Here is a 72089-nt window from a genome sequence, read left to right as displayed (position 1 = left end):
GAGCGGATCATCAAAATCTAATGCACCTCAAAGCGAAAGCGTTGGATTATCAATTCTAGATTGATTCTAACGGCAAGATGGAAGCAGGTCTTGAGCGACCGTTGGATGCGTGACACATTGAAACTGATGGCTCAAGATGGAGTTAGGTGCTATAGTGTTTGACAGGAGCTTCAGATTTTGATGCACTATGATGAAGCGACCGTAGGATGCTGAGATGATCCAATCTGATGGCTGAAGATGGAGGCGGGTATGGATATTGGAAATGGGTTTGGGTAAGGGTTTTGGACCTTGGGTATGCCAAGCCCATATCTTCTTTAAGAACAATTCTTCGTTGTTAAGCCCATTTCTAGCCTTTTGGTCTTGTGCACAACATTCCTCGCGGCTTCCTTGCGTAATTCCTCCCGACTTTTCACTACTTTTCTGCTCTTTTCGCTCCGCAATTCATCCAAACTTTATTTACAACCTAAAAATGCAAAATTAATTAATAAAAATGTTTATTCTTGAAAACAATGAAAATACAGAATATGGGATAAAATGTAGAATTAATGCACAAAAGATGAGTTAAATGCCAAGAAAAATATATAGAAATATGCACTTTTTAGCACTCATCAGTGGTTAAAGAGGTCACAATAGCATCATAGGTGGTATCCAATCCGGCTAAGAGGCAATGACGAAATTCTTTGTCAGTAACAATGGTATTTGCGGCTGCAAGACTATCAACAAGATCTCGAGCACGATCAATATACTCACGCATAGTTTGATATCCCTTACGTAACATGCGGAGCTCACAGTGAAGGTGATGAACTTGAGCGTCAGGCTTAGAAGCATAAAGAGATTCAAGAGAGGTCCATATTTGTTGAGCTGTGGTAAGACGATGAACATGATGGAATACAGTAGGAGAAAGAGAAGAAAATAACCAACTAACAAGAATTTTATCTTGTTTTGTCCAAGAAGTAAACGCCGGATTAGGAGATTTATCATCAAGGGTCAGGGCAGGACACGGAGTTGCTCCTGTAACATGGCCATCGAGGTCATACCCTTGAAGAAACCATAAAAATTGAGCTCGCCATAATGAATAGTTGGTGTCATCTAGCATAACTGTAATAAGATGATGAGGTTGGGAAAACTGAACATGAGCCATAGTTGAACTTTGGGAAGGTCCAAGGGGAGAGATAACCGTAGAAGTTGTAGAAGAAAGTGTAGATGAAACAGTTGAAGACGCAGACATGGTTATGAGAATCGAAACCAAGATGATACCAAATTGAAACTAAATTGAAACTAACGTGTAGAGAGAAGAATAGACTTAAACAAACTTTGATATTGATTACTAACTTGTTTTAATACATGAGAACTCAATACATATTTATATACAAGATATCTTGGACTCCAAGATAATCAAGTTTCCTAACTAAAGACAATTTCCTAATACAAAAGAAATTCTAAAAATATTAAAAACTCAACTTTGTACAAAGTTAGGAAACAATGTACAAGTTGGTTATATTGTGTTAGCACAGATGAAAAGAAAGAACATACACAGTTCTGATTCACCATTTTCTACACGGGTCTCAAGTGAAGACGATATTATGCTAATGCCAATGATTTGATTAAAGTAATGGCAACAAGATTGATTTGCGTAGTGCAGTCGTGGCTTCAAGTTCTATTAATACTCATCATACAGTTGAAGGGAGGCACATCCTTGATTAACAAGAGGTACAAGTCCTCAGCACAAACAAACAGTAGATGCACTGCTATGTAGATAGTCGTGTATGTGGTGGATAATCTGTTGTTTGAAGTTAAGCACTCAAGTCGACCACATTTGGAAATAACATTAAGGCAAATTTGGTGACCGTTAGAGACTCCAATCAATCAAAACCAATTGAGCAGAAAGTAAGACAGTAAAATGGTACTTTAATAGCTCAAACATGATAGTATAAGCTAATTAGCTATGCTCAAAACCCCCCACACCATTTTCATCCCTCCATCTCCGAACAACATGTGTGAAAACAAATCTAACACAGAGAAATAGAATGACAAAAACAAACAAAGAAATAAGCCACTAGGAAACCGAGGGGTTTGAAAGAGTAGAAATTAGTAATTGATAATTTAGGTTTTGACAATTTCTATAAAATTGCTAACTAAAACAAGATGTTAGAAATTCAAACCTTAAAATTGAACTTGGAACAGTTGAAAAAGATGCGCTGTAGACAAAAACAACAGTTAGGTCTTTAAGATAAAACAACAGAGGAACAAAAGAAAATGTAGATCAGATGACACAAACAAATAAACAAACCTTGAGCTGACCCTTCTTCCTCTCCCACTCTTCGGAACATGATTCTGGTTCTCTTTATATTCTAATTTCTAAACAAAAATCAAAGAAATCCGTTTTTGGTATGAGAGATGTTAAGAGTGTTTTTGCCCTGAATAGCAAAACCCCGCCATTTGTACAAAAAAAAAAAAGAAAAAATCCCGCCATTTCTATGTTATCCTCATTCTGTGGTTCATAATCCCTGTCATATTCTTAAAACCATAATCCAGAAAATGTCATCCAACAGCTAAGCTGGTTTTTGAGTTGCTTACCATCCACCAAGTTAAGTGGTCGACTCTCACCCGGGGATCATATTTTTATTACTGCAGGTGTAATTTATTACAGTAGCAATAATTCCTTGTTTTGGTCTTCATTTGAATCCATTTAATGTCTCAGACCCACACAAATTATAAACAACCTATTCAAAAGGAGACTAAATGATGAAACTTATTTAAGCCAATACTCAAAATGTATGAAATTTACACGTTTTCAGTTCGGATGCAAATACGCCTGCCGCGCAGCATTCAAAATCCAAACCTCCATTGAAAAACTGGGTTTCACTTTACCAAGACCATGCTCAAAGTATATGTTTATGGGGAAGAGGGAACTCCTCAATCATGAAACCTTAGTGGAAGTTTGTCAAACGCGTCATGACCACCGAGATCTCTTCCTGTTGGATCTTTTTCTCTTCAAGTAGAACTGACAATCCAATAAACCATGTGCCGGGAACCTATAACAAACAAAAAAAGAATCAGTTGACATGCTCACCTATGCTCAAGAGAGAAATAACGGATACATGTAAAGTTGGGGAAGTAAGGAAGATGAGTGAATAGTCTCACTTGTCCAAAGTCAGAACCAGGTAAGACAGCTAGCAATACCGGTATATTCTAAGAGGCACTTGGCATAAAATGCATCAGGGGAAGTCTTAGGAGCTTCGGCGGCTTTAATTGCATTGAGAGGAAATTGAATACGTGGGAATAAAAACATTCCTTCATTAGCTCTGTCGCATGTTACACCTTCTAAGCTATTAAAGGCATCTTCAAGTGCCTACGAATTCATCTAAAGACTTAAAGGCCTAGACAAATAAAACTCTCACGTTGAACGGTGAGGAAATCCTCGCTTCTTATTGGCCGAAATAGACTTTTTCTGAGTTTTGTGAAACGAGCGTTTTGATGAGGACACTTGGCAACGTATAATTGGTTTAAACATTGGTTCTACTCTGCTCGAAAACTAAGTTTGGAACTCTGTCGACAACTAAGTTTGGAAATAATCAAAATTTCCTTTTGTTTGCTAAGGTTTGGCGTAATGAATTTTCGTTTCCTTATGTGATCTAACCGGGTTTCCTATCATGGAACAAATACCAAAGTTTACTGGACTTCCGAATCCAGTTTTGTGCAAGCCTATATATAAAAAAAACCCTTTAACAGACCCTTCTCTCATGTGAAGAAATCGTGCTCAATTTCAAAGGTATTTTTAAACCTTTTTTCGTATTTTTTTTTCCTCAAATTTTGGTCTTTTGGAATTTAATTGATTTGCTATTACAATTGTTCATTTTTTTGGCTTTTAATATGGGTTCTCTCACTTTGGAGCTTGCATTTAGGAATGTCTCTATCAAGCTTCCAGTGGTTCTTCTCTATTTCCTACGGTTCAGATTAATAACCTCTAGCTAAAACAAGCTCCTATTGCAACACACCCGATAAACAGAGTTCCAATGGGTGCTACAGGTCCACTAGATGTTTACAAGAGAAAAGTTTTGAGGAGAATGTGGACATGGAAAAAGAAGATGATGTTGCCATCGTTCTTTCATCAAAAGAGGTAATTAGTGTTAATGCATGTTTTTCATTAGAAGTAATATTCTTGCTAAATGTGGTAATGTGTTAAAGGTCCGTAGACATAAAGAAGATGGTCGGTTAGGCATTCATAAAAACCTTTGAACAAGGTATCAACGGCCACGTGAATATGACGGCTTTCTGCCACAACCGAAGATACACTAAGTTATATTGTACCTACCAGTCGAAAATCGAAAACCTACATTATGTATATAGTAGGGGCGTTAAGGCTATTATGGTTTGTATTCAACTAAACAATGGGAGGAGCATAAGATTCTGGAGAGACCATCGGAGAGTATAAAACATATGCTCAAAGAAAAAATATCCAAGATTGTTTAGTTTGGGTTTGAATAAGGAGGCTACTGTCGGTGATTTTCACAATTCTAATAGTTGGCAGCTGCAATATAGACGAGCACTTGATCCAGTGGAAAGCAATGATTTGCTTGAGTTGAGACAAAACTTGCGAAGCATTTAGTTAACACTTCGAGGCTGAAGACGTGTTGGAGGGGTAAGCATTTAGTATTCGTTTCAGGTGGACTGTAACTAAGGAACCATGCAACAGTAACTTGGATAATGTTTTTAAACAACTCCCTCCTAAACAAACTCTACCTACTCATGTAGTTTAACTCCAAACATTAATCACAGCTTACCTAAACGTCGGGTCAATCTTCTAGCCTAGAATTTTCCTAAATCTAACATAATTTTCTAATTAAAAATGACTAATTTTAATGCCATTAAGGGGACATGGCCGGAGCTGTAACCCCCTAGCTAATTTTACTCGACCAACAAAACAGAGGCTGCAGCTTTTAATTAACCGGTCACGGCTAATTTTAATGTGGGGATTACAATTGTGCTAGTGCTACGCACATAATATGAAAAAGATAAAAAAGAAAAACCAATTCTATTTGGAACTCATGACGTGACAATATTTAGGTGAGGCTACTTGGCAATGTATGATTGGTATTAAAATTATAAACTCAAAAGGAAAATCTAATTTACTGTGTTTGGATTTTATGGAACTCCAAATTCAATTTGGAAATCGAGTACCTATCATATTATCGACTTCTGTTTCCAAATTAATATATAAAGGTGAAAAAGAAAATCACATATTTCACACATATTTTCTGCGAAATTAAAGGGAAAAATAAATAACATATGCACATATTTTCTACCTATTTAATATATTTTCCTAGCCACACGAAATCAAAAATACATTGTCACTGGGAGGGACGGAGCCCCGCGCACACCAAATCAAAAATGCACCATCACGGGACGGGGCAAAGCTCCGTGCACACCGAATCAAAAGTGCATCTCCACGGGGCGTGGCGAAGCGCCGTGCACACCATATCAAAAATGCATCGCCAAGAAAAACCCCGCGTACACCAAGTTAAAAGAAAAAAAATGCGCGTAGCACGGGCACAAATCTAGTTAAGTGTACAAGTAAATACATTATTATTCGATTGACTTCAAATATTCATTCAATAATATACGATTTGTCTCATTAACCAACCTTGGCATCCCTTGCTAGGGAAGGTAAAACTCCATTTTTCTCGGCTGAATATGATTCCACAGTTGTGCGCTGGTTTTCCTCCACAATAACCTACAATCACGAACAAGAATGGAACAAAAATCTTCAAGAAACTTAAAAACAAACGTCAGAAAATCTGTAAGGCAGAACAAGCTAATTGTATGGAAAGCAATTGAGTGCTGCTGTAATACATGACCAGTTGGATTGCCCGCATTGAACGGTGATGCCTTTTGATTTGGCACCTACCAACTTTTTTATTTAATTCAGGAACATCAAATCCCTAACCATATCTTACATGAGATAAGCATTAGAATTACGTAGCCTAGTTCAATAAAGATCGCTAACGCGGTACAACAGCGGAAGAACACCTTGTGGTTTGCTCCATAATGAATTCCCTGATGAATTTACCCTGATAGAGAGACAAGTGCCTAGGAATTATCAAGTTGGATCGATTAGCGTGACACTAAATGCATCCACGTGATTACAATCTCAATGTATCTCCAAAGAATAGGGCAGAAGGGAATATAGCATGTAATGAACACCTAAAAGATTTGGGGGCTCAAGCCACAACGCTAGTGGCAACACTTGAGCCAACTACTGCATTTGCAGCTTCTTTCCGGTACTTTGAGGCTACATCAGTAAAGGCACAGCACCTCATTGGCTAGAAGAACAGATTTTTGCAACTTTTCTTGTTTGTTAAATTCTAAGTAACCATGCCTGTATCCTGTTCGTCTTTGTTAAGCTACTATTTACTTTAAGCTTTAAGAGAAAATTTAGACGCGAGTAGAATCAAAACTGACGATTCATTATATGGTATCCCGTCTTATTGGAAAAAATAAAATAAAACGGATACCCGCAAAACACTAGTAAGCTTTAAATAAGTTTCTATCTAATGATAATGAATTTACTATCTCAGAGTTAACCAAATAATGCCATATCAATTGCACAGCTTCCTCTAAAATAAAAGATATATAATTACCTCACTGGAAGGATATGATCCTGGGTTTTCTTTTAACTCCTCCTGTAAGGCCTGCAATGAAGAAGCATAAGTAATTGGATTCGGTAAAATTTTGATTCCTCTTGTAAGCGTTGCAATGAAGGAACTATTCTCTTGTTTCCTAAACTTGTTCCCAAGGTCCATGGGTCATATTTGTTCTTTCAACATGATCCCCTTCTTTCTACACACTGTTCATAATGTTGGTGTCTTGCAACAATAGAAGAAACGTTAGATGTATCAAACAATAAATATAAAGAACAGTATCAAACAACTCTACCACGAACAAACTGATGAGGACAGAATCACAGGTTCAACAATCTGTCCTTAACACATTAGTTCGCGGGTATACTCTAAAGTAATGCTAAACCCCAACGTGCGAAGATGTGTCCAGGATAAGACTGCCCGATATAACTTGAGTTAGCACAACGCAAGTTACCCACTCTTGAACTCAGCAACAGGGATGGAAGTAAAACGCCGCACAAAATATAAGAAGAAGAAGAAAAGTAGACCTAGAGATAATCGCTGCTTGTGTGTTTTTAAAACAGAATTTCGAGTCATATTTATAGGATGAGATACTTGCAAATCAAGTTAGGTTTTTGTTTTCTTCAAAAACAAGTAAAACTCGTAAAAGGAATTTCCCACAAATAAAACTCTTAAAAAATAATTTTGGAATTAAATTCCTAAAGAAAAAATTCTCCCAAAAATAAATCCGTGTAGGAAAGGGACTTGGTGCATGGTATACGCGCATATCGCATGGGTCAAAATATGTATTTTTGCCCACCCGCTCCACCCACGTTTTACAATTCATACATAAGTGTATGATTATATAGTGGAGCTCCTCTTTAGTTTTCCACAATGTGGGACTAAAGGTTCCACTTCATTCACCCAAAAATGAGTGAGTATCCTTAGACCCTTAGGTCATTAGATCAAACCATACCAAGACCATAAAATCTTTTAATTAAAACTCATTTTCTCCAACAATCCCCCGCATGAATGAAATGTCGGAAAACGAAAAAATCAGAGTAAGGAAAATACCATTTAGGCAAAGGTGTCCATGAGGTCTTGAACCTTGCTTAGTGAGAAGTTACCGGAACTACTAGCTAAACAGTGAACGCGATGTCTTGAACTGCTAGCGTTTGGTGTAGTTCAAATAATATCCACGCATGATATCCTCCAAGTGTTGCTAAGTTCGTGCCGTTTTGTCCATTTTGGCCCTGGACATATCCTGTTTCTCAGAATGCTCTAAAGAATTGGCTCCATTCTCATAGGAAGCGACCCACTTCCTCATTCAGATAGGTGAGTTCCATCAAGAGTGTTTACTGCTACACCCCACTTCAATCTTAAATTGAAACTATAGAACTCATTAAGACTTAATTAAAAGTCATCCTCCACATGCAGTCACACTATCACATCAACACCATAGGGAAGGGACAGATAATGAAATTATCTGATAGTGTTTACCTTTAACTACCACAAATTAGTTGTCTCATTCGAAACCTTGATCTTGGAATCTCCAGTCAGCAAGGTTGAGTATCCTTCATGGCAAGTTTAATTATTTGAGCCTAAATCCCATCCCCTTCGATGATTTACTAACTATCTCCTTGGACAAGCCTTTCGTCAAAGGGTCCGCGATATTCTCCTTGGACCTTGTCCAATCTATGGAAATAACGCCTGTTGAGATTAGTAATTTCAAAGAATCATGTCTTCTACGCATATGTATAGACTTTCCATTGTATAAGCTATTTTTAGCTCTACCTATTGCAGATTTGCTGTCACAATATATAGATATAGCTTGCACAGGCCTATGCCAGAGAGGAATATCTTCTAAAAAGTTTCTTAGCCATTCGGCCTCCTCTCCTGCTTTATCTAATGCAATAAACTCCGACTCCATAGTTGAGCGAGCTATACATGTCTGTTGGAACTCTTCCAAGACACAGACGCACCTGCTACAGTGAATACATATCCACTCGTAGACTTAGACTCCTCTGAGTCTGCTATCCAGTTTGCATCGCAAAATCCCTCAAGGACGGCGGATACCCTTCGTAATTCAAACAAAAGGTCATTGTGTACTTCAAGTACTTTAGCACTCTAATAAGTGCATCCCAATGTTTCTGCCCTGGATTACAAGTATACCTGCTTAACCTACTCACAGCATAAGCAATGTCTGGTCTCGTACAATTCATCAAATACATCAGACTTCCTATGACTCTCGAGTACTCAAGTTGGTTAACACCTACACCCTTATTCTTCATGAGTTTGCAAGAAGAATCATATGGAGTGCAAACAGGTTTACAGTCAAACTGATTATATTTCTTAAGTATGGATTCAACATAATGAGACTGACTCAGACTATAGCCATTAGAAGTTTTTCTAATCTTCATCCTAATATGACATCAGCAGGGCCTAAGTCTTTCATGTCAAAGTTCTCATTCAACAGTTTCTTAGTGGATTAATAACATCCATGTTTGTACCTAGTATAAGCATATCATAACATACAAGCATACAATCACACAGCATCCTTGACAAGTTTATATAAACACACTTATCAGATTCATTAATTCAAAACCACTAGAAATCATCACATGATCAAATTTCTCATGCCACTTTTAGGTGCTTGTTTCAATCCATACAAAGATTTCCAGTTTACAAACTTTCTTTCACAACCTTTAACTACAAAGCCTCGGTTGTTCCATATAAATTTCTTCATTTAATCACCATTAAAAACGTGTCTTTACATCCATTTGATGTATCTCTAGGTTATGGACAGAAGCTATAGCAATTAACATCCTAATGGAGCTAATTCTACTCACTGGTGAATATGTGTCAAAGAAATCTATACCTTCTATTGTTGTAGCCTTTAGCTACCAACCTAGCCTTGTATTTTTCAATAGTTCCATTATCTTACGTTTTCTCTTGAAAATCCATTTACACCTATGGCCTTAGACCCTGGAGGTAAATCTACAAGTTCAAAAGTACCGTTTTCTCGAAGGAATCCATTTCACTAATTGAAGCTTCTTTCCACCATGGAGCTTCAGGACAAGTCATGGCTTCTATAAGTCTGAGGATCAGACTCGGCTAGGTATGTAATGCAACCAGGATAGGTTTTTTTTTTAACCCTTTTACCTCTTCTAGGTTCTATTTCTGGTTCATCTTCCTTAAAGGTAAACTGACTGAAGGAAAGTCTAGGGATCATCTACATCTCTTCGAGAGTCACGTTTTAAAGGAAAAACATTCTCAAAAACTTAGCATCCCTAGACTCCATGATAGTATTCAACCCTATGTCAGAAATTTCAGAACTCACAACCATAAACCTATGGCACTAGAATGCTCAGGATACCCTATAAAAACACAACAACGGTTTTGGGTCCTATCTTATTTGTCTTAGGAGGAGGGATGGCCACCTTTGCCAAGCACCCCCACACTTTGAAGTAAGCATAAGATGGTTGTTACTTTCCATAACTCATATGGAGTTTTATCTGATCCTTTAAAGGGTACTCTATTCAGATGTAATTGGCTGAGAGGATAGCCTCCCCCCACAAGTTCGAAGGTAATCCTGAACTAATCAACATGGCATTCATCATATCCTTAAGGGTACGGTTCTAACTTCATCTACACCATTGGATTGAGGTGAATAAGGGGCTGTAGTTTCATGTATTATCCATGTTCTTCAAAATTCCAATAGGAATTATATCACCACCACGGTCAGACCTAAAAGTTTTAATGGTAGCATTCAATTGGTTTTCAACTTCACGTTTATAATCTTAAAGGCTTCTAAGGCATCGTCCTTCCCTCTAAGCAAATAAACATGACAGTACCTCGTACAATCATCTATAAAAGTGACAAACCATTTCTTACCACCTCTAGTTTGAACTGACTTCATGTCAACTAGGTCTGAATGATCAATCTAAGGGTTTAGTGTTTCTCTGGACATTCTTCTGAATGATTTCTTAGCATGCTTAGATTCTACGCAAATCTCACACTTATAATTTTATCTAAAGTGAATTTGGTATGCAGCCTACGCTAGCCAGTTTATGCATTGATTTTAATTTACATGACCAAGTCTACCATGCCAAACATTCGATGACACACACATGTAAGCAGAAGAATCATTCAATTTCACTTCAGGACAGGTTACATTAAGTTTATAAAGACCCCAGTCTTATAACCCTTACCCACATAATCATTGCCCTTAGTTACTATAAGTTTTCCAGACTCAATTGAAACTTTAAAACCCTTATCATCTAAAAAGAACAAGAAACAAGATTTTTGCAGATGTCTGGAACATGAAGAACTTCATTCAATGTGAGAGTCTTGCCAGATGTGAGTTTCAGACCGACCTTTCCTTTTCCTGCAACCTCTGATGCAGATGAGTTACCCATATAGAGTTTCTCGCCTTCCCTACCCTCTGGTAGGAGTTGAACAGATCTCTGTTCCCAAAACATGCTTGGTAGCTCCAGAGTCTACCCACCAGTCCATCACATTGGTCACCAAATTAACTTCAGACACTACTGCAGAAAACTCGTCCTTGTTCTTTTCAACCAAGTTAGCACTATCCTTTTTGTCCTTACGATGTCTACAGTGAACTGCCATATGTCCAGTAACTCCACACGCATAACAAGCACCCTTAATTTTAGTAATGCTAGACTCTGGTTTTCGAAACATACCTTTCTTGGGAGGACCACGCTTAGAGTTACGATTGTTACTCTCACCTTTTCCAGCTTTGGAAGATCTGTGTTCAGTCATATGAGCTTTGTTACTCATGTCCCTTGCAGAAGACACGTTCTTATCCTTGGTGCACAGCATCTCTTCCACTTGAATTTTCTTTCCTAATTCAACCATGTTGATCTCGCCAGTTTCATGTCTTAGCTTTTTCTTGTATTCAGACCAAGAAGATGGTAACTTCTCAATTACCGCAGATACTTGAAACGTCTCATCAATGACCATACCTTCAGCAAGAATCTCATTAATGATCTGTTGAAATTCGAGAAATTGATCAACAACAGGTTTATCATTCGTCATCTTGAAGTCCATAAACTTCGCCACCAGAAATTTCTTGCTCCCTGCAGTCTCCGCTTGATACTTTGCTTCTAACGCAGTCCACAAATCATAAGCACTGAAATTTTCTTTAGCATTGTAAAAATCATACATCGCATCTTCCAAACCATTCATGATATGATTTTTCGCCAGAAAATTACACCTCTTGTTATACTCGATCGCCTCCTCAGTTAAACCTTCAGCATTCATCAATTCAGCATGTGGAACAAGTACATAATCCAGTTCATGATGGCTTAGATAAAATAGCATCTTGGATTGCCATCTCTTGAAATCCTTTCCGTTAAACTTCTGTGGTCTTTCAACATCGTTCTTTCCCATTGTTACAAGGAATATAATGTGTTAAGATTGTTGGAATCTTGCAACAATTGAAGAAACGTCAGATGTATCAAACAATAATATAAAGAACAGTATCAAACAACTCTACCACGAACAAATTGATGAGGGCAGAATCACAGGTTCAACAAGCTGTCCTTAACACATTAGTTCGCGGGTATACTCTGAAGTAATGCTAAACCCCAACGTGCGAAGATGTGTCCAGGATAAGACTGCCCGATATAACTTGAGTTAGCACAACGCAAGTTACCCACTCTTGAACTCAGCAACAGGGATGGAAGCAAAACGCCGCACAAAATATAAGAAGAAGAAGAAAAAGTAGACCTAGAGATAGTCGCTGCTTGTGTTTTAAAAACAGAATTTCGAGTCATATTTATAGGATGAGATACTTGCAAATCAAGTTAGGTTTTTTTTGTTTTCTTCAAAAACAAGTAAAACTCGTAAAAGGAATTTCCCACAAATAAAACTCTTAAAAAATAATTTTGGAATTAAATTCCTAAAGAAAAAATTCTCCAAAAAGTAAATCCGAATAGGAAAGGGACTTGGTGCATGGTATACGCGTATATCGCATGGGTCAAAATATGTATTTTTGCCCACCCGCTCCACCCACGTTTTACAATTCATACATAAGTGTATGATTATATAGTGGAGCTCCTCTTTAGTTTTCCACAATGTGGGACTAAAGGTTCCACTTCATTCACCCAAAAATGAGTGAGTATCCTTAGACCCTTAGGTCATTAGATCAAACCATACCAAGACCATAAAATCTTTTTAATTAAAACTCATTTTCTCCAACAATCCCCCACATGAATGAAATATCGGAAAACGAAAAAATCAGAGTAAGGAAAATACCATTTAGGCAAAGGTGTCCATGAGGTCTTGAACCTTGCTTAGTGAGAAGTTACCGGAACTACTAGCTAAACAGTGAACGCGATGTCTTGAACTGCTAGCGTTTGGTGTAGTTCAAATAATATCCACGCATGATATCCTCCAAGTGTTGCTAAGTTCGTGCCGTTTTGTCCATTTTGGCCCTGGACATATCCTGTTTCTCAGAATGCTCTAAAGAATTGGCTCCATTCTCATAGGAAGCGACCCACTTCCTCATTCAGATAGGTGAGTTCCATCAAGAGTGCTTACTGCTACACCCCACTTCAATCTTAAATTGAAACTATAGAACTCATTAAGACTTAATTAAAAGTCATCCTCCACATGCAGTCACACTATCACATCAACACCATAGGGAAGGGACAGATAATAAAATTATCTGATAGTGTTTACCTTTAACTACCACAAATTAGTTGTCTCATTCGAAACCTTGATCTTGGAATCTCCAGTCAGCAAGGTTGAGTATCCTTCATGGCAAGTTTAATTATTTGAGCCTAAGCCCCATCCCCTTCGATGCTTTACTAACTATCTCCTTGGACAAGCCTTTCGTCAAAGGGTCCGCGATATTCTCCTTGGACCTTGTCCAATCTATGGAAATAACGCCTGTTGAGATTAGTAATTTCAAAGAATCATGTCTTCTACGCATATGTATAGACTTTCCATTGTAGAAGCTATTTTTAGCTCTACCTATTGCAGATTTGCTGTCACAATGTATAGATATAGCTGGCACAGGCCTATGCCAGAGAGGAATATCTTCTAAAAAGTTTCTTAGCCATTCGGCCTCCTCTCCTGCTTTATCTAACGCAATAAACTCCGACTCCATAGTTGAGCGAGCTATACATGTCTGTTTGGAACTCTTCCAAGATACAGACGCACCTGCTAGAGTGAATACATATCCACTCGTAGACTTAGACTCCTCTGAGTCTGCTATCCAGTTCGCATCGCAAAATCCCTCAAGGACGGCCGGATACCCTTCGTAATTCAAACAAAAGGTCATTGTGTACTTCAAGTACTTTAGCACTCTATTAAGTGCATCCCAATGTTTCTGCCCTGGATTACAAGTATACCTGCTTAACCTACTCACAGCATAAGCAATGTCTGGTCTCGTACAATTCATCAAATACATCAGACTTCCTATGACTCTTGAGTATTCAAGTTGGTTAACACCTACACCCTTATTCTTCATGAGTTTGCAAGAAGAATCATATGGAGTGCAAACAGGTTTACAGTCAAACTGATTATATTTCTTAAGTATGGATTCAACATAATGAGACTGACTCAGACTATAGCCATTAGAAGTTTTTCTAATCTTCATCCCTAATATGACATCAGCGGGGCCTAAGTCTTTCATGTCAAAGTTCTCATTCAACATTTTCTTAGTGGTATTAATAACATCCATGTTTGTACCTAGTATAAGCATATCATCAACATACAAGCATACAATCACACAGGCATCCTTGACAAGTTTAGTATAAACACACTTATCAGATTCATTAATTCTAAAACCACTAGAAATCATCACATGATCAAATTTCTCATGCCACTGTTTAGGTGCTTGTTTCAATCCATACAAAGATTTCTTCAGTTTACAAACCTTCTTCTCACAACCTTTAACTACAAATCCTTCGGGTTGTTCCATATAAATTTCTTCATCTAATTCACCATTCAAAAACGCTGTCTTTACATCCATTTGATGTATCTGTAGGTTATGGACAGAAGAAGCTATAGCAATTAACATCCTAATGGAGCTAATTCTACTTACTGGTGAATATGTATCAAAGAAGTCTATACCTTCTATCTGTTTATAGCCTTTCGCTACCAACCTAGCCTTGTATTTTTCAATAGTTCCATTTATATTACGTTTTCTCTTGAAAATCCATTTACAACCTATGGCCTTAGACCCTGGAGGTAAATCTACAAGTTCAAAAGTACCGTTTTCTCGAATGGAATCCATTTCACTAATTGAAGCTTCTTTCCACCACGGAGCTTCAGGACAAGTCATGGCTTCTTTGTAAGTCTGAGGATCAGACTCGGCTAGGTATGTAATGCAACCAGGATAGGTTTTCATAGTTTTAACCCTTTTACCTCTTCTAGGTTCTATTTCTGGTTCATCTTCCTCTAAAGGTAATGACTGACTGGATGATGTAAATTCTAGGGGATCATCTAAACATCTCTTTCGAGAATCACGTTTCATAGGAAAAACATTCTCAAAGAACTCAGCATCCCTAGACTCCATGATAGTATTCAACCCTATGTCAGAAATTTCAGAACTCACAACCATAAACCTATGAGCACTAGAATGCTCAGGATACCCTATAAAAACACAATCAACGGTTTTGGGTCCTATCTTATTTGTCTTAGGAGGAGGGATGGCCACCTTTGCCAAGCACCCCCACACTTTGAAGTAATCATAAGATGGTTGTTTACTTTTCCATAACTCATATGGACTTTTATCTGATCCTTTAAAGGGTACTCTGTTCAGGATGTAATTGGCTGAGAGGATAGCCTCCCCCCACAAATTCGAAGGTAATCCTGAACTAATCAACATGGCATTCATCATATCCTTAAGGGTACGGTTCTTTCGTTCAGCTACACCATTGGATTGAGGTGAATAAGGGGCTGTAGTTTCATGTATTATCCCATGTTCTTCACAGAAATCTCCAATAGGAATTAGATACTCACCACCACGGTCAGACCTAAAAGTTTTAATGGTAGCATTCAATTGGTTTTCAACTTCACGTTTATATATCTTAAAGGCTTCTAAGGCATTGTCCTTCCCTCTAAGCAAATAAACCTGACAGTACCTCGTACAATCATCTATAAAAGTGACAAACCATTTCTTACCACCTCTAGTTTGAACTGACTTCATGTCAACTACGTCTGAATGAATCAATTCTAAGGGTTTAGTGTTTCTCTGGACATTCTTCCTGAATGATTTCTTAGCATGCTTAGATTCTACGCAAATCTCACACTTATAACTTTTATCCAAAGTGAATTTGGGTATGCAGCCTACGCTAGCCAGTTTATGCATTGATTTGTAATTTACATGACCAAGTCTACCATGCCAAACATTCGATGACACACACATGTAAGCAGAAGAATCATTCAATTTCACTTCAGGACAGGTTACATTAAGTTTGTAAAGACCTCCAGTCTTATAACCCTTACCCACATAATCATTGCCCTTAGTTACTATAAGTTTTCCAGACTCAATTGAAACTTTAAAACCCTTATCATCTAAAACAGAACAAGAAACAAGATTTTTGCAGATGTCTGGAACATGAAGAACTTCATTCAATGTGAGAGTCTTGCCAGATGTGAGCTTCAGACCGACCTTTCCTTTTCCTGCAACCTCTGATGCAGATGAGTTACCCATATAGAGTTTCTCGCCTTCCCCTACCCTCTGGTAGGAGGTGAACAGGTCTCTGTTCCCACAAACATGCTTGGTAGCTCCAGAGTCTACCCACCAGTCCATCACATTGGTCACCAAATTAACTTCAGACACTACTGCAGAAAACTCGTCCTTGTTCTTTTCAACCAAGTTAGCACTATCCTTTTTGTCCTTACGATGTCTACAGTGAACTGCCATATGTCCAGTAACTCCACACGCATAACAAGCACCCTTAATTTTAGTAATGCTAGACTCTGGTTTTCGAAACATACCTTTCTTGGGAGGACCACGCTTAGAGTTACGATTGTTACTCTCACCTTTTCCAGCTTTGGAAGATCTGTGTTCAGTCATATGAGCTTTGTTACTCATGTCCCTTGCAGAAGACACGTTCTTATCCTTGGTGCACAGCATCTCTTCCACTTGAATTTTCTTTCCTAATTCAACCATGTTGATCTCGCCAGTTTCATGTCTTAGCTTTTTCTTGTATTCAGACCAAGAAGATGGTAACTTCTCAATTACCGCAGATACTTGAAACGTCTCATCAATGACCATACCTTCAGCAAGAATCTCATTAATGATCTGTTGAAATTCGAGAAATTGATCAACAACAGGTTTATCATTCGTCATCTTGAAGTCCATAAACTTCGCCACCAGAAATTTCTTGCTCCCTGCAGTCTCCGCTTGATACTTTGCTTCTAACGCAGTCCACAAATCATAAGCACTGAAATTTTCTTTAGCATTGTAAAAATCATACATCGCATCTTCCAAACCATTCATGATATGATTTTTCGCCAGAAAATTACACCTCTTGTTATACTCGATCGCCTCCTCAGTTAAACCTTCAGCATTCATCAATTCAGCATGTGGAACAAGTACATAATCCAGTTCATGATGGCTTAGATAAAATAGCATCTTGGATTGCCATCTCTTGAAATCCTTTCCGTTAAACTTCTGTGGTCTTTCAACATCGTTCTTTCCCATTGTTACAAGGAATATAATGTGTTAAGATTGTTGGAATCTTGCAACAATTGAAGAAACGTCAGATGTATCAAACAATAATATAAAGAACAGTATCAAACAACTCTACCACGAACAAATTGATGAGGGCAGAATCACAGGTTCAACAAGCTGTCCTTAACACATTAGTTCGCGGGTATACTCTGAAGTAATGCTAAACCCCAACGTGCGAAGATGTGTCCAGGATAAGACTGCCCGATATAACTTGAGTTAGCACAACGCAAGTTACCCACTCTTGAACTCAGCAACAGGGATGGAAGCAAAACGCCGCACAAAATATAAGAAGAAGAAGAAAAGTAGACCTAGAGATAGTCGCTGCTTGTGTTTTTTAAAAACAGAATTTCGAGTCATATTTATAGGATGAGATACTTGCAAATCAAGTTAGGTTTTTTTTTTTCTTCAAAAACAAGTAAAACTCGTAAAAGGAATTTCCCACAAATAAAACTCTTAAAAAATAATTTTGGAATTAAATTCCTAAAGAAAAAATTCTCCAAAAAGTAAATCCGAATAGGAAAGGGACTTGGTGCATGGTATACGCGTATATCGCATGGGTCAAAATATGTATTTTTGCCCACCCGCTCCACCCACGTTTTACAATTCATACATAAGTGTATGATTATATAGTGGAGCTCCTCTTTAGTTTTCCACAATGTGGGACTAAAGGTTCCACTTCATTCACCCAAAAATGAGTGAGTATCCTTAGACCCTTAGGTCATTAGATCAAACCATACCAAGACCATAAAATCTTTTTAATTAAAACTCATTTCTCTCCAACAATCCCCCCATGAATGAAATATCGGAAAACGAAAAAATCAGAGTAAGGAAAATACCATTTAGGCAAAGGTGTCCATGAGGTCTTGAACCTTGCTTAGTGAGAAGTTACCGGAACTACTAGCTAGACAGTGAACGCGATGTCTTGAACTGCTAGCGTTTGGTGTAGTTCAAATAATATCCACGCATGATATCCTCCAAGTGTTGCTAAGTTCGTGCCGTTTTGTCCATTTTGGCCCTGGACATATCCTGTTTCTCAGAATGCTCTAAATAATTGGCTCCATTCTCATAGGAAGCGACCCACTTCCTCATTCAGATAGGTGAGTTCCATCAAGAGTGTTTACTGCTACACCCCACTTCAATTTTAAATTGAAACTATAGAACTCATTAAGACTTAATTAAAAGTCATCCTTCACATGCAGTCACACTATCACATCAACACCATAGCGAAGGGACATATAATGAAATTATCTGATAGTGTTTACCTTTAACTACCACAAATTAGTTGTCTCATTCGAAACCTTGATCTTGGAATCTCCAGTCAGCAAGGTTGAGTATCCTTCATGGCAAGTTTAATTATTTGAGCCTAATCCCCATCCCCTTCGATGCTTTACTAACTATCTCCTTGGACAAGCCTTTCGTCAAAGGTTCCGCTATATTCTCCTTGGACCTTGTCCAATCTATGGAAATAACGCCTGTTGAGATTAGTAATTTCAAAGAATCATGTCTTCTACGCATATGTATAGACTTTCCATTGTAGAAGCTATTTTTAGCTCTACCCATTGCAGATTTGCTGTCACAATATATAGATATAGCTTGCACAGGCCTATGCCAGAGAGGAATATCTTCTAAAAAGTTTCTTAGCCATTCGGCCTCCTCTCCTGCTTTATCTAACGCAATAAACTCCGACTCCATAGTTGAGCGAGCTATACATGTCTGCTTGGAACTCTTCCAAGACACAGACGCACCTTCTAGAGTGAATACATATCCACTCGTAGACTTAGACTCCTCTGAGTCTGCTATCCAGTTTGCATCGCAAAATCCCCGGATACCCTTCGTAATTCAAACAAAAGGTCATTGTGTACTTCAAGTACTTCAGCACTCTAATAAGTGCATCCCAATGTTTCTTCCCTGGATTACAAGTATACCTGCTTAACCTACTCACAACATAAGCAATGTCTGGTCTCGTACAATTCATCAAATGCATCAGACTTCCTATGACTCTCGAGTACTCAAGTTGGTTAACACCTATACCCTTATTCTTCATGAGTTTGCAAGAAGAATCATATGGAATGCAAACAGGTTCACAGTTAAACTGATTGTATTTCTTAAGTATGGATTCAACATAATGAGACTGACTCAGACTATAGCCATTAGAAGTTTTTCTAATCTTCATACCTAATATGACATCAGCAGGGCCTAAGTCCTTCATGTCAAAGTTCTCATTCAACAGTTTCTTAGTGGAGTTAATAACATCCATGTTTGTACCTAGTATAAGCATATCATCAACATACAAGCATACAATCACACAGGCATCCTTGACAAGTTTAGTATAAACACACTTATCAGATTCATTAATTCTAAAACCACTAGAAATCATCACATGATCAAATTTTCATTTTTATAAATAGTACTGACATATCAGTCAACAAATTTTCATTTTTATAAATTATCAATTTATAAGTGCATATGAATATATTACTTGTCATAAATTACCTCAATATCAATTCAGGTTATTTCAACCGCTGACAGACACCCGTTAGCACTTTGTTACTGACCACCTCTGGGACTGACTGACTAAAGAACATTAAGGTAATTAATTACACTATCAACCCATCACAGTTTGGGTCAAAGAATATCGAGGTAATTCCTCTTTTGCAAAGCATTTTCTTTAAACACCGTAATTAATATTCCTAATAAAGAAAGCAGAAAGAAATTTTGAGATTTTTGAATTAATAATGAAATAAGAAAATTAATTAAAATAATGAAGATTTATGATGCTAAGACTCATGACTAGGATCTACCGATTCCACCATTTTATCAACTAAAGTGAGAAAAAAAAATCATTTATCTCAAATATGTCAACTCCATATTCTCTATCACAACATCACCTATATACAACTCCTCAAATGTTATTTAAAGCAACCGCAGTGGACGACTAAATCCAAAAACATAACTCATCAAAGCAGGAGCGGAGCCAATTCATGGAAGGGAAAGGTAGGAGTTGCCTAGCTATCATATGGCGCTGGCTCCCAAAACCAACTTTATGTAGTCTAAGCCTTTGTTTTTCTTTGTCCCAAGTGTTGTTTCTTTTTTTTCTTTTTTTTCCTTTTTGCCTACCTCAATGGTTACTTTTTGCCTCCCCAATAGGGACTTACTGGCTCGCTCCTGCGTCAAAGAAGACTACCCTATTAAACATGAATCAATGAACAAGAAATAAATAATTAAATGAAACGACGTAAAAATAGAGTTTTTGTTCTATATAATATAAAATTCATGAACATAATTCAAAAACAGATTTTAAATTCATAAAATCCTATCGCTAAAATTTGGTTTTATCGGTAAAACCTTAATTAAAAATCTAGCGTTACATAATTATGGATTTCTTAAAATCCATTAAAATAAATGATAATAAAATATAATATAATAATAATCATTACACTAATAATGTTGGTCACAAATGATCCGTCTATCTTCTGTTTCTCTTGTGTGATTCCGGCTCCAAACATCACATAAAGTTTCTACAAGCGAATCCTTATTTATTTATTCCGACAAGCGAATCATAATCCGCCTTTGCTTGCAAAAAGAATCAGGTGCATTCTGATTTCTGAAAGGAAGAGCTGTAGCCAGTAGCGAGTTCAGAAACTCATCAGTACATGTAGTCAAACATGTATTCGTTTATGAGTCATATATATACCTTCATAGGAGAGGTAATTACACTTCAAATTTCTTTTAGAAATTATCTGACCATTTCGTGTAGTTGGGCATGCATACATTGGATTCCCGAGCGGTGGGGATTTTAAGTTTTTCCTATTGAGTTGTCATCTGGACCGAAAAGGATCTTTACCATTCCAATTACAAAACAAAATCATTGTTTATCGTGAGAGAAGACAAAATAAGTTTGCCTATATTCATCATGTAATAAACAGCTGGAGGGATAATGATTAGCTAGCAAGCTTAATTAATATCTTCTCGGATGTTCAGCCATGCAACCTACCGGAATCTGTTCTCTCCTCATCGTCATTATCGCAAGGTTTTAACGTTTTCAAAAACTTTAGCCTATAAAAGTACTTTCCAATACCTGTATCATATAATAGTACTCTAGTTATCAGCTTTTTCAGTCATGGCAGCTTACAACAACAAGAGTTCATCGTCTAAATTTGTTTCAATCGCGATCATGGCTCTACTTTTTGTAGCCTTAGTAAGCGATTTTGCGAATGCCAGCTCGATGACCGTATATAACGGACCTGGTTGCGACAACGGCGGATATATTATTACAGACTGTGGTTGTTCACCCATTTTTGTTCATGGGGGTTATAATTTCAATTACGGAGGGCAAACTGCTGCTCTATATAATGAAGATGGGTGCAGCGGTGCGGCTCACACAAGGCTCCACGGTAACGCTGGCATGTGCAGTGGGTTCGGATGGCAGAGTATCTTCATTCAGTGCTAATTAATTTCTTTTTCTTTAAATGACCTCAGATATATCTAAATAAATAAAGTTATTATGCATGGTTACTTGCTACTAGTGAATGTTGGTCTTTAAATGTGTAATAAAAAGGAAGATATAAGTTCCTGGTTATGAAATTTCCATTAAAATCGAGTTAATTAGATGAATACCATAAACGAAAAATTTGCAAACTAACAATAGAAGGAGGAGAGAAATATATATAGAAATAGATGAAAGCTTCATCTTCCTCAAAACAAATGTAATGTTTTTATTCAAATACATCTTTGAATTGATTTTTCGAAATACATGTTTGAATTGATTATTCAAAGAGATCAAATACATTTTCGGCTCTAATAATGGCTTGCGAAATTGTCGTTGCTAGTGAAAAAAAGAAGAAGAAAGAAACAAGTATAATGCTAATTGACAGACAATAGGCGGAGATGGCAAGGTACATAGACAATTAGTAATTTCCTCCACATGTCTCCAATTAGTCAGCTACATTACCGTGTGTGTGTTATGTGCTAGTGTTTTCACTTGACAAGTATATATAATGTTTATAGTTGACGAGTAGAAACAGTAAAATCCTCCCAAATGTAAGGTGTTTTTGTCATGTGTACCGTAATAACGTGGTTTACCAAGTAAAAAGAATGAGACTGGGATTGAGTCTCTATGTATACTTCTTAGATAAAACTGGTAGGAAATTTCCACATCAATGTAGTTGTGCATGCATTCCAGCATCTGTAAAATTAATACCAGTACATATTTATAAAGTATCAAACATAATTATACATAAAAAATTCGAAATTCAACCAAGAATTTCCAGAAATAAAATTGTACCAATGTCTCGCTCCTGACCAAGACGAACTGAAATCCAAAATTTACTACAAACCCATTTCTTATTTGATAATGGGTATTTAATGGTGTCCATAAAGTTTGAAATAGGGACCAAAAATTGAATGCGACGACGATTGGGGTGTTTTATGACTAGAGACTAGAAAGTCATCAACCCAGACTTCAATATTGACTAAGTAGTCGATCGTCATATCTTTCTTTCCTTCCAACCATTTTTTTCTTCTTCACTGTTTACCTTATCTCCCAGGCTGAACCGTTTGCAAAACTTTGCCTATAAATACTTCAACACCAATTCCGGTTATATCCATCCCCAAAGCCTATAAAAAAAGAAAAAGAAAGATAACATATTGATCTATCAATACATGTAATGAACGGAGTGCATATTGATCTATCAATACATGTAGTGATAGAATTTGGTACAAAATCATTACTCTATGATTAAATCTTTTACCGTTAACTGTGACACAATTTGTGGAAGCTAACAGAACCAAAGCCATAAAAACATAATCTAAATAAATGGTGTGACAAGCAAAGACACACAAAAGCTTGCAAGTATACAAGGCCAAGTTATGATATAGAAGGTAAGCAGGGGAAAGTCCACAGGGAGTGGGAGCAAACTAGAGAGTTTTCCTAAGCTAGCAAATGATGTAAAACAAGGTACAATTTCACAATGTTATAGTGGCAGTGAAACAAAGAAGGCAGATGGCATGAACCAAGGATGCAAGGTAAAGCAAAGGAAACAGCTAAGAAAACAGCAAGGTAAAGCAGCAAAGAACCAAGGCTTGGAAGCCAAGGGAAAGGTGAGGATTGTGCACTGATTTCAGTGCACAACAGCTACAAATTGCAGGAATTTAAACAAGAAAAACAGGCAAGGAGAATAACTGATTAGGAAGCAAAATAGAACTGAATAGAGGTGACTGCAAAGGGATTGGTGGTTAAGCCAAGGCTTAGGATCCACCTTGTGTCCTAATCAAATGACATGTTTCTAGGTTGAGTTTGATCATATGCATACATCTAGAAATAGAAGAATACTAAATTGCTCAATAGTTTGCCCCTAGCATTGGTTGTCTTTTGACAGCACAGCCAATCACAGGCACTATGAGCATTGGTATCTCCCATTTGCTCAAGCAAAACAGGGCACAGAAGAACTATCCTAGCAACCTGTCAATTGACAGTACACAAGGCTTCAACTGAGCCTTAGCTTAGTGCTATTTAGCTCATGCTAAACATGGATAAAGCAATAACATTCATCATATGTGATAATTCAGACACAACTAGCAACATTTGAGATAACTAAAAACATATGCAACTTTCAACTGTTAACTGATAAGCAACTGAAATTGAAATTCATTAACTAAAAATTGTCTCAATTCTCTACTGGCTAGTCCAGAGAGCATCCCCCTCTAATTCACAACCCTTACACCTATTTATACCCAACAACAAAATCCCCAAAAATCAGGACTACATCAGTCCAATTAGGGTTTGGTGAAAATACAAAATAAATCAAATAAAATCATACCTAACTATGATAACAACCCTAATTGGACTAACCCATGCTTCAATTAGATGTACAATTGATTTCCCCAAAAAATTCCCAAATCAGAAAAATTAGGGTTCTTATAAATTTTTTACCTAATCACTGTTGACACTGGTGGATGTCGACCCATGCCTCCAATCCTTCTCCTGATGCTTCTCTTGTTCTTCCCATGCCCTAATTGCTTTTCTAGCTCATCTATTTCATCAATTTCTCTTCTAGGGTTCCTGTGAGAGGAAAAGATCGAGGAATTGATGTTATAGAAAGCTAGAGGAGTAGGGGAATGATGGCTCGAATGGTGATGGTTAAATGATTTGGGGAGAGGATGGTGGAGTGATTTGGGGGAAAAGATGGTGGTGATGGAGACGGACATGGTGGTACTGTTGCAGAGAGGGGGGGGGGGGGGGGGGGGGGGGGGAAGATGGTGTCGATGGGGTTTGAGGAAGGGTGTGTTTGGCGATGGGTATGGGTATTAGGTACTAGGGTGTTGAGCAGGTGTAGAGGATTTTGATGTTTCGCGAAGCTGGACCGATGGATGGAAAGATGGTAGGTGGATCTGACGGCGATGCGGAGGCAGGAGATGAGCGACCGTCGGATGAAGAGATACAACGAAACGAACGGTACTTGATGGAGTTAGGTACTGTAGTGTAAGGCGGAGATATCAAACTTCGATGCACAGCAAGGGAGCGACCGTCGGATGCTCCTGAGAACTGATCTGACGGCTGAAGACGCAAGCGGGTATGGATTTGGGTTTGGGAAAAGAGTTTGGGCTTGGAAAACCTCGAGCCCACTTCTTCTTTAAGAACAACTTTCTTCTTCTTGAGCCCATTTCCAGATTTTTGGACGTGCGCTCCATTCTTTGCGGCTTCCTTGCGTAATTTCTCCCGGCTTTTCACCACTTTTCTGCTCTTTTTGCTCCGCAACTCATCCAATCTTTATTTATTACCTAAAAAATGCAAAATTAAGTAAGAAAAATATTTATTCTTGAAAACAATGAAAATACAGAATAAGGGATAAAATGTAGAATTAATGCATAAAAGATGAGTTAAATGCCAACAAAAAGGGATAAATATATACAATATTTGGCACTCATCAATAAACAGATTAAAAACCATAACATGTACTTTGGATTGTTCACTTTCTTCAGGGTCATCCAATCACCAATATTTTCATGATATTCCTATCATACATGTGATGAAAGAAAAAAAAAGCAATTATCCAGTATATTCAATACTAACTCCAAACAAAGGTTTTAACCTCAAATAAACTTTAACTATCGAAGGTTGTGCACTCGTTTCCGCTTGCTACTTGCCTCCATCTCCATCTCCAACTCCTGATCAGGCTTTTCCGGTACACCCAGCTCCATCCTCTGGCCAGAATTTTCCTGTGCATCCAGCTCCATACTCTGGTCATAATTTTCCTTTCATACATTCAAGATAAAAAGTTCAGATAAGTATATTCCGTACTCAACTCCTATCGAAGGTTTTAGCTTCTAATAAACACTTATAACCTCAAGGCGAGCTATGCATTTCTCGATCACCGTCTTCGTAACACCGGCGTTGCCAATGTTGTCACGATATTCCTGTCATGAATGAAAAATAAAAAGTTCCCATCAGGAAGTTTCTTATAATACTCCTAATCGTTATCACTGCTTAATAAACCCTAGGACACTAAAAAGTTCGAACAAGGAAACACCATTCTAATAGTTCCAAACAAAAAACACTTCATCACCTACGAAAAACTCAACATTTTTTTATAGTACAAGAAGTCAATGGATCGCATATCCTGATAATAACAAATCTACTACAAGCAAGACAGACTGAACAAATTCCAAAAAGGTTGATGCCATATAAATTAACAATCACATGATGAAAATACTTGACACAAATGAACGTGACTTATTTGAATACATACCGAGAGAACATCCAGCACAAGTTTCTTCTCTATCCGGTGACGAGACAATTCACTTTCAATCTTAGCCTTTATCCTACAAATCCAGTATAATAACCTTGTGTTAAATATCACATGCAGTGGCTTTATACAGATAAAGATCAAAACAAGAGAAGTAGATGTGAACACTCACTCGGGCAACCAAAGATAACCAAGAATAACAACAATCGACTGCAGATCCATAATAGGAAAACATTAGATTCAAAAGGAAAGAGATAAGATCTAAAAGATAAAAAGAAAATCATTCACAATAAAAAGGAAGCGCAGGTAGTTTTTCATTTCTTTCTCCCATTAACAATATTTTGCAAAAACACTTCAAACTCCAACTCTGCTTAGATCTTTTTATTTTCTACTCATCAAAAAGCATAAGATGTAAAAGGATTACTTTATCCAATTTTTCTTTGCAGTTGCGATATTCATAACTATAACAACATCAATGCTGACCTGAAGCGTGGAGAATCCATCTCCACATTTTTTCTTGTAGAGCTTAAACGAGTCCAGCTGTAATATTATATGCAGAAGAGATGAAAAAGGTTATAAGATATTTGACATCAAAACAAATAAACTTCAAGCTGATATCATGAGAAAAAAGCGACATGAAAATGTAAGCAACATGTTTGCTTTTGAGATGATTCGCCATTGCGCCAACTTTTTTGGCATATCTGCACGATATTAAGTCGATCAGAAGCCCGCTAAGGAATCTCAGGAAATGTCAGACATCTCTGGAACCGGTGCTTTTAATAACTTAAGAAGAATAAATTAAAAATACAATTTATAGCTTTGATAAAATTTGACTTGGACAACCAATAAGGTAGGGTGTATTACCGTGTGAAGAGCTCCATAAGCCAAGTGATTCTTTCACAATCATTCTCCCCAAACTTTGCTAACAATGTATAATTTTTCGTCTTGCCACCTGAACAAGATAAGATAAGCCATCAATGAATTTCAAAGATGAAATCAGGAAGGTATACAAATCAATGGTTCTTCACATAGACAAAGAATACGTAAAAAATACAAGACCATATTATAGCTCATCACCAGAAAATAACTGACTGCCAAATCTTAGACATGAGGACACCAACAACAAGCTTAATTAAACTTTTTATAAATACCCCGCCAAGAATATCACATGACTTCCAAAGAAGATGAACAGACACTCCCCATCATGGAAAAATCATACAGATTGCGGACTGAATTGAGTAGATAAAATGCAGTTGCATACTGCAATCAGGCCATGTACACAGAGTAATAATTTGAGAATCATCTTGTTTTCTTCTTAAGGACTCCAATTTCTTTCTGTTTAGATGTGAAGAAGCTTTGGTCAAAGATATATTTCTCCATAAGTTACACCTTGACAAGGGAGTTCATCCAACTTATTCGGAAAACTTGAAGCAACCTTAATAATTAAAAAATAAAATAAAGGTTTGACGAGCCTATTAAGTCGTGAGAGGGGAGTTGGCTAAAGTGTGATGGGCCATTAGGTCATTGTTCCCCAAAACTTTCTTAATCTATTATATACCTGCATCTCAATGTTCATATTGCTAAGACCTGACAGATTGTTTAGAAACTTAGAGAAAGGGACATATAGATTTATGGTAGGGATGTAGGATTCAAAGGGATGCTCTCATAATCCAGGCCTAAACGCCCAAACATAACATTTTTTTCCTGAGACGTCAATGTGTATCTGACCCCTGATTTATCCTTTAAATTGGCAACAAGGTATCCAGAAAGGAAGAGACCATGGACTAAAACAAGAATCTTTAAGACACGCAACTATATTTCGGAAATCTAGGCACTCAAAGACTAACCAACAGACAAAAAAAACATCAATAACATCAATAAGTGAGTTAAGATACAAATTTTGCTTGCCTTACCAGTTAATGATTCGATTAGAGATATAAGACGTTCTTCAATTTCTTCTTTAAAATGCATAGTGCTCGGCAGAATCTGAGAAAGTAACAAAAGTAAATCTTGTGAATACTAGATATGTTTCTTATAAAGATTAAAAACATTTACATCATAAGTTGCAGGCAAAACAATCTAATACAAGATCATACATGTTTCCAGTTAGTACTAATAAAACTTCCAGCAACATAAGCCACAAAATCATATGCATACCAAAATCCTAGAATGCTAGTTTAACCTTTCCACAAATCATTTTCTCTAACTAAAGTAAGGTGATGGATAATAATTCCATTTGACGTATATTTTTGGCTAGTGTTACTAACCTTGCAATGTCCATGCTTCGCGATGCAATTACATTGTTCAGAACCTTCTAATTACCATAACGTAATAGGCAGAATTATTCACAACCTAATTATTTATAAATTCTTCAGACATGTAATAAATTTAAGAGACTTACCATATCCATGGAAGCATGGAATATTGCAATGCCCAGTCCCAAATCATCATTCTCAAACTTGTCAGAAGCAGCGAGACAATCTTTCACTATATCAAGTGCCACAATCGCAGATCCATAAATATAATCATCCAATTTCTGCCCGTCCTGTAAAAGTTTAATCATTGCCTCGATTCCTCCAGCATTTACAAAATGCACTTTGTTGTCCGGATATTCTAATAGAAAAAACAAACAACCAAACAAAGTCCAAGGCAGGTCTTCTTCTTTTCTTTTTTGTTTTTCTGTTTTTTCTTCTTCAGGACTCATAATAAGAGATGAAAGAGCATATACAACAGCAGGTAGGGTGTCCCTTCCCAATAGAAGTCCATTTTCCATATAATTCATCAAAAGAGTCATTAAAAAACCCACATCACACACTTTTGCATCCCATTTGGTACCTCTTATTGCTGCTGATACCCAAATAATCAGTTTCCTGGAACTGCCAGCGGTTTTTGCTACAACTGCTCCTCCTTGAAAAATAATCTGCGCAATAGTTTGTACTGCTCGTAAATCATCGTCTTCAGAAAACTTACCAAGAGTAGAAGCAAATACTTCCAAGGCTTCCATTTCAAATAGAGATTCAACCAATTTTCCAACTTGTATCTCTTGACTAGGAACTTGAAATGCCACATGAGTTAGCTCTTCGAAAGTAATAAGAATACAACTAGCTAAACGCTTCCCGCATTTATCATATTTCAATAAATTAATCATCAATGGAACAACCTTCTTAAGATCTAAAACCTGAGGAAAAAATTGACGAACATTAATATAAATTATTTTGAGATTTCTAGAACCTCTGATTACCTCAATAAGTTTCTTTCACAATCATCGAATTCACCCTCCTCCTTATTATGAACTGCTGCTTCGCTGTAAGCAGCGTATAGTTGTATGAAGGATCCCTCAAGTTCATCTGGTGTTTTATCGATAGCAGGACATCTGATTCTGCGGGGTTTCCTCTCTCTAGATCGATCATCTGATTTAACCCCAGGCATAAGGAGAGATGATGAATCGCCACCGCCGGACGTTGACTTACCTATCTTTAGTGCACAATCTGAGACCGTAACCCTAGATTTATACATCTAGATCAAACGGAGAGAAGGAGGCTGAACTGTTTCTAGGGTTTCTTAAGAAACGATACTACTGTTATATAGGCATGGCGAGTGGTTTAGATAGTATTTCGTTTGACTCATCCACAAGTTATCCCCTAAAAAAAAGCTAAATAAACATGATTTGTACGGGGATACCAGTCTTACTAAGGACTGATACTACTTCATTGATCCAACGGTCAGGATTGGTATACGGGTATCAATCCCTAGTAGAATTGGTATCTCCTTTATAAATCGTGAAAATAAAGCTATTAGATTTTACCTCGATTATTTTTCTTTATTTTAAAGATAAAAAAAAATCGCTAGTATAAGAACCCTACCTACCCAATAGGTTATTATATAAGTTAGGTGTATCCAATACCTTCGCCTGCCGGTGAGACGCAGATTATATGTTCGCTCAATTTTGAGGTGTAATATTAAACCCGTGCTTGATTATAATTTGTTGTATACGCGTTGCGTTTGAACACCTCTAAACCTAAATATTTTGTTTGGTTTTTGTTTTTAGTTTGCTCGTACGGTTGTGGACACTCTTAGACCTTTATTTGTTGTAATTTTCATATGTGGGTCTAATTAAGACCCTTTTCCTAAAATTCATGCCCAATAATCAAGGTTGGATCATGTATTTTAAATTTAGATAAACATAAACAATGACTAGGTATCATCTCGGCCTACGGCTGGGGCTCAATCTCTTTGAATGGTTTTAGTTGTATGATTTATAATTACGTTAATTCTTCTGTAACTTCTAATATTATTCAATATAATATACTTAAACATATTAAAAAGAAATACAATCAACACAAATGCAGAGATTAATTACTCGAGCGATTAATGGATTTGAGTCACCTGATAATAATTTTTTTCGTTGTTGTTGCTGAATATCATATTTAATCAAAAGATATGTTTAACTAAATTTAAAAATCTAACAAATATCTTACATCAAGCGATAGATCCTAAAAATTAGCCTGGGCCTACGACCCTGCTTTTTAATTAGTCATGTTATATCAGTCTCTCCCGTTAGGAATCTATTAAAGTTACAAAACTACACAATTAATAATTTTATATGGATGGATTGGAATCTAATACCCATGAAAAACCACTTCCAATCCCTTCGACTCATGAAAAAGCACCTGTAGTCTGCAGACCCTAACAATTCACAAACCTTCACCTGTCATCCATAACATTCAAAAATTAATGCTGATAGCAGAATATTTTTTTTGTTAGGAAATGACATCTTGAATTATTATTTTTTACTGCGAAAGATTAATTTTGTTAACTCATAAGGTTCAGACTGTCTAACAACAGTTGACCCTCAATCACATTATGAGGTATATCAGAACAAAAATTTATGACTCTAAATTTTCGAATGAATATAGCAAGTTTATCAGCGAATCTTGGTGAATCTTGTATCTGGTACTTATTAACTTTTCTGTAATTTCACTTAATTTGTTAGGTCTGGTACAGAACAATTGAAGTACGACAAGAAGGCTATCTTGCAAAGTAAGAATTTGCAACACAAAAGAAGTCAGTTTATTCTGAATCCGAGGAGGAGAAAGATCATGCCAATAGGTTTCCAGTTTGTCTCTTCTTTGCTTTTCAATTTCTATTTCAGAATTTTTATTTATTTGAGATATTAAATTTGATCTTAGCAGAAAAGAAATTAATCAAAGAAGTAGTGATTGGAGCAATTGGTGAAACACTTTTGGTTTTGAGCTTGACGCATTGGACTACAAATGTGATACTCTTGCTAATTTTCTCTTACTATTGTACTGTATCACGTTAAGGAAGGTTTGGCTCCATGATTACCACTCTCAATTTTTGTTAGAAGGTCAGTATCCATGTGTTCAGCTTTACTGCATAAGGGTCCTTTTCCTTGACATCTATTAATTGGATAAGTTTCTCATTTGCAGGGCCATATATTGTTAATCAGGCAGTTTTCCTTGATGTACACCTGGTTTTGTGCTGAATGCATTTACACGTTCTTCTTTAGGCAAAGTTGGATTTGTTTTTCAAACAGAAAAGCTGGAGGTATTTAGTTGGATACTAAGTGTACTGTATCACATTAAGGAAAGAGCTTTCTCGTTGGTGTTAAGTTTCTGGTTGTTGCTTTTAAGAGCGTACTAATTGCCCACGAAGGGGATCTCATTTTGCTTGCACCTTTTGGTTATGTTGTCTGAACTCCAGAGACCTTTATTGGGATCTCAGTGCTCAATTTTTAGCTATTTGTCACTGATTGGGATCTCATTTTGCTTATTACTATGTACTTTCGTAATATGTCTCTTTGTAGAGATATTCATGTTGCTAACGAGTGTGAGGCCGAAAGAGGGGGTTAGGATTCTTGAGAGGGGTTTGTGGTGTTACTTTGTAATCTTGGTAAAAACACTTGATCGTCTTTGCAGTGGATGTAGATTATCTTGATCAAACCACTTAAAATCTCGTGTTTGTTATTATAACTACTACATAATAATACTGTTGTGCGTTAGCAGCCATCCTAAATGTTGGAGAACACCCATCTTGATTTAGCCAACATTACTAATAGGGGGTACCAGATTCCACAGGAGGGTCATATGGAATCCAGTACACCCCATTAGCAGCATCGGATTTAGAGGTGTTCATAATCTTCAGTCTAATACTGTGTTTTATCAGCAATGTATAATTAAACAAAACCAAGATAATATGTTGTTCACTTTTCTGTAACTGCTTTCTTATTTTGTAATTCGATGCCTAAATTTTGTTCGAGTCTAGCTATAAATTCCAAAATAACATTCATTATCCAAAAAAGGCGATCAAAATCTGATTCTTTATCCTCAGATTTCATGTTCTAGAGCTTCTTCTTCTTCTTTAATCCAATGTCGATGTATGTTCTGATCCTTGTCATCTTCACTTCATTTCACCAACATAATCAAATAATTTCTTTTCTGAAGCTTTCTGCATGTAGTCGATAAGAAAATAAAATAATTTGAGCAAAATTTAAGATGCAGAACTCTCTAGGGAGAGGCAGAGTGTAAGTGAAAATCTTTCAAGGAAACATAATAAAGAGCTTTCAAGTTGTATATTCTCTAAGTAAGGATTTCTATACTCTATAATACCCATCTTGCTTTAGCAATATTCATAATCTCACTCTAATATGTAAACAAAAGCAAAAGAGGGCAAAACACCAAATACTTAGTTAATTACAAAAGTTGTGTCTTCATTCCAAAGGCACTAGGAAACTTACAGTTCCACTGTTCACTATTTCAAGATTTCCTTGCAAATTCTGCCACCTAGTTTACAAGGTGGTGAGCCGATTCATCTACGTGATTTACATTCCATTCCAGCTTATAAATTCGAAAACGACATTGATAATCCAAAAAAAAGCGACTCAATTCTGATTCTTAATTATCCTCGGAGAGTTTCTTCTTCTTTGAGCCATTTTGGAAGTATCTTCTAACTAAAGGAAGGTGATGGATAATAATTCCATTTGCCATATATTTTTGGCTAGTCTTACTACCTTGCAATGTCCATGCTTCGCGATGCAATTACATTGTTCAGAACCTTCTAATTACCATAACGTAACAGGCAGAATTATTCACAACCTAATTATTTATACTTAAAAGAATTCTTCAGACATGTAATAAATTTAAGAGACTTACCATATCCATGGAAGCAGAGAATATTGCAATGCCCAGTCCCAAATCATCATCTCAAACTTGTCAGAAGCAGCGAGACAATCTTTCACTATATCAAGTGCCACAATCGCAGATCCATAAATATAATCACCCAATTTCTGCCCGTCCTGCAAAAGTTTAATCATTGCCTCGATTCCTCCAGCATTGAAAAATGCACTTTGTTGTCCGGATATTCTAATAGAAAAAATAAACAACCAAACAAAGTCCAAGGCAGGTCTTCTTCTTCTTCTTCTTCTTCTTTTTTTTTTTCTGTTTTTTCTTCTTCATGACTCATAATAAGAGATGAAAGAGCATCTACAACAGCAGGTAGGTGTCCCTTCCCAATAGAAGTCCATTTTCCGTATAATTCATCAAAAGAGTCATTAAAAACCCACATCACACACTTTTGCATCCCATTTTCCTTCATAAGTATACAAAATAATATTTTTAATTTTTTTTCGGAAGATGACAACTTTGTGGGCCAAAAAATCACCCGAATCTACCGAGAAGTTGTACTCATTAGCATGGGGATTTGCTTTTCGTGCAATTTCATATTCTGTTTGCAATCTTAATGGAGTGCGCTTTCATACTAGTCAAAAGGGAAGTTCGTCGGACAACCCAAAATAGTGGTTTGGTTGTTGATAGTGAACATGATGGTTCGACATTGGAATTCTACAGTACTTTAAACGATGTTATCGAGTTAGAATATACGCTGGGTTATCGGGTTTTGTTTTAAGTGCAACTGGATTGACGTAGACCCAAGGAGAAATACGATTCGGAAGGACTATAATTTGACATGCTTAAATATGAGTAATTATGACATCCTACGGGTATAGACATGCTTAGGCGTGTAAGTAATATTTGCAGCCCTATGCTAAAGAACAATACTACCTCCTTACAGGAAAATGATACTTTCACGTTTTTATTACAAGGAATCGAGAAAACAAAAATATCACTTTTCCAGAAACGGAGGAATATTTGGTGTGGGGCGATGTTGAGAAAGCAAACTTGAGCCAAGACCTCACCCACCCACACGGTCCTTAAGGTCAGCACCTGCTTTCTAAGGGGTAATTGAGTAATTTCAGTTCATCTACCATCGTTTACATCTACGGCTACTTTACTTTCTCTCCCTACCCTTGACTTATCCTCTTCTCACCCGAAATTCTTTTCCACCACCGCCGTCTGAAATGGGAAACTAACTGCATACATGTACCTCAGGAGGATTAACCGATCTCAACGTACGCCTACCAGCTGCAAGAGAAATATGCTTGTAAATCAATGATAGCCAAATGAAATTTGAAGATCTAAGAAGACAAGTACAGATCAACATACGCCTATCTAATAAACCAGGTATTGAATTTGATTTGTGGTGATTTTTGATTTCTTTTTTCCTTTGATGTGAATTTTGATTTTGGATTGTGAGATGCTTCTGGTAGAATTTGGTAATGTAATTTTAACATTTTTAACTACTGAAAACAACGATTAGTTTGAGATTTAACATTTTTAAGTAAATGAGATTTAACATTTTTCAGACACTTGTTGTAAATTCGCAGATCCTTAGATTTGTGGTTTAAGGCTACTCGCCAAAGCCAAATATTTCCTTGAATTTTTCTTCCTACTTTCTCACTTTTTTTTTTTGTATAGGAAAGGGGTCATTTGAAGATGGCAGTAGCAAAGATAGTTGCTTATCATCCTAATGTCTTATTGGTTGAGCATATCTCTTTATGTCAATATCAAGAGGCCTCTGTTAGAGCATATAAAGCGCTGCACAAATAGTTCCTTCGGTGGATCATCTTTTGTCTCAAAAGCCGGGTTATTGTGAAGCATTCCATCTGGAGAAGTTCCTTGAAGCACATGGGAGTGCTGGGCAGGGAGGAAAAGAATTGGTGAAGACACTTATGTTCGTTGATGGGTGCCTCGACCCATTGGGTTGTACAGTAAGTTCTGTAACTTATTACAGTTCAATTTTCCTAATTCATTGGAATATTGTTTGGGTCTTGTAGACTTCATTGAAATCTGTAACTTTAGCATAACACATCTAAGTGCATGTACCTTTGATCAGGATTAATGATAGATTTTTTTCTTTTTTTTCTTTTGAAAACTCAATATGGAGCTGGAATTTTTCTTTGATGTGTGCATCAGTTTTCCCATTCATGCCTCTAGGATGATTGTTTTTGAATTTCTTAAATATGTTAGCTTCTATTCACTGAAAATTGTGTATGATTCGAGTGGAAATTTTATTTTCAGATCTTTCTAAAGTGCATCATGGCGATGAGCTGAAAAAAGTTAAACACGTTCTCCAGTTTGCGTCTTTGCAGCGTATCACTTTCATTGGAGACTTCTTTTCTTGCTGATGAAAATGGCTCTCTTCCATAACATCCATTGAAGTCTCTCATAATTGGCGCCTTGCCCGATAAACCATCCAGTATTAAATGTCAATATCTACTATACCTGGATTCGCGGTTGTCCCTACCACATCCAAACCTAGTCTCATCCGAGATAACCTCCCCAGGCGCTATCTGCAATCAAAACTTGGATTTTGGCCAATCTTCCGGTTTGTCTAAATTCCCCGCTTGTCAATACACAGAGGTGACCTGCAGCTTAATGGCATATCCCTCTTCTTCTTCTTCGTTCTACCTACTCCAGCGAATTATGTCTCTGGTTTGGTCCGAAATTAGCCATATTGTCCATCTGAGGTGAAACATTAAGCAGAATTTCGAGATTCTATGGATACCGATGCTTCTGCATCAAATAGTTGATAGGGAATTGGTGGTAGTCCACTTGCTAAAAGTGCTGAGTTGTTGGGAAGAAAGATGCATTATTTATTGATTCCCAAAGAAGCTATACGATTACCTAATGATTGTGGGTAATGCAACTGCTAAGGCGAGGTAGTTATATTATACAAGATATAAATGAAACAACCACATATAAAGTCAACATCTTTACAGAAAGACCTTGTAATCACCTTGACAAGCTAGGACCTTCCAAAGACGATTTTCCTCCACTCCCTTCGGGCCATCAAGCATCTTGGTTTCATCATCAATCTGGAGTAGTGTGGAAAGGAGTTGTTTGTGAACAGGCTCATTTCTTGCGTTTCAAGTACCATGCCAGCTTTGACAAGCCCTTGGGGAGGTCTCTATGAGACAATTTATTTGCTCAGGTAATCTTCTTAATATCTGCTTTTGGTCTTTTGTTTACTTCTTCTTGCGTCTCCAACTCCATGATTTGAGACTGAGTAATTTACCTGTTCTCCTTTAAAGGGCGCCAATGGCGATGGGCTGAAAATAGTTTAACACGTTTTCCAGTTTGGGTCTTTGCAGCATATCACTTGGCACTGGAGACTTCTTTTCGTGCTGATGAAGGTGCATCTCTTCCAGAACTTCCTCCGAAGTCTCCCATAACTATTGCCTGGCCCGATAAACCTTCTAGTATTGATAGGTCAGTGTCTACTATACCTGGATTCGCGGTTGTTCCTACCACTTCCAAGCCTCAGGGTTCTCCATCGAATATTGATTCACAATCTGAAATAACCTCTCCAGCCTCTCCCCGCAAAAGCTTGGTTTTTGCCCAATCGTCCGGTTTGTCCAAGTTTCCCACTTCTCAATACAGAGAGGTAACCTCCAGCTTAATGGCTTATCCCTCTTCTTCTTCATTGTTACCTACTCCGGCGAATTATGTCTCTGGTCCGTTGCGAAATGAGCCATATCACCCATATGAAACATATAACAGAATTTCTAGATTCTATGGAGACCGATGCCTCTGCATTTAACATTTGCCTGGGAATTGGTGGTAATCCTCTTGCTAAGAATGCTGAGTTGTTGGGTGGGGGGTGGGGAAAGAAGCTAATGATAAATGAAACAGCCACATTTAGGTCAACATCTTTTCAGCAAGACCTCGTAATCACCTTGACTAGCCAGGATCTTCCAAACAAGATTTTCCTCAATCACTTTCGGACCATCAAAGCATCTTGGTTTCATTGTCAATCCGGAATGTCTGGAAAGGAACCGTTTGTGAACGGGCTCATCTCTTGCGTATGAAATACTATGGCAGATTTGGCAAGACCTTGGGGAGGTTTCTCAGAGACAATTTATTAGCTCAGGTAATCTTCTCAATATCAGCTTTTGGTCTTCCGTTTTACTTCTTCTTGCGTCTCTAACTCCATGACTGGAGACTGAGTAAAAAAGTACTTGGACGCTCTTAGGTCAAATTCTTACATGCTACATGATGGGGATAATTTTGAAATTAATCAATTGACCAATTGAAATAGACAATGTCTTTTGAAACTGACAATTTTCATTGCTATTTCCTTTTTTGTTATACAAATTCTGCCTATGCATAGTATCTCCATTGTGTGCAGTAGCCTTCATATTCATTTTTGAAGCTATACATAAAGCTGTTAAGAGCAAACAGATAACTATAGTAGATAAGAAATTTCAGCATTTTCGTTTTACGTATATTTTTGGCTAGTGTTACTAACCTTGCAATGTCCATGCTTCGCGATGCAATTACATTGTTCAGAACCTTCTAATTACCATAATGTAATAGGCAGAATTATTCACAACCTAATTATTTATAAATTCTTCAGACATGTAATAAATTTAAGAGACTTACCATATCCATGGAAGCATGGAATATTGCAATGCCCAGTCCCAAATCATCATTCTCAAACTTGTCAGAAGCAGCGAGACAATCTTTCACTATATCACGTGCCACAATCGCAGATCCATAAATATAATCACCCAATTTCTGCCCGTCCTGTAAAAGTTTAATCATTGCCTCGATTCCTCCAGCATTTACAAAATGCACTTTGTTGTCCGGATATTCTAATAGAAAAAACAAACAACCAAACAAAGTCCAAGGCAGGTCTTCTTCTTCTTCTTTTCTTTTTTGTTTTTCTGTTTTTTCTTCTTCAGGACTCATAATAAGAGATGAAAGAGCATATACAACAGCAGGTAGGGTGTCCCTTCCCAATAGAAGTCCATTTTCCGTATAATTCATCAAAAGAGTCATTAAAAAACCCACATCACACACTTTTGCATCCCATTTGGTACCTCTTATTGCTGCTGATACCCAAATAATCAGTTTCCTGGAACTGCCAGCGGTTTTTGCTACAACTGCTCCTCCTTGAAAAATCATCTGCGCAATAGTTTGTACTGCTCGTAAATCATCGTCTTCAGAAAACTTACCAAGAGTAGAAGCAAATACTTCCAAGGCTTCCATTTCAAATAGAGATTCAACCAATTTTCCAACTTGTATCTCTTGACTAGGAACTTGAAATGCCACATGAGTTAGCTCTTCGAAAGTAATAAGAATACAACTAGCTAAACGCTTCCCGCATTTATCATATTTCAATAAATTAATCATCAATGGAACAGCCTTCTTAAGATCTAAAACCTGAGGAAAAAATTGACGAACATTAATATAAATTATTTTGAGATTTCTAAAACCTCTGATTACCTCAATAAGTTTCTTTTCACAATCAGCGAATTCACCCTCCTCCTTATTATGAGCTGCTGCTTCGCTGTAAGCAGCGTATAATTGTATGAAGGATCCCTCAAGTTCATCTGGTGTTTTATCGATAGCAGGACATCTGATTCTGCAGGGTTTCCTCTCTCTAGATCGATCATCTGATTTAACCCCAGGCATAAGGAGAGATGATGAATCGCCACCGCCGGACGTTGACTTACCTATCTTTAGTGCACAATCTGAGACCGTAACCCTAGAGATATACATCTAGATCAAACGGAGAGAAGGAGGCTGAACTGTTTCTAGGGTTTCTTAAGAAACGATACTACTGTTATATAGGCATGGCGAGTGGTTTAGATAGTATTTCGTTTGCCTCATCCACAAGTTATCCCCTAAAAAAAAAGCTAAATAAACATGATTTGTACGGGGATACCTGTCTTACTAAGGACTGATACTACTTCATTGATCCAACGGTCAGGATTGGTATACGGGTATCAATCCCTAGTAGAATTGGTATCTCCTTTATAAATCGTGAAAATAAAGCTATTAGATTTTACCTCGATTATTTTTCTTTATTTTAAAGATAAAAAAAAAAATCGCTAGTATAAGGACCCTACCTACCCAATAGGTTATCATATAAGTTAGGTGTATCCAATACCTTCGCCTGCCGGTGAGACGCAGATTATATGTTCGCTCAATTTTGAGGTGTAATATTAAACCCGTGCTTGATTATAATTTGTTGTATACGCGTTGCGTTTGAACACCTCTAAACCTAAATATTTTGTTTGGTTTTTGTTTTTAGTTTGCTCGTATGGTTGTGGACACTCTTAGACCTTTATTTGTTGTAATTTTCATATGTGGGTCTAATTAAGACCCTTTTCCTAAAATTCATGCCCAATAATCAAGGTTGGATCATGTATTTTAAATTTAGATAAACATAAACAATGACTAGGTATCATCTCGGCCTACGACTGGGGCTCAATCTCTTTGAATGGTTTTAGTTGTATGATTTGTAATTACGTTAATTCTTCTGTAACTTCTAATATTATTCAATATAATATACTTAAACATATTAAAAAGAAATACAATCAACACAAATGCAGAGATTAATTACTCGAGCGATTAATGAATTTGAGTCACCTGACAATAATTTTTTTCGTTGTTGTTGCTGAATATCATATTTAATCAAAAGATATGTTTAACTAAATTTAAAAATCTAACAAATATCTTACATCAAGCGATAGATCCTAAAAATTAGCCTGGGCCTACGACCCTGCTTTTTAATTAGTCATGTTATATCAGTCTCTCTCGTTAGGAATCTATTAAAGTTACAAAACTACACAATTAATAATTTTATATGGATGGATTGGAATCTAATACCCATGAAAAACCACCTCCAATACCTTCGACTCATGAAAAAGCACCTGTTGTCTGCAGACCCTAGCAATTCACAAACCTTCACCTGTCATCCATAACATTCAAAAATTAATGTTGATAGCAAAATATTTTTTTTGTTAGGAATGACATCTTGAATTATTATTTTTTACTGCGAAAGATTAATTTTGTTAACTCATAAGGTTCAGACTGTCTAACAACAGTTGACCCTCAATCACATTATGAGGTATATCAGAACAAAAATTTATGACTCTAAATTTTCGAATGAATATAGCAAGTTTATCAGCGAATCTTGGTGAATCTTGTATCTGGTACTTATTAACTTTTCTGTAATTTCACTTAATTTGTTAGGTCTGGTACAGAACAATTGAAGTACGACAAGAAGGCTATCTTGCAAAGTAAGAATTTGCAACACAAAAGAAGTCAGTTTATTCTGAATCCGAGGAGGAGAAAGATCATGCAAATAGGTTTCCAGTTTGTCTCTTCTTTGCTTTTCAATTGCTATTTCAGAATTTTTATTTATTTGAGATATTAAATTTGATCTTAGCAGAAAAGAAATTAATCAAAGAAGTAGTGATTGGAGCAATTGGTGAAACACTTTTGGTTTTGAGCTTGACGCATTCGACTACAAATGTGATACTCTTGCTAATTTTCTCTTACTATTGTACTGTATCACGTTAAGGAAGGTTTGGCTCCATGATTACCACTCTCAATTTTTGTTAGAAGGTCAGTATCCATGTGTTCAGCTTTACTGCATAAGGGTCCTTTTCCTTGACATCTATTAATTGGATAAGTTTCTCATTTGCAGGGCCATATATTGTTAATCAGGCAGTTTTCCTTGATGTACACCTGGTTTTGTGCTGAATGCATTTACACGTTCTGCTTTAGGCAAAGCTGGATTTGTTTTTCAAACAGAAAAGCTGGAGGTATTTATTTGGATACTAATTGTACTGTATCACATTAAGGAAAGAGCTTTCTCGTTGGTGTTAAGTTTCTGGTTGTTGCTTTTAAGAGCGTACTAATTCCCACGAAGGGGATCTCATTTTGCTTGCACCTTTTGGTTATGTTGTCTGAACTCCAGAGACCTTTATTGGGATCTCAGTGCTCAATTTTTAGCTATTTGTCACTGATTGGGATCTCATTTTGCTTATTACTATGTACTTTCGTAATATGTCTCTTTGTAGAGATATTCATGTTGCTAACGAGTGTGAGGCCGAAAGAGGGGGTTAGGATTCTTGAGAGGGGTTTGTGGTGTTACTTTGTAATCTTGGTAAAAACACTTGATCGTCTTTGCAGTGGATGTAGATTATCTTGATCAAACCATTTAGAATCTCGTGTTTGTTATTATAACTACTGCATAATAATACTGTTGTGCGTTAGCAGCCATCCTAAATGTTGGAGAACACCCATCTTGATTTAGCCAACATTACTAATACGGGGTACCGGATTCCACAGGAGGGTCCTATGGAATCCAGTACACCCCATTAGCAGCATCGGATTTAGAGGTGTTCATAATCTTCAGTCTAATACTGTGTTTTATCAGCAATGTATATTTAAACAAAACCAAGATAATATGTTGTTCACTTTTCTGTAACTGCTTTCTTAGTTTGTAACTCCATGCCTAAATTTTGTTCGAGTCTAGCTATAAATTCCAAAATAACATTCATTATCCAAAAAAGGCGATCAAAATCTGATTCTTTATCCTCAGATTTCATGTTCTAGAGCTTCTTCTTCTTCTTTAAGCCAATGTCGATGTATGTTCTGGTCCTTGTCATCTTCACTTCATTTCACCAACATAATCAAATAATTTCTTTTCTGAAGCTTTCTGCATGTAGTCGATAAGAAAATCAAATAATTTGAGCAAAATTTAAGATGCAGAACTCTCTAGGGAGAGGCAGAGTGTAAGTGAAAATCTTTCAAGGAAACATAATAAAGATCTTTCAAGTTGTATATTCTCTAAGTAAGGCTTTCTATACTCTATAATACCCATCTTGCTTTAGCAATATTCATAATCTCACTCTAATATGTAAACAAAAGCAAAAGAGGGCAAAACACCAAATACTTAGTTAATTACAAAAGCTGTGTCTTCATTCCAAAGGTACTAGGAAACTTACAGTTCCATTGTTCACTATTTCAAGATTTCCTTGCAAATTCTGCCACCTAGTTTACAAGGTGGTTAGCCGATTCATCTACGTGATTTACATTCCATTCCAGCTTATAAATTCGAAAACGACATTGATAATCCAAAAAGAAAAAGCGACCCAATTCTGATTCTTAATTATCCTCGGAGAGCTTCTTCTTCTTTGAGCCATTTTGGAAGTATCTTCTAACTAAAGGAAGGTGATGGATAATAATTCCATTTGCCATATATTTTTGGCTAGTCTTACTAACCTTGCAATGTCCATGCTTCGCGATGCAATTACATTGTTCAGAACCTTCTAATTACCATAACGTAACAGGCAGAATTATTCACAATCTAATTATTTATACTTAAAAGAATTCTTCAGACATGTAATAAATTTAAGAGACTTACCATATCCATGGAAGCAGAGAATATTGCAATGCCCAGTCCCAAATCATCATCTCAAACTTGTCAGAAGCAGCGAGACAATCTTTCACAATATCAAGTGCCACAATCGCAGATCCATAAATATAATCACCCAATTTCTGCCCGTCCTGCAAAGGTTTAATCATTGCCTCGATTCCTCCAGCATTGTAAAATGCACTTTGTTGTCCGGATATTCTAATAGAAAAAATAAACAACCAAACAAAGTCCAAGGCAGATCGTCTTCTTCTTCTTCTTCTTCTTTTTTTTTCTATTTTTTCTTCTTCATGACTCATAATAAGAGATGAAAGAGCATCTACAACTGCAGGTAGGGTGTCCCTTCCCAATAGAAGTCCATTTTCCGTATAATTCATCAAAAGAGTCATTAAAAACCCACATCACACACTTTTGCATCCCATTTTTCTTCATAAGTATACAAAATAATATTTTTAAATTTTTTTCGGAAGATGACAACTTTGTGGGCCAAAAAATCACCCGAATCTACCGAGAAGTTGTACTCATTAGCATGGGGATTTGATTTTCGTGCAATTTCATATTCTGTTTGCAATCTTAATGGAGTGCGCTTTCATACTAGTCAAAAGGGAAGTTCGTCGGACAACCCAAAATAGTGGTTTGGTTGTTGATAGTGAACATGATGGTTCGACATTGGAATTCTACAGTACTTTAAACGATGTTATCGAGTTAGAATATACGCTGGGTTATCGCGTTTTGTTATTTAAGTGCAACTGGATTGACGTAGACCCAAGGAGAAATACGATTCGGAAGGACTATAATTTGACATGCTTAAATATGAGTAATTATCACATCCTACGGGTATAGACATGCTTAGGCGTGTAAGCAATATTTGCAGCCCTATGCTAAAGAACAATACTACCTCGTTACAGGAAAATGATACTTTCACGTTTTTATTACAAGGAATCGAGAAAACAAAAATATCACTTTTCCAGAAACTGAGGAATATTTGGTGTGGGGCGATGTTGAGATAGCAAACTTGAGCCAAGACCTCACCCACCCACACGGTCCTTAAGGTCAGCACCTGCTTTCTAAGGGGTAATTGAGTAATTTCAGTTCATCTACCATCGTTTACATCTACGGCTACTTTACTTTCTCTCCCTACCCTTGACTTATCCTCTTCTCACCCGAAATTCTTTTCCACCACCGCCGTCTGAAATGGGAAACTAACTGCATACATGTACCTCAGGAGGATTAATCGATCTCAACGTACGCCTACCAGCTGCAAGAGAAATATGCTTGTAAATCAATGATAGCCAAATGAAATTTGAAGATCTAAGAAGACAAGTACAGATCAACATACGCCTATCTAATAAACCAGGTATTGAATTTGATTTGTGGTGATTTTTGATTTTTTTTTTCCTTTGATGTGAATTTTGATTTTGGATTGTGAGATGCTTCTGGTAGAATTTGGTAATGTAATTTTAACATTTTTAACTACTGAAAACAACGATTAGTTTGAGATTTAACATTTTTAAGTAAATGAGATTTAACATTTTTCAGACACTTGTTGTAAATTCGCAGATCCTTAGATTTGTGGTTTAAGGCTACTCGCCAAAGCCAAATATTTCCTTGAATTTTTCTTCCTACTTTCTCACTTTTTTTTTTTGTATAGGAAAGGGGTCATTTGAAGATGGCAGTAGCAAAGATAGTTGCTTATCATCCTAATGTCTTATTGGTTGAGCATATCTCTTTATGTCAATATCAAGAGGCCTCTGTTAGAGCATATAAAGCGCTGCACAAATAGTTCCTTCGGTGGATCATCTTTTGTCTCAAAAGCCGGGTTATTGTGAAGCATTCCATCTGGAGAAGTTCCTTGAAGCACATGGGAGTGCTGGGCAGGGAGGAAAAGAATTGGTGAAGACACTTATGTTCGTTGATGGGTGCCTCGACCCATTGGGTTGTACAGTAAGTTCTGTAACTTATTACAGTTCAATTTTCCTAATTCATTGGAATATTGTTTGGGTCTTGTAGACTTCATTGAAATCTGTAACTTTAGCATAACACATCTAAGTGCATGTACCTTTGATCAGGATTAATGATAGATTTTTTTCTTTTTTTTCTTTTGAAAACTCAATATGGAGCTGGAATTTTTCTTTGATGTGTGCATCAGTTTTCCCATTCATGCCTCTAGGATGATTGTTTTTGAATTTCTTAAATATGTTAGCTTCTATTCACTGAAAATTGTGTATGATTCGAGTGGAAATTTTATTTTCAGATCTTTCTAAAGTGCATCATGGCGATGAGCTGAAAAAAGTTAAACACGTTCTCCAGTTTGCGTCTTTGCAGCGTATCACTTTCATTGGAGACTTCTTTTCTTGCTGATGAAAATGGCTCTCTTCCATAACATCCATTGAAGTCTCTCATAATTGGCGCCTTGCCCGATAAACCATCCAGTATTAAATGTCAATATCTACTATACCTGGATTCGCGGTTGTCCCTACCACATCCAAACCTAGTCTCATCCGAGATAACCTCCCCAGGCGCTATCTGCAATCAAAACTTGGATTTTGGCCAATCTTCCGGTTTGTCTAAATTCCCCGCTTGTCAATACACAGAGGTGACCTGCAGCTTAATGGCATATCCCTCTTCTTCTTCTTCGTTCTACCTACTCCAGCGAATTATGTCTCTGGTTTGGTCCGAAATTAGCCATATTGTCCATCTGAGGTGAAACATTAAGCAGAATTTCGAGATTCTATGGATACCGATGCTTCTGCATCAAATAGTTGATAGGGAATTGGTGGTAGTCCACTTGCTAAAAGTGCTGAGTTGTTGGGAAGAAAGATGCATTATTTATTGGTTCCCAAAGAAGCTATACGATTACCTAATGATTGTGGGTAATGCAACTGCTAAGGCGAGGTAGTTATATTATACAAGATATAAATGAAACAACCACATATAAAGTCAACATCTTTACAGAAAGACCTTGTAATCACCTTGACAAGCTAGGACCTTCCAAAGACGATTTTCCTCCACTCCCTTCGGGCCATCAAGCATCTTGGTTTCATCATCAATCTGGAGTAGTGTGGAAAGGAGCTGTTTGTGAACAGGCTCATTTCTTGCGTTTCAAGTACCATGCCAGCTTTGACAAGCCCTTGGGGAGGTCTCTATGAGACAATTTATTTGCTCAGGTAATCTTCTTAATATCTGCTTTTGGTCTTTTGTTTACTTCTTCTTGCGTCTCCAACTCCATGATTTGAGACTGAGTAATTTACCTGTTCTCCTTTAAAGGGCGCCAATGGCGATGGGCTGAAAATAGTTTAACACGTTTTCCAGTTTGGGTCTTTGCAGCATATCACTTGGCACTGGAGACTTCTTTTCGTGCTGATGAAGGTGCATCTCTTCCAGAACTTCCTCCGAAGTCTCCCATAACTATTGCCTGGCCCGATAAACCTTCTAGTATTGATAGGTCAGTGTCTACTATACCTGGATTCGCGGTTGTTCCTACCACTTCCAAGCCTCAGGGTTCTCCATCGAATATTGATTCACAATCTGAAATAACCTCTCCAGCCTCTCCCCGCAAAAGCTTGGTTTTTGCCCAATCGTCCGGTTTGTCCAAGTTTCCCACTTCTCAATACAGAGAGGTAACCTCCAGCTTAATGGCTTATCCCTCTTCTTCTTCATTGTGACCTACTCCGGCGAATTATGTCTCTGGTCCGTTGCGAAATGAGCCATATCACCCATATGAAACATATAACAGAATTTCTAGATTCTATGGAGACCGATGCCTCTGCATTTAACATTTGCCTGGGAATTGGTGGTAATCCTCTTGCTAAGAATGCTGAGTTGTTGGGTGGGGGGTGGGGAAAGAAGCTAATGATAAATGAAACAGCCACATTTAGGTCAACATCTTTTCAGCAAGACCTCGTAATCACCTTGACTAGCCAGGATCTTCCAAACAAGATTTTCCTCAATCACTTTCGGACCATCAAAGCATCTTGGTTTCATTGTCAATCCGGAATGTCTGGAAAGGAACCGTTTGTGAACGGGCTCATCTCTTGCGTATGAAATACTATGGCAGATTTGGCAAGACCTTGGGGAGGTTTCTCAGAGACAATTTATTAGCTCAGGTAATCTTCTCAATATCAGCTTTTGGTCTTCCGTTTTACTTCTTCTTGCGTCTCTAACTCCATGACTGGAGACTGAGTAAAAAAGTACTTGGACGCTCTTAGGTCAAATTCTTACATGCTACATGATGGGGATAATTTTGAAATTAATCAATTGACCAATTGAAATAGACAATGTCTTTTGAAACTGACAATTTTCATTGCTATTTCCTTTTTTGTTATACAAATTCTGCCTATGCATAGTATCTCCATTGTGTGCAGTAGCCTTCATATTCATTTTTGAAGCTATACATAAAGCTGTTAAGAGCAAACAGATAACTATAGTAGATAAGAAATTTCAGCATTTTCGTTTTTGTTTATTTTACAATGGGAATAGGAAGACCAACAATACATGACAGTAGTATGCGCAGACTAGTAGAGTACTATCATATAACCACAGGAAGAGCAGTAATCGATAGAACGCCTAAATTTTCGTGCTAGGACAGACAATACCTTCAAATCGGCACGGGTCTTCCTTCCAGGCACTGGTAAATGGATGAATCCACTGTAAACATCTCTATCCAAGATCTCCAGTAGTAGCTCATGTATGTGCTGACGTTTAATATACCTGCGACCTGGCCCAGGAACAGTGATAACCCAATCTCCAGCTACTTGAATTGTATTTGCCAGGTAATCGGCTGCATAGTTTGCCTCCCTAGGCAGAGGTGTGAACAGAACATCCTTCCAGCCCCATCTTTCCCCGGATTCCTTTGCAGGTGAGACAATCAATTGAGCCTCGATTGTGAGCATTATCTTCTGGTAAATCCATAGTAATTCCTTGTCGTATAGATTGGTATCGTAAAGAGACTGCAATCTATGCCTACGTTCACATAGCGCGTCACTCCTCAACATCTCGATGATGAAAGCGTTGTCGGATGACACTTCAAGCGGAAACCACATTCTATGACCAATCGATTTTAAAGCGAATGCTAAGATCAACAACTTGAACCCCCTTATGTCATACTGCAGATGTTTCGGGAACATGATTTCTCCAAAACAAACAGGATTCTCCACCACCGGCTCTCTCAATGATGAGAGTCTTTCCTTCATATTTGAGACTCGCATCTGCTGTCAATCGAAACCAACCTTTACTTGCAGATCTGCTTCGGATGACGAAATCCCGGTTAGAATCATTTAATACCAGAGGTGGCAGCCAAAACGGTGGCTTGGTTAGATACAGAATACTCTTGAAGGCGTACCGGCTGCCACCATATCGTTTGTCATGTAACGGGGTCGACCCGGTTAGGGCTGTTATTGGGTTGGATTTCCGAGTTAAGAAAAGATAACTCAGTTGTTCATTTATCTTGACGACACGAGGAAACTTGGTTTTGAATATTTGAGTGTATTCGTATGAAGAATACGAATCATATGGATAGTAATATGATGTAGGTGAAGAAGATGAAGATGATGTAGTAATCAAAGAAGATGAAGTTGACGTAGATGGAGATGGAGGGAAGTAGATAACTCTGGGCAAAGAAGAAGTTGAAGAAGAAGCAGAAGAAGAAACCAACTTACTTGGCACCGTAGAAATCGCCAAAGTTGTTGAAAATGATGACGAAGGTGATGAAGGGAGATGGATTACTCTGGGCAAACAAGAAGTTGAAGAAGCAGCAGAAGAAATCAGCTTATTTTGCAATGAGTGCACAATCAACGAAGAAGTTGAAGATGAATGTGAAATTGCTGCTGAAACAATTCGTGAAGAAATAGAATCCAAAAAACCTAATTTCCTAATCAACTGTTTGAACCGACCCATCTTCTGGTTTAGATGATGAATTGTATGTTGAATATGATCAATTCCCAAATCACAATGAGTTTTGTAATGCTTGATGAATTGTATGTTAAATATTATCCCATTCTTGAATCTTGATTGGCTTTGATGGTTATATCCAATTCTTGATTGTTTTTGATGGTTATTCCTTGAGTTTAGTTCGTCCTTTTATAATGGTTAATCCGTTTTAAGTTATAATTCCTTTTATTTCCTAATATGAAAATATGATTTCCAGGCCAAATCATGAGAGTTCTGCGCAGGGGAGGAAAGAAATTGGTCAAGGCACTTGTCATCTTTAAAGTTCGTTTAGGGTCTTTAAAGATAGCTCAGTTTTTCGATTCATGGTCACTATGGAACTACTCAGAGAGAGCGAGGGTCTTTACTGTCATTTTATTGACACTATCAATGACGACCCAAACCTGCAACTTTTGCAGGGAATGAAAAATCGTCAAGGTGTTGTGTTGAACAGTGATGACTCTTTTTCCTAATTCACCCAGAGTCGTTAATGAATTCTGGTAATACCCGAACGCCTCTGGAATCCAAACTCTCGGTATAAAACGCAAGCTTTTAGGTTGTTGAGTCGTCACAAGGATATTCATATATATTCAGTTAATAACTTTAGTCAAAAAATCCTAATTTCCTAAGCAACTGCTTGAACCGACCCATGTTGTGGTTTAGATGATCAATCGTCTGTATGTTGAAGATGATCAATTCCCAAATCACAATCTAATAAAACTGGGGTTTTTAATTTCCTTCTTCCTTTGATTATTCCTAACGAATTCCTTCTTTAAAATCTTAGCTTTTATTCACTGAAATGGGATCCTCTCAATCATTTTTATGTATTGGAACGCCAGGATTTATTCTTTCCTGTTTTGGTGCAAATGAAACTTCTGTGCCAATTTATGACTTGATTCTCGTTGAATTCAGTATTTGAAGCTGACAAGTTCTAACATTCTACATTATGGTAACTTTCCCACTTTCCCATTGCGGAGTGTAACTTCCTAAAATTATGATTGTGGATAGTGATACAGCTCTTTGTGGGACAAATTTCACCACTTTCCCATTGCGGAGTGTAACTTCTCTACCATCATCCCGCCTTCTATAGACTGGATATGAACGCCTTTGCGGGTGCAAATTGCTTCGGAAACCGTTTCTTGGACTTCCGTTTTTTTTTACAGACACTATCAACTGACAATGAACACGGCATATGTATCATATGTTTTAAGATAGCCTCATACAGCTCTGGTTCAACATCTGGATCGGATATTTCTGCTCGAGTGTCAGTTTTCTCTTACTACTCTTCAGTTGGATTATAAGAAAATTTCAGAGGAGTATGATTTTCTTGACGAAGCCCGGGACACTGTAGTTAATGATATGAGATAGCTTCGACTAGAGTAGAATGTATACACTTATTGGGTTGTGAGTGGTTCTGTGACTCTATCCTTCTAACCCTTTTGTGTTTTCTTTTTCAGAGCTCGAGGGACAGCTTAACCTCGCAAATGAGAAACTTGAAAAGGCTCAATCTTCCCTAGTGTACTAGGAGGGTCAAACCAAGTATTTCGAAGGGCTGGATGGATCTAGGGATGCAGCGGCGAAGGAAGCAGCCCAGGAGGTGGCCCGCTTGACATCTCTGTTGTCGCAATCCGAGCTCAAAGCTACCATGATTACTCATAAGGCTCGTTTCAGCTGGCCGAGGAGATTAACAAGATTTTAACCAAGATCGAACAAAACCTTCTGAAGGAATATAATATTGTTAAGAAGTATCCTCGTCGTCCTATGCCTGAGCCTTTGGCTAGCTCCCCAGGTCCTTCTTCGGGGGGAAGCGTCCCTTCGTCTCAACCAAAGAATCCTGTTGATCGCGCCGAGCCTCCAGAGGGGAAGTAAGTTTTTGTGTTTGTTATAGAAAGTTGATCTTTGTTGATTACTTGGCTTTGGGCCATTTTTTGTGCATCTTGTTCTACTTTTGTTTATCCCTTGCTTAACTTCCGGAGCTTGTAATCAACTTTTCTGGAATGGATCATCGTTTATTTGGATATGTACAACTCTGCTTTACCTGCATTCTTAATTTATTCGATTTTTAGGCAACGACTAAGTAAATATTCAAAATTAGATAATAAAAAGTGTTTGACAGTAGTAACGAAGGTATGCACCTTTGTTATTGACTTTGGACCTGTCACCCCGCTGGCTAACCATTGGTCATATGATCACCAGACGGTGGGGGTTGATGCAGCGTTCCCGGATATGTGATGCGGTAAAAAATATTTACAGGCACCCATTCCGCTGAACCGCTGCCTTGTTGATTGTTTGAGTATCTCTTTCTGCTGGAAGCCTTCCACATGGTCGTACACTTATAGACGCTGATAGGGGAGTCCCGGGAGATTGTATATTGATACTTTCCCCAATAGAGTAATTTTGAAAAAAGTTTTGTTTAACTGATGAGGTGAGGTATGCTATTCCTCGTCCAGAGATAGAAACACGTCGAGCGGGTACGCTGTCTTCTTCTTCTGGTACTCTTCACGCAGGTGCAGAACTGCGCTGCTTTACGGATAGTATGGCTTGAGGTATTTAGCGTTCCATGGGTGTCTGAGGACTTCTCCTTTCATATTACGCATGTAGTAAGATCCATTTCCGGCGATGTCATGTATTATAAACGGCCCCCCATGATGGTGCTAACTTGCCCCACTTTTTCTCTCGTTGGTATTGTGGTATGGTTCTCAGCACATACTGTCCTTCTACAAAGTTCCTAATCTTAACTTTCTTGTTGTATTCTATGGCTAGCCTTCGTTGGTAGTTTTCCATTCTTTGTAATGCTATCTCCGTCATTTCTTCTAGATCATCGAGCCTTTCCAGCATCATATATGTTGTGAGATTCTTCTCCAGGCTTCGATTTTTGTAGTTGGCATGATGATTTCTGTCGGGATGACTGCTTCGGCTCCGTAAGTGAGGACGAACAGTGATTCACCTGTGGCGGATCTTCGTGTTGTTCGGTACGCCCATAGCACGTTCTGTAATTGTTCACACCATCATCCTTTGTGTTCATCCAATTGTTTCTTGAGAATAAGACCAATGGTCTTGTTTGTAGCCTCTGCCTGGCCGTTACTCTGGGGGTAAATGGGGGTTGACTTGTTCTTCCTAATTTTGAAAGTATCGAAGAGCATATCTATGTTTTTCCCTTGTAATTGCTTGCCATTGTCAGAGACAATTTCTGCGGGGATGCCAAACCTACAAATGATGTTCTGAAAGATGAATGTGAATACATCCACGTCTCGGATTCTAGCTAGGGCTTTGGCCTCCACCCACTTTCTGAAGTAGTCAGTGGCTACGATCAAGAATCGCCTTTTCCCTGACCCTTCGATCAGGGGGCCTACGATGTCTATGCCCCATTTTGAAAATGACCATGGACTATCTACAGAATTCAGCTTTGTTACAGGAGCATGAATCTTCTTATCAAACCACAGCTATTCTTCACATCTTCTGGACATCCTAACGGCGTCTCGGATCATCTGTGGCCAGTAGTATCCCTGCATTTTTGCTTTATCCGCCAGTGATGTCATTCCGCTGTGGTTACTTGCATCCCCATAATGGATATCTTTCAAAATATGATTCCCATCCTCTCTTGATAGACATCGTAGTAGTGGTCCGAGAAAGTATTTTTTGTACAATACTCCTCCACGAAGATCATACCTCCCTGCCTTTGATTGTATGTTTCTGGCTTGCTTCAAGTCCATAGGTAGCGTATCTTCACTAGAGGAAAATGGGTATTTAGCAACCCACATCAGAGACCCTCATTGATTGTAGTTAGATCTTTGACCAAAGATAGCCGTCTCTAGTTTGGTAAAAACAAGGAAAAATTCCGAGAGCTTAATAAGCTGTCTCTGAATTAGAAATTTTATTTACAATTTTCCATCATGGAACTACCGGTTCGACGACCCTCAGCCAGTGATTTAAATCTGGTAGTTTCTGAGCCTATATATATCTCGTTATCTTTCTCTCTCTTCACTTCGTTTACTTCACCCAAACCCTATAGCCGCAGCAGAAAACGCCTTCTCTATGAACACCACCACGAACCAGAGTCCACCATGAATTTATTCATCTAAAAATCTAATATATACTCGATAAGCCTTCCACATCTCTGAATCTTGTGAAGTTAGGGTTTGATTTTTCAAACAACATCAGGTACAGTTAGGTTTCAATTCAAGTTCTGTTTATTTTCTTTTCTTATAAATTTATTTGTTGATTTAGTTGATTCTATTCACTGGGTTTTAATCATTTTTCAATTATTGGTTGATTTCAGGTTGATTTCTCAATTTGGTGCGGTTATTAGGGATTGATTTACCAAACTTCACAGGTACAAAATTTGAGTTTTAAATTTTTTTTATTTTCTTTTTGTTGATTTGGTTTATTCTCTTCATTGGGTTTTAATCTTTTTTTGATTATTGGTTGATTTCTCAATTTGGTGCGGTTATTAGGGTTTGATTTTACAAATTTCATCAGGTACAAAATTTGAGTTTAATTTTTTTTTTCTTTTCTTTCAACTTGATTTTCTTTTTGGTTGGCTGTTTTCATTGGGTTTTATCCATTATTTGTATTTGTTTGATTTCAATTATTTATTGTTTGATTTCAGTCAGACATCTTAACTTATAGGAACATCTTCATCAGGTAAAAGTTTTATCTGATTTTGGTATTTGGGTGATGTTAGTTGTTTTTATGATACTGAAGTTGGGGTTTGTTTGTTTAAATTTAGTCTACTGATCATATATTAGGGTCTAGGTAATGAAGTAATATGTTTAATTTTAACTGATTTTGTCTCAATTCATGTGAAAGGATTACTGGTTTAGTGATGTTAATGTACAAGCACATTCTGTTTTCTTCGAAGTAATTTTGTTTTGGTTGATGTCAAATGTAATGAGATTTCTGTTCTAACAACATGATAGTTATAAAATGAATACTTCAGTGGTTGTACGCATATTAGTATTTGGTTATGTATGACGTTATTCTTAGTTCCAATATGACTTAGAATGATGATTTTTAATCCAAGTTGACTAGGTTTCTGTGTTACTTTGTTAATCTTGCAAAGTAATTTTCTTGTAGACAAGTATATGATACGAGGAGAGGTCGGTTTGGGGGTGTCCTCGTGTTAGCTTTGGTATCTTTGATCCTTAATTCATCTTTGATATGACTTTGTAATATATTTTTACAAGGTACTGCAGGAGTTGCCATAGCTAGTCTTTTGGGAGTCTCATGTATGCTTATAACAGAGCACAAGTATACTTTCAACAAAGAATGTTTGTATGTTGCTTTACTATCTTCAATATGCTGTAATCAAATGCTCTTTCTTGCCTAAGTGCATTCGGTTTTGGTTTCAGGGATGGGTCACGATTCTCGAGTTTTGGTTCATAAAAATAGGAAGCAGGCATAACAGTATTATAGATTATACAAGTACTGATACATCCTTGATGTGTGGTTTTCTTACCATTACTTTTGTGTTGTTAGAACCGTCTTTTGATAAGAAAATGCATCTTGTAACATTTTGTGTTTTTCTCTTTCCTTCAAACACTAATTTCTACTTACCCTGTTTTAGTTACAGTACTTATGCAAATATTTTAACTTCATTGTATTCTGGTTGTGTAGGAACCAATATCTGTTACACAAATTGTCAGAGAAACTGCTGTTGTCATGCAAGAGTTTACTCAATCTGGGTAAGAAATTATTCAGAAACCTACTCAACTTCGTTAATTATTGGAGTTTTAAGGAAATTTAGATTTGAAGTTTGAAATCGCAGAGAGCAATTGCTCTAATGGATTACAGTATTTTTGACTAGCATAATGTATTTTTATGGTCTTATGGTTAACTGGGAATTTTTTTTACAAACATCATGTGGATCCAAGCCTTGCTAAGTTGTTTAAGTTTTCCTTTCATTGTAGGTACACTGATGATATGGAGCTTGAAGATGCTACTCACACGGCTATTTTGACTCTGAAAGAAGGGTATTCTTTTACTTATTTTTGTATATTTAGTCTAGGCAAGAAACTTGCATTTACTTGGTGAGTGCACCTGATTATTCACATGTTTACTCTACGCCCCTATCTGTATGCTTTGACTAAGTATCTTGTGTCTGGCTCTGCATCTAGAGAAAGTGTACGGTGTAACATGAGTTCAGCTAAAGCTGCTCTAGAGAGTGACATTAGGGAAAGTGTTTTCTTATTAGCTAACTAGGACTTGCGTATTGTTCTGAACTCACGGATTCATATTGCAGTTTGAAAAAAAAAGACTTGTCAATTACTAGCTAGATAAATGTTTTTGTTTACTTCTTCGTAGGTGCTTGGAACTGATGATAGGGGCTTTACTGCAAATGGGAATGAAGCTCCGTAAATTTTGACAATTGTTGGAGATGATGAGTATTGGAGTGAAGAAGCTCAGGTAAGGTTTCATTATATTTCTTCTTACATGTCTCTTCTAGTAGATTCCATATTTGTTATGTTAAATCTTTTACTTTCATTTTAATTTCATTTTCTACAATTGGTTATCTTTCCAAGGGAACGAGAAATGGGGATACACGTACGTGAATGAACTTGACCAACACATTATAATTCAACTGGTGGAAATCATGTAGCTCCCCTGCACACATGTGAGTTGACAACAAACCTTGAACCTCTGATTCTGAGTTTTCATGTGCATCTTAAAGGCATTGTATAGTCAGAACCTTGACAACTAGGTACTTATTTGGGTCAAATAGCATGCTGAATCTTACCTCACACATGACCTAGATTAGGTTATGGTTATGTTTGTAGTTTATATTTATGGTTGAATCACAGATAATTTGTATGTATGGAAATGATGCAGGAAATAAGTTTTTAGTACTGTTAATGATGAGGTTGTTGAATCTGGTGGTAGTAATTCAGGGAAATTGAGATTGCAACTATGGGTGGATTGGAAAGTAAGCTTAGTTTATGATTGTATATTACAATGAGTTTTGCTTGGATTGTATAAGTTGTTCAAGTGATGTGAATTATAGTTGTGGTCTTGATTAGTATGGTAGAATGGAAATGATTATGGTTTGATCCCTGCAATTAATGAGCCAATTGTCATCTACATGACCTATATGTCAAAATACCTCACACATGTGCTTTCAGCTACTACCCATTGCTAGAATGTCTGTCAAATTACCTCACACTGTTGTACATGAACTATATCTAGTAACTTATTTTGTTCTACCGTGTATTATGAACTGAACGAAGTCATTGTACTGTTGATTTGCTTTGCAGGAAGTCGCATCTGAACCAAGGAAACAACACATGGATGCTCTGCTTGATATCATTTATGAAGTATTGGCTAATTAAGTTCATTGTCATAGGAGGAGATGAATTATCATTTTGTTTTTTTATCTGTTGTCTATTAGTTTAGCATGTTGTTGCAGAATTTAACTATCTTGGACATGTATTCTCTGAACTCAGTAGTTCATCTTTTTTGTGTAGTTTTACACCCAATGGATAAAATGAATGAATGTTCAAATTCTCAGTTTGATTATAAATTTCAGTTAAATTTGAAGTTGCACTTGAATATCAGTTAAATTTGAGTTGCATTTGAATTTCAATTAAATTTGAGGTTGCATTTGAATTTCAGTTTGATTTTACTTGACTGTCGTTTGACTTAACTTGACTTGACTGTTTGACTTAACTTAACTTGGTTGTTTGACTAAAATGCGAGTAAGATTAATTCAGATTCAGCCATTCAGACATTTCAGCTGATCTGAATCTGTATTTTTTTATATTATAATTCAAATCTACGACCAATATTGCGGGTCAACATCTAGTTACTGTAAGAAGGGTCGTGCAATTAAAAAACGCTTTATAAACGACCCATTCAGAGAACCCTAGAACAGGTCGTTTAACTCGTATATATGACGTGTCCTGGCGGTCGCGGAATTGCTGTTTTCCACTAGTGCTTCTTCAAGGTAAAGGTGAATCTCGGTTCTCCAGTCGTCTTCGTTGTTGAAATCCTCATCTTCGTTCGCCCTTGTCATGATGTCGTCTTCAATGAAGTCCTCAATGATATCCTCTCCCATACCATTGTCACCAATGTCCTCCCCTACATCGTCTTCACGATTTGTAGCGAAGGACTGCTGTGGGGTGATCGAAGGTTCAAATACTCTTGTTATTTTTATGGCTTTAACATTCTCATCTTTCAGCATGGATGATATGTATGCCAAGGCGTCGGCATGCCTGAGATCTTTTCTGCACAGGTGTCGGAATTTGATGCTTGGTATCCGTGAGGCTAAGGTTTAGACCAAAGCCATGTATGTGGTGTAGTTGTAGGAAATCCTATACTACACTCCTCATATGATTTCATTGTTGTTCAACTCATTTTTAGGTTTTTACATTCTTAATTTTATTGATTAATTTTTGAATGTTCTTACAAGAAAGATAACGAAATCAAGAATGAACTTTGCTCTGGACTTTCTCTCTCCTATTTACTTGTTTTTTTACTCAAAAGAGATCCCACCTTCCTTTACAACTCGAATGACTATTTATAAGGAAATACATAGTGGATGACAGCTAATCTGTCTTTTATTTTCGGATATGGTTTGCGACATTCTCGCAACCTTACAAATATTATCTTCGCAAGCTCTCTAATCTTCGCAATACTATCACATCTTTCTCATGATCCTTGCTGACGTCGTTTATGAAATTGTTCTGCGATGCTATTGTGCAATACCATTGATAATTTCGCTGAGATATAATTGTTGCGAGATTCTGATCCTACATCTTGCCTCTTCTCATATCTTCTCTGCAAAGTACAAAATGATGTGAGAAATGCCGTAACTGCTTATCTTTTCATATTCCACATTTATCACACGTACTCTCTCTTCCAATTATTTCTTGACACGTCTTCTGTAAACGCTACCTTTCAACCGTTCACGTCTCTTCGTTTTAATGGTGTTTATTTATTCGAGAAGTAAATTTTCTTTATATACTCTTCTCCCCCCCCCTCTTTCCACTTTTCTTTTTACTTTCTCTTCTATTTTTATTCTCTCATCTCTGCAACTCTGTCATTCTTCTGTAAATTCTGCTGCTGTAATTTTTTCTTCCTTCAATTCTTTTACTTTCCATACATTCCCATACTCTGTATTTAAACATGGCTCCAAGTGGTAATAGATATGAGAAGAATCTACAAGATATCCAAAAAGATCTTGCTAATAAAGGTCTTTCACTCTCCCCCATTCCTGGTGTGAATGCTAAATAAATTCTTTCTGTCAAGCTTTTCTCCAATCAAGATTGTGATGATCAATCAATCATAATTTCGCTAGGTCAACTTCTCGCAGGTCTCCCTATTCCTCTTTATAACCCAGACATTCCTTTATTTTATGAAATTCTCGCTCATCCGAAATTTTCGCGAGCCATTTTCCAATTAAGTGGGGACTGCATCCTTCTGATGCCAGAGTTCGCTAATCGTAATGCTGGTAGAGGATCTCTTTATTCCACAGAACTTAGAGATCCAAAATTCGCAGACCCAGAGATAGTTGCTGAGAAATATACAGTGGCGAATTTCTTTGAAAACTACGAACTTATCTCCATGAAGAAGGAGAATACTCGATGGGCCATTCGATTAAGAAGAAAAGATAACATTGATGAAGCCAAAATTCTTATGCAAGATATTGACTGGCATTCTGGTAAAAATACAACTCCTCGCCAGTCCAAAGATGACAAATGGTGTGTCTTTCCTTTAATGCTAAAGGGTCCCTATATTGCTGGATCAAACATTCTTCCTGCGAATCTCGCTGCATATCAACCTTGGGTCTTCTCTTGGCCCGAGAAAGAGAAAGAGGTATGTTTCTCTCCTTTAATTCATTTTATATTTCTTTATTGATTTTTACTATTCTGTTAGCTAACTCTTGCGACATTTCGCAGATCCAAAAACTAAAGGATAGTTATAACATGGCTGGGAAATCTAGTACTCTATTAGCTCTTCGCTCATACACAGATGAGGTAAGAAACTTTCTCTTATGACTTTAAATAGTATTATTACTTCCATGCTTCCATTTCTTATTTCTATCTGTGTGTGAAGGTTATTGCTGAAGTAGAAGAGTCTGTTGATGCTGCGAAGATTGGTGATAAGGGTAAAGGTACTCTTCGCAGGAAAAAATAAAGTGGTCCTTCTCCAAAGAAAAGAAAAGTTCGTTCTCCTTATCCTTTAAATGCTCTTCCTAACGAAAGTTCTGAAATGATAAGGGTGATGAGGATAACGATAATCTTGCTGCACCTGAAGATTCTCCACCTGAATCTTCTATGGCTAAGATTTCTGGCCTCTTTTCTGATTCTCTACAAGGGATGGAGATAGACAATTCGAAAATACATGCAAAGCTCTCGCTAATCTTTGTGATATCCCTTTGCTGGATGGCGATAATTTTCTTCGCGGAGTTTCTAGATCCGTGACTCCCGACTTTTTGCATTCTCTCAATAGTCTGGTATAATTTTATCCTTTTACTTTTTCATTGCTATAACTCAAAATCTCTTTCTATATTAATATTTTTTATTTCTTTTCGCAGGCTGGAAAAGCTTCTTTTGCTGTTGCCTCAGATCTGGAGAGAAGACGCGAAAATCTTGAAAAGAAAAATCTTCAATTTCGCAAAAAGAATGAAGAATTGGAAGCTGAAATTAAAAGTCTTCGCGAGAAAAATAGACAATTAGAAATTGATTCTTCCTCGTATAAGAATAAAATTTATAGTCTTCAACAAGCTAATAATCAGCTTTATGGTATGTTACTTTTCTCTTTTCTCTTTATTCAATCATCCTGTTGTTTTATCTTATTTAAATAATCCTTTTTGTAGACATCTATGGTCTTTTTGATGAAGCCACCCTTCTTTGCTCATTTCCTAATTCCTTGGATAATGATACCCTTGTTGAACGTCTTAACAATTCCTTAAATAGCTTTTCAAATGATAGAATTTCATCTCTTTCTCTAGATGAACTTAGATCGAAATTTCACCTCTTAGAAATTGATCATAGATCCAGTTTAGGCTTAGCAAACAGATTTAAGCGTCTCCTTATTGATTCCAAAGAGAAAACCAATGAATTAAGAACCAAAATTAGCGGTCTCATAGATGATAAAGATCGTATCTCTGATCAAGGTGCCAAGGCTTTAGCGAAATTCCAAGAGGCTCTTCTTGAAGTTCAACTTGAGCGAGATGAAGCTAACTGCAAGAATATTGAACTCTGCGAAAGGTAAAATCAAATTCGTTCTCGTCTTCTCATAAGTAGTGAGGATGAATTTGTCTGGGCTGCGAAAATTTTAGATGATTCTAGAAAAGATTTAGGTGTAAATGTTAGTCTCCAAGTTGAACATACAGCCTTGATTAGAGACATGATTTCTGACAGAGAAGGTTGCTAATTGCTTTTCTTTACTAATCTTTTGCTTCTTATGGATTTTCATCAAGTTAATAATTGGTTGTCTTTTGTTCGCAGAATCTGAAAATAAATATCGTGAAAAGATTGAAGAACTTGAAGCTGAAAAGGAAGAATTTGCAAAGAATATTTCTTCTCGCAAAGATAAGTATTCTATATTGAAGAATCAAATCAAAATAACCATTGATAATTTTAAGAATGACGCTATGCATTTTTGCAATCAAACCATCCAGATGGTTTGTGATGACCATAATATCCCACATTCTGATTACCCTTGTCTTTTAGAAGAAATCCCACAAAATACTCCTAGTTTGATTATCTCTGATAGTGAAGCTGACGATGAAGAATCTGATAGTGATAGAAGCTCTGATGGTTATGAGGATTCTGACGCAAGTGAAGAAGGAAATAATTCTGGCGAAGATAATGAAGGATTAACCAGGAAATAATCTTTATTTCTTCTTTGATTCTTTGTAACACTTGTACATGTATTTCTTCTTTTTGTATACTTGTGTTTCTTTCATTTTGACCTGCGTAAATTAAAACAATTCTTCTTTGCAATACAGTTAATCAATATAATCATTAATTCTTGAATTTTTGAGTAAATCTCTCATATGGAGGCAAATAACATTTTCTAGTTTCATACATTCCCATACTTGCCTTTGTTATTTGAATCCAAATGAGAGATATCATAAACTTTTTCTTATTGTATAATTTCGCAACCTTTTGCGAAGTAAATTTTGTTTCTTTTCAAAATCTCATTCCTGTGTGGTCTTATTTTTCCTTCCTAATTAAAGGTCTTATTATGCCACCTCTTGTCATTGCGACAAAATCGCATGACGTCCTTGCACTTTCATGCAATAACCCCTTGATGTTGCCTTAAATTTTTCTTCTGTATTATGGCCTATTCAGGAATATTGCGACAATATGACAGGCCTAAATATTCTTGCGAAAATAAAGCCCCATGACATTGTCGTCGTGCAATGAAATCGCAGGACGTCTTCGCACTTTCATGCGAAAACCCATTGATCTCATCTTATCCTTTTCTTTTGTATTATTTCCTCTTCAGGATTGTTGCATAAATATGACAATCCTTAATTATCCTTGTGAATAATAAGCCTCATGACATTTGCGTCTTAAGACACTTATCAGCTCCCTAATGGAGGGTGCCGCCCTTATCTTCCCCCTGGTTGCCCCTTCAAGGAGGCGTACTTCTACCATACAAGGTTAGATACTCCCATCCAGTCTTAACAACAACCAGTTGTTTTCGCATCCTCTCATCCCTTTTACCTATAAGGCTTATGGTTACGAGACTGCACCCTAAGTGGGGTTTTCTTCGGGCCGAGTGCAGTATAATCCAAGACTTGTCAAGAATGGCAAGGACGCTTCAAACGCCCTCGACACTCTTGACTCAACCGTGTACCTCGGCGCCTTGATCAGATCTGCACTCCTTGGGAGAGTCCTTATTACCTTAGTCGCCCAACCTAAGTCATATGATTAAGTTGAGAATCCAAAGTGCCTCTCCCGGATGGGCTTTATTGACCCCAAATCTCCATGACTCGGGTTCCGGTGGCGGTGTAGCCTTTCCCTGAGCCATGTAATTGGTACCCTAATATGACATACATTAGGTCTTACATTTGCCTCTTGCAAAATTTTATTTGCGAACTAGGGTGTACGCCATAAAGGTTCGACTCTTTCTCTTTTGTCATTCTTTTCTGATTATTTTATGTAAAATTCATTATCTCTGCGAGAGTCTCGCAATTCATAATATTGTATCTGAATTTCGCAATCTCAATTTTGTTGTTCAATCAAATGTATTTTTGAGAATTTTACTTATTGCGAGATTATCGCAACAACTTAATCATTCATACATTTCTTGCTTTTATTACTTTTGCCCTCCTCTGCTTCTTTATGATTTTCTGCTACTGCTTCCTTGGTAATGGTATGTTCATCCTTTTTATCCTGAGCTAGCATTGATTTTGTAACATCTCTTCTCCTTTCTTTTCGATTGTATCCACCATCAACTTCTCACTTCTTTGTACATCCTTGATTTTGTGTCGCCAGTTTTCCTTCTTGTTTGCTCTTCCTTCGCAAGATTCTATCTCAGTTTCGTAACATTCTTTCCTTCAACCCAATCTCCCTTTATGATTCCTACACCATTGGGGTGAGGGAATTTGATGTTGATGGAAAGTTGAAGCTACACCTAGAATCCCATGTAGCCAAGGTCGACCAATTAATGCATTGTAGGGTGATTCTACATCAACACAAAATGAGATTTCAGAAGATATTCCCTTCAATGGAATTTGCATAGTAACCTCCCCTTTAGGCTTGTTAGCAGTACCATTAAAACCATATATCTTATATGTTGAGGTATAAGATCATCATCTCTTCCACCCATGGTTTTATAAGTATGATAAAATAAGATGTTCACAGAGCTTCCAGTATCGACTAGATTCTATTGATTGCCCATGAATCTTCAGCTTCATCATCCTCATCTTCTTTTGGTTTTGGATTAATTTCTAATTTTATTACCAATGGATTGTCATGCACCTCTTCTCCTTCGGGAATTTCTTCTGCGGTAAAAGAAATGATGTTTCTGCCATTCCTCTATGCGAAATTTTCGCAATATTCATAATTCTCTCCATTATTATCTCTTGCGAACACTCTACTTAAAACATTATCATGAAAATCTTCAATTGTCTTATATGAATGTACGATAGAGTGACAGAATAGATTTTTTGCTTTTGCACCAACTTCTATGAAGAATGTTTCTTTTTTTTCATCGTATTCACTTTGTGATGTTCTGGTGGTGGTGGTAATGGTTGAGATTGTGGATGCCCTACCAGAAAGTCGTTTAGTTTTCCTTGATCTATCATTCTCAAAATAATTCTCTTTACATTTCTGCAATCATTTGTGGTATGTCCATGAAAATGATGATAAGAACAAAATTCATGACTTCTGTGATTTGGGGGTGGTTCCGTTCCCATGTTCCATGGTGTTGGTATATTCTCCATCAAGATTATAGCTTCCCATATCTTCTCCACACTTGCATTTAGAGGTGGCATCTTGATTTCTTCCCATACTACCTTGTGACCTCCTTGTCCTCTATTAAAGTTTGGTCTTTGACCTCCATAAGTTTCTTGCGGTTGATCGAGTCTTTGAATCTTGTTATTTCCTCCACGACTGTAGAAATTTCTTTCTCTTTCATACTCTTCTTGATCTCGACTCCCATAGCTACCAACTTCTGCTGATTGTTACTGTCACCTTTTCTTGTTGTACTTGCGAAGTATTCGCCACTGTATTATTAGCTTGGGTAATAAGCTTGCATTCGCTGTTTGTGAGCTGGTGTTCGCAACTGGATATGATTCCATTTCATTTTGTCTTTCCTCTAAAGCAATGTATTCTTCTTGAAGTTCTCGCAATTCAGTCATTGTAATCGTATTCTTGACTCTGAAAATTTGACATACAACAGGTTTGTTGCAAACATAGCATTGATAAATGATAATATGAGATATCTCTCATCTACACGGCCAGCCATTTCGCTACACATAGTTCTCCTTTTAGTCAAGTGTTTCAAACTTTCGCCAATCCTTTGTTTTAATCCAAACACATCTTCTATACCAGGTCGTGAGGAATTATTACTTATATATGCTCCCAAGAATGTGGTCTGCAAATGATTGAAGGAGGTTATTGTATTCTTTGGTAAACCTTCAAACCATTTTAACGCTCTCCTGTTAAGCTGGATGCGAAATATTTGCACAATACCGCATCATGATTTTCCCATTGTAACATGCACCTCACATAAGCTTTAATGTGTTGAATTGCACAAGTTGTTCCATCGAAAATGCTGGTTAATGCGGGCAAATTGCATTTCGGTGGTATTCCTCCTAATTGTACTTCCCTTGTAAATGGAGTTTTCGCAGCTTCTTCTATTGCTTCATCCAATTGTCTTCTACCTACTTCTCCTCTGTTATTTAGCATTCCTCTCATTTCTTCTAATTCTTTCAAGATTTGTTTATTTACTCCTGAATCTTGACCCATTGGTCTCTTTAATTTTGCTTCTCTTCTTCTGCGTTCACGTCTATCTTCTCTTGCGAAATTTTGTATCTCTTCTTCATTATCCTCATCTCGTCTTCTTCTGCGATTCTCTTCCTCATCCCTATCTTGAATTCGCAAATGATGATGTCGTTCATTTTCCCCTCCATAATTTTGTTCATTTCTTATCAACTCAATTCGCTGTCTTTCACCATTCTCTTCTATCATACTCCTCATTGAGATTATCATTATTCCGGTTTTGTATACGCCTTCTTTCTCGTTGTCATGATTGTTCTGGCGAATTGTCTCCTGAAGCTCTTGCTCTTCCATTTCCGCTCTCAACCTTTCACGTTCGCAGATTAAACGTGCTTGTTCAGCATTATGTCTTTCAATTTCTTCTTCAATTGTCTGTTGATTTCTTTGATTTTCTCTCACATGTAAAATTCTTCTTCCTCCTCTTGATTTCCTTCGCCATCTTGGTTATTTTGTCTCTGAATTTGCCCGTTCTCTTGATTTCCTCCAATTTTCCATCATCAAAAGTTTCATTTTGTGGAATGTAACGATCATCATTCTTTCTCTATTTTCGCGATATTCTTCATTAGGATTTGACATTTCTTCTTGAATATTGTTTCCACATTGATCGTGGTGAATTTTGCCTCATTTCTCTTCTAGTCGATCTGGAATATGATTTTGTAATACTTCTCGATCTTATTCTGCAATCTATATTCTCCATCCTTAATTCGTGATTTGTCTTGTTAAATTGCACGTTCTTCTGCCTCAGCTTCTTTCTTCATGTATTCTTCGTCTCAATGTTTCTAACGCTCCAATTTCTCACCTCCATGAATTATTCCTTCATCTACTTCTTGATTTCTCTCTTCCTGTCTATAATTTCTATTTTGTTGCTCTTCTTCTATTCTTCTGCTGAATTTGATCGCCAAGTGTGTACGCTCACTCTGTCATAATCTGTATTCCTCTCTTGAACTAATGTTTGTTGAATTGGCGATTGAATTATTTCTCTATTATTTCTCATTCTAGTAGATTCTCCCATTTCACTTCTTTCTCTTCCAGCAATTCTTTTGCTTCTTCTAATAGTAGTCGGTTGTTCGGATGTATTTCTTCTTCTAGCCATTTCTTCAATGCTAACATATTTCAAAAATTATGAAAAATTTTAATCACTTTAAATTTCAATATCAATCTTATTCTTTTTCTAGAATAATCTTCAACTCGTCCCTGTTTCTAGCGCCATTATGTAGTTGCAGGAAATCCTACACTACACCCCTCATATGATTTCATTGTTGATCAACTCATTTTTAGGTTTTACACTCTTAATTTTATTGAATGTTCTTACAAGAAAGATAAAGAAATCAAGAATGACTTGCTCTGACTTTCTCTCTCCTATTTATTTTTCTTACTCAAAAAAGATCCCTCTTCCTTTACAACTCGAATGACTATTTATAAGGAAATACATAGTGGATGACAGCTAATCTGTCCTTTATTTTCGGATATGGTTTGCGACATTCTCGCAACCTTACAAATAATCTTCGCAAGCTCTCTAATTTCGCAAGACTATCACATTTCTCATGATCCTTGCTGACGTCGTTTCTGAAATTGTTCTGCGACGCTATTGTGCAATACCATTGATAATTTCGCTGAGATATAATTGTTGCGAGATTTGATCCTACATGCGGAGAGGGTTCATCGTAGACATTGTATTCTAGTCTTATCTGCCGTATGACTAGTTGTGAATCACTTGTCAGGCGTACATCAGTTATTCCATTTCTATTATTAAACGTTGAGCATGTACCACAGCTTCGTATTCTACGATGTTATTGGTATGCCCCTTGAATTCCAACCTCAGTGCATGTACAATTTCTCGGTGGGGGTAGTGATTACGATGCCTATGCCCACACCTTTCCTATTCCTTGACCCGTCTACGAAGACCTCCAATCGTCTTTGGCTTGTGGGTTCGAGAAATCAACTGGATCTTTCCCATCCTCTGCTTCTGGTATGCTCCTCACTTCGTTGTCATTGTCCAGGTGTAAATCTGCTAAAAAAATCCGCCAGGACTTGCGATTTTTGTGAATGATGGATCTCATGGATGATGTTGAACTGATCAAGATGAGTATTCCATTTTGCTATCCTTCCTACTTTCCCAGCGCTCTTGAGAACAACCTCCAATGGTGCTTTGCACAGGACACGAATGTAGTGAGTCAAGAAGTAGGTTCTCAGCTTTTGGGTTGCCCATACTAGCGCCAAGATGAGCTGCTCGATCTTCGTATAATTTCTTTCTGTCGTGCTGAGGGTCTTGCTGACGTAATAAATTGACTGCTCTATCTTCGTGTCCGTCTTGACCAATATTGCGCTGACTGTATTCTCTGTCGCTGCTATGTAGAGAGCCAAAACCTCATCGGGATCGGGTTTTCGTGGGATCGGGATCGTGGCAAGATATTCTTTGATCTTCTGGAAAGCTTTTCGCATTCTGCGGTCCATTCAAACTTGCTTCCCTTTTTGAGGATGTTGAAGAAATGTTTGCATTTGTCTGATGACCTGGATCCGTTGAGCTTTTGGACTTCTTTTAGGTTCTTCGGGGATGACATCTCTATGATGGCCTGGATCTTGGAAGGATCTACTTCGATGCACCTCTTCGTTACTAGGTATCCAAGGAACATCCCTGAGGTCACGCCGAATGTACATTTTTCCTTTCCGGATTTACCTTCATGTTGTACTTCCTCATTGCTTTAAAGGTATCCCTCAGGTCTTGATGGTGGTCTTTGCACAGCTTACTTTTGACAAGAATATCGTCAACATAGACTTCTAGGGTGTTCCCGATCCAAGGCTTGAAAATAACATCAACCATCCTCTGGTATGTTGCCCCTGCATTCTAAGTCCGAAGGGCATCCTTGTGTAACAATAGAGGTCGTACGGGGTGTAGAATGTTGTATGTTGTTGATCTTGTTCTGCAAGAGCTACTTGGTTGTAGCCAGAATATCCATCCATGAATGACAGTTCTTCGTATCCTTCGGCGGCTTCGACCTGTTGATCGATGCTTGAGAGCGGGTAACTGTCCTTCGGACATGCCTTATTGAGATTGGTGAAATCAATGCATATTCTTACTCCTTTGTTCTTCTTTGGGACTATGACCATGTTCTATATCCATGTTGGTTATTTGACCTCCTTGATGAATCCTGCTTCTCACAATTTGCGGAGCTCCTTCTCAATTGCTTGGTGGTACTCTGGTGCTACCTTTCGTACTTTTTGCCTGAAGGGGGGCTTGCCCGGCTTTATACGAAGATCGTGTTGAATTATCTTCGGATCAATCCATGGTATGTCTCCTAACTTCCATGCAAAGATGTCTGCATATTCCATGAGTAACTTGATTAGAGCCATCTATTTTTCCTTATCCATTAGAGTCCCTATCTTGATCATCTTCGGATTTTCTTCGGTCCTTATATTGATCTCCTTTACGGGTTCCACGAATGTGAATGTAGGCTTCGGTTCCCCTAGGAGAGGGACGCTCTTTAATTGCTATTTGGTAGGATCTTCAGCCCCTTTACCTGTTGAGGTGCTTGCTTCAGTGTTTAGAATGATGCTTTCCTTCGTCAGACTTTTTCCGGAGATTTCTTCGAGGTAAAGGTCAATGGCCTTTTCCTTGGAAACCTCTTTGTTTCGACTTTTTTGAGATTTACGTTGCTCATCCTGTTCGTTATTGAGCTGATTTTGAATAGCCTGGCATTCCCGAGCGGTGACCTGATCTCCCTTTATTTCCATTACCCCTTCGGGTGTTGGAAACCTGAGGCACTGATGATAGGTAGCTGCTACTCCTTTGAGCTTGTGCACCCATCTTGGCCAATGATGGCGTTGTAGGGGGAGGGTGCTCCACTACGCTGAATCGAGTATCAACCTTCATGGGTCCTGCATCTACTTGTAAAATAATATCTCCCAAGGGCTTCGTTGGTGCCCTATTGAATCCGTAGATGGTGTAATAAGAAGACATTAGATGTTCGTCGTTCAGCTCCATCCGCTTGAACGTGTCATAGAACAGAACATTACCGAGCTTCCTATATCTATTAGGATCTTCCTGATGTTACATCCAGCCATAGGTAAAGTGGGGACCAAGGGATTGTTGTGATCTTCCATATCTTTCTCTATATATTCAGCATCGAAGTTCATAGGTGCGTTCATCCACTGCTCGTGTTCCTCTACCTCTACCCCATCGATCTTGTACAACTCACAGTAATCCTCGAATTGCTTTCTTAGCCTTTTCCCTATCTGGGCAGTCACCGATGGTCCAGTAGCTTCGGAACATGAGATGATGTTGATGCTTCGATTACCTTCAGGTAGTTGGACTTGCTTGCTTCGCTTTGCCCTATATTCAGTTTCTACCTTCTGTATGTTTTGCTTGAGGTCACCGGCGTCAATCAGCTTCTGGATCATTATCTTGAGATTCTCATATTTCTCTGTTTGGTGCCCATTGAAGCAATGGTATTCGCAGTAATCCCTTGACTTCTCGGTCCTAGGTGTTGTTTTCCTTTGGACCATGTCCATTCCAGGTTTTCCCGGTCCTTGATTTCCCTCAGAATGCGAGTGTAGTTGGTGTTCAGCTTCGTGAAAACTTGATCTTCTAATTTACGATCATCACGTCGAAGGTCGTACCTTCGTCCTCTATTATCATCGTTAGGACGTTCAGCTGAGCCGCCCCTCTTTGATCCGTTGGCTTGGTCTACGGAATTAGTCTGATGAGATCTTTGAGCTTGGGCCCTAGGGTTCTCCCGCTGGATCTCTTCTAGCCTGACATGCTTTTCAATGATTACTCAAAGGTCTCCTTATGTCGTAGGTACACTTCCATGAATCTCCACAAATAATGGGCTAATTCTATCCAGTCCCCATTTGTAACAGTTGATGCTGACCACTGGGTCTACATTCCCTATGGCTTCACAAATCCGGTGCCATCTGTCGGTATACTCCCTGATTGTCTCTTTGTAAACGGTAGCTAGTGAGAAGAGCTTGTCCATTCCTGCGTTGACAACTTGTTCTACATGTAAGTCTCTAAGAACTTCTCAGCGAGCTGGTCGCATGAGTTGTGGTGTTTTCTTCTCTCATCACCTCTTCTAGTCTTCCCCCTCCTTTCCTGGATTTTAGTTACTTTATCTCTGCCATCATTTCAGCACGAAGGTCCTCCATTGCCCGCTGGTGGTCTTCTTGGATCGTAGGTTTCCATGGTCTTCGACTTTCACTATCAAAATAGTCTGAATCCTCTGGTACAAAATCTGGGTCGGATGACCTATTTCCTCTTGTTGCTCCTCGGTTTAATGGATCGGGATTAGTCAACACAAGCCTTCGGTCACGGTTTGGCTCTGGTGCTTTGGAATTTTCTTCATCGTGTTGATGCGCTGCTCCGATGCTTTAGGAAATTTTGTCCTTGAGATCCTGATTTTCTCGAGCTAATAATGCCACAACCTCTGCATATGTCTTCTGGCTCTTCTTTAGATCTTTGAGATCTGCTATCAGCTGGGGAGAATGATTCGATCCTTGGTTTGGAGTTCTGATCCGCCCTTGCCCCCCAATAGCCACAGTGTGATCACATAAACGGTATGGATTAAGGGAAGGGGTGGGTCGGAATTCGGCAATAGCAGTTCTACCTGTAGCGGCGTCGGATGTGTAGCCGGCAGGGTCTGGTTCTGGTCGTTCGTTACTGGCATCCCAAGGGCTGGCTGCTGCATCGTTGATTATGCAAACCCTTCTCGTTGTTGGTGAGCACGAGAAACAGCGGCTGCCTTTGCTGCTTCATCCTTGGCAGCCATAGCTTTGACAGCCGCTACTGCTACAACGTTGATATCAGGGGGTGAGGTAATTTCCACTGTATCTGGCTTCTGGTTTGGCGCCTTCGTCTTCTCACCTTTTTGTTTGATGCGCGTCATAACTGGCATCGTCCTTGGTTTTATTTCGATGAGGCTTTGGTTTTTCCCGCATCCTTTGTCTTTTTCATATTCGATTTCTTTGCCTGCACAGGAAAAACATCATCGAAAATCCGATATCCAAGTGGGTTCTGTTAGTAAAGCTAATTCAAATGTGAAGGTCAAAAGTGTAGTTCCACCAAAAGCTTTGGAGGGATCGCGAAAGGAGAAAACTGTCTTCGAAAGGGAAGATCCAATAATTGCAAACATAGATCTATTCATAGATCTCGAAAAGCATTGTAAGGGAAGTGCAAATCGATCGGTTTTTAGTATGAAAATCGCGATAAATTCTAAGAAAAGCGCCGATCTCCAAGTTTTAAGCGTGGGGCGAGTACAACATTATAAGGAACACATAAATTCGTAAGTTTCATATGTGGGAAACATGAAAAGCTCTAAAAAATGCGTAGATGTGTGAGTTTTAAGCTTGAAAACAAGGATAACTTCTAAGAAAAATATAGATTCATAAGTGTTACTTAATTCCTGACACAATAGATGTTGAATCACGTGAAGAAAACTGTTTTTGAAGGACGATTTTTGACTGTTAGCTTAAGTCCGAACACTATTATTTAGAGAATAGCACGGGGAGACAAAAATAGGTAAAATCACAGGATAAGATAAATCTTTTACTGGGACAGAGTCCCTGTTTCTAGCGCCAGATTGTGAACACAGAAATTACGATGGTATCCAAGTGTTCACAAATAATGTTCGCATTTACTTATGTACATATAAAGAAGAGTAAATTACTAGTAAAACTGCGTTAAGACGATGACTCATCGACTCAGAGCCTTCGGGCTCGTCCTTCTCTAGTCACGAGGGAATAATTTAGTTATTCATACGTTCGTAGAGTATAGAAAATCAAAGCATAATAATCAAGACAGAAAGTAAAGTGTTGAATGTAAATAAGACGATGATTTACGTGGTTAAGCACTAAGGCCTACGTCCACGGGGGTTTGTATTTCACTATGTATTCAGTAGTTACAAGGATAGTAAAATGACTCTGTGTGAATAACGAAGCTAAGGGGGAAATAGATCTCAAACCTACTCTTCCTATTTCTCTCTCCTAATATATTCTCTCTCTCACTAAGAACTGGTCGACCCCTTCTCTCTCAGTGGAGATGGGTATTTATAGGGATAGAACATGGGGTCCACCCTCTGGGATAGCTGTATCCTTATCTTCTTGTTCTTTGTGCTGATCCCGCTGGTATCTTCGTTCTAATCCGATCCCTATAGCGGTCTCGTGAGCTAACGATGGGTCGCCTCTTTCTTCTCCACAGGTTAGTTGACACGTAATATACGTTTAGAGTGTTTAATGCAGGTGGTTGGGCCGCCTGCATGCGCTAGACAGATGTCTGATTCCCCTGTCACATCCTCGTCAGTGAGACCAATCCTCACCATTGATCTCGCATATTCCTCGTGATGGAATAAAGCAGATCTCTGGGTATTCTTCAGTACTTCTCGGTGGATCTTTCTTTCAATGCCCCTTGATCCTTAGCCACCGGATGAGCTCGCTGAGGATCGTATGTAGATGATAGACGCCTCTTGGGTGTTGAGACGTAGCATCATGCCTTGATGTCCCAACCAGGATGCCCTCCACGTGTGAATCTTCTGACACGTGGCGAGTGATGGATTATGTATATACATTTTTTTCCTAAATAACACAATTATCATTTACAACTAATAAGGGAAGTAACGATTTTCATAAAGAACCAAAATGCATTCAACATGCACCACATTTTTATTTTTATTTTTTTGCTAAACATTGGTCTCTTTAATATCCCCGAGAATCCTAGTGTATGACAACAGTTTTTCTTTTTCCGGTAAAGACTTTTAAATAGTGATAAAAAAAATTAAGTTGATTTGCTTGTTGAATGAGTTCTATGTCTACTACCACAGTACTACTGCTTGCAGAGAGAAAAGCATTGAGAGAGACGTACAATAAATTATTCAAATCATTTAAAGGAAATATTAAACCTAGCGAGATTTGGGTATACCTAGATTTAAATGGACATGGTGCCCTTACTAAGGGGAGGCCAAAACAGGATGAAGTTACTTTAGTACCCCTGCACTAATTAACCTAAAACTAAACCCTAAACTCAAAAACTAAAAACTGTTAATCTTCTTCT

General features: G+C 37.6%; 2 protein-coding genes and 2 long non-coding RNA genes across 5 annotated transcripts; 3 read left to right on the top strand and 1 right to left on the bottom strand.

Annotated features, from left to right (window-relative positions):
* Positions 1 to 25296: 25296 nt before the first annotated feature.
* Positions 25297 to 26310, bottom strand: LOC113352906. Its single transcript, XM_026596657.1, has 4 exons — positions 26251 to 26310; positions 26082 to 26154; positions 25678 to 25749; positions 25297 to 25587 (listed from the first exon to the last, which is right to left on the bottom strand). The coding sequence occupies exons 1-4, from the start codon at positions 26298 to 26300 to the stop codon at positions 25441 to 25443; spliced, it is 342 nt and encodes a 113-aa protein (XP_026452442.1). The 5' UTR covers positions 26301 to 26310; the 3' UTR covers positions 25297 to 25440.
* An 8104-nt stretch (positions 26311 to 34414) lies between these two features.
* On the top strand, positions 34415 to 36324 carry LOC113346619. The gene is made up of 3 exons (XR_003358569.1): positions 34415 to 34615; positions 34910 to 35202; positions 35513 to 36324. It is a non-coding gene; the product is annotated as an uncharacterized LOC113346619 (long non-coding RNA).
* A 7-nt stretch (positions 36325 to 36331) lies between these two features.
* LOC113346618 lies at positions 36332 to 37555 on the top strand. Of its 2 annotated transcripts, none has more exons than XM_026590084.1 (2): positions 36332 to 36425; positions 36586 to 37555. In XM_026590084.1, exons 1-2 carry the CDS (start codon positions 36404 to 36406, stop codon positions 37032 to 37034), a joined length of 471 nt encoding a protein of 156 aa, XP_026445869.1. In that variant the 5' UTR covers positions 36332 to 36403; the 3' UTR covers positions 37035 to 37555. The 2 variants fall into 2 exon arrangements, with proteins under 2 accessions (XP_026445869.1, XP_026445868.1); XM_026590083.1 differs by having other exon boundaries at positions 36339 to 36425; positions 36571 to 37555.
* A 6269-nt stretch (positions 37556 to 43824) lies between these two features.
* Positions 43825 to 48945, top strand: LOC113346617. Its single transcript, XR_003358568.1, has 5 exons — positions 43825 to 44025; positions 44320 to 44612; positions 44923 to 45835; positions 45996 to 46774; positions 48814 to 48945. It is a non-coding gene; the product is annotated as an uncharacterized LOC113346617 (long non-coding RNA).
* Positions 48946 to 72089: the final 23144 nt, after the last annotated feature.

This window comes from Papaver somniferum, chromosome 2, assembly GCF_003573695.1.
Source record: "Papaver somniferum cultivar HN1 chromosome 2, ASM357369v1, whole genome shotgun sequence".
Taxonomy (NCBI): Eukaryota; Viridiplantae; Streptophyta; class Magnoliopsida; order Ranunculales; family Papaveraceae; genus Papaver; species Papaver somniferum.
Note: the sequence above shows the minus strand (reverse complement) of the source record. Positions and strands in the feature narration are given on the sequence as shown.

Excerpts from the sequence above, each read along its gene's own strand:
- LOC113352906 (XM_026596657.1), bottom strand. The coding sequence starts at position 26,300 with ATGGATCTGCAGTCGATTGTTGTTATTCTTGGTTATCTTTGGTTGCCC. Across the intron at positions 26,155-26,250 it reads GGTTATCTTTGGTTGCCCGA|GATAAAGGCTAAGATTGAAA; the intron begins GTGAGTGTTCAC and ends CTGGATTTGTAG. Across the intron at positions 25,750-26,081 it reads TTGTGCTGGATGTTCTCTCG|GAATATCGTGACAACATTGG; the intron begins GTATGTATTCAA and ends CATTCATGACAG.
- LOC113346618 (XM_026590083.1), top strand. The coding sequence starts at position 36,404 with ATGAGACAATTTATTTGCTCAG. Across the intron at positions 36,426-36,570 it reads GAGACAATTTATTTGCTCAG|TTTGGGTCTTTGCAGCATAT; the intron begins GTAATCTTCTTA and ends CACGTTTTCCAG.